General features: G+C 35.2%; 1 protein-coding gene and 2 long non-coding RNA genes across 4 annotated transcripts; 2 read left to right on the top strand and 1 right to left on the bottom strand.

Moving 5' to 3' along the window:
- Positions 1–19,959: 19,959 nt before the first annotated feature.
- Positions 19,960–26,449, bottom strand: LOC133035689 (uncharacterized). Its single transcript, XR_009686825.1, has 2 exons — positions 20,845–26,449; positions 19,960–20,383 (listed from the first exon to the last, which is right to left on the bottom strand). It is a non-coding gene; the product is annotated as an uncharacterized LOC133035689 (long non-coding RNA).
- A 3,801-nt stretch (positions 26,450–30,250) lies between these two features.
- On the top strand, positions 30,251–35,175 carry LOC115710316 (protein CNGC15b). 2 transcript variants are annotated; one of them, XM_030638685.2, is made up of 8 exons: positions 30,839–31,060; positions 31,739–31,815; positions 31,981–32,527; positions 32,742–32,954; positions 33,068–33,360; positions 33,447–33,558; positions 33,829–34,065; positions 34,144–35,175. In XM_030638685.2, the coding sequence occupies exons 2-8, from the start codon at positions 31,787–31,789 to the stop codon at positions 34,873–34,875; spliced, it is 2,163 nt and encodes a 720-aa protein (XP_030494545.1). In that variant the 5' UTR covers positions 30,839–31,060; positions 31,739–31,786; the 3' UTR covers positions 34,876–35,175. The 2 variants fall into 2 exon arrangements, with proteins under 2 accessions (XP_030494547.1, XP_030494545.1); XM_030638687.2 differs by having other exon boundaries at positions 30,251–31,810.
- Positions 35,176–63,931: 28,756 nt separating this feature from the next.
- LOC115710317 (uncharacterized) lies at positions 63,932–65,664 on the top strand. The gene is made up of 3 exons (XR_004010387.2): positions 63,932–64,517; positions 64,626–64,695; positions 65,421–65,664. It is a non-coding gene; the product is annotated as an uncharacterized LOC115710317 (long non-coding RNA).
- The last annotated feature ends 6,425 nt before the right edge of the window (positions 65,665–72,089 follow it).

Here is a 72,089-nt window from a genome sequence, read left to right as displayed (position 1 = left end):
TTGTGTCATCAGCACAGTGGAAAGTAATTTAGATTATGTGATTAAATGTATTCCTAGATTTATCAGTACACAGGGTTTAACTGATATGATAATCTACAACATAGTTTACTTGCACCTTGGATAAGTGCTATGTCCTTTCCAGGGCATTTGTTTAAAGTAAAGCTTGGGTTGGATGCATGGAGTATGCATTGGAAGGGACCGATATTGAACCTTGATTAAATATGACAAATTTATCGTAATATATATTCAATTCAATATCACCTAGTTGATCCTAGATCAAATGATCTTAATCCTCACATGGTTAGATTTGATCTCAAGAGTGTTATTCATGTTCTTTGATTTGTTAGTGAAGCCTACTTTTTGGTCAGGGTGATACGTACATTTTGAGAACATGGTAGTTGTTGGAAATTATATTACTAGTATCTTAGATCTACTCACAAGTATGTTGATTAACACCCTAAATATGAACTTTCTAAAACGATGAAATAAACACATATAAAGTTTAGGAAACCTTACATTGGGTGCAGCGGAATTAATTGACTCCTTCCGTTCAGATCTCTAACCCTTGTATCCTTTATGTCCCAGTGTATTATCAAGATCCGAACCTGGATCTCTTTCTCTGAATCTTTGATGCTGAAACTCCTTTTGGTGAAAATCTTTCTTCACGATCTTCCTCACTATGATTGAGGTATTGCTTGCTGTGTGTGGGCACTACTCTAATCACTAAGGGGTTTCGAAATATGAAGGAAGAAGAGAGAGAGAGAGAGTGGCGGCCAAGGTAGAGAGAGAGGCTCAGGTTTTTCTGAATGAAAAGTGTAATTTTTCTGAAGCCTTCACTACCTATTTATAGCATTCCACTAGGGTTAGGTTTGAATTATTTGGCATTAAAATAATGAAAATATCAGAGGTAAAACTCCTATAAAAGTGGCCGGCCAAGGCTTATTGGATTTGGGCCTCGCTTTTTGCAATTTTGCAGTTTTGTCACTTTTGTATCTGATTTTCTCAAAAACGCCAATTTTCTAATTCAACCATTTAAATGCCAATTCTAACTATTTAATAACTATAAATAATTATTAAATAATATTGTCATTTATCATATTTATTAATTGAACCATACAAAGTATCATAATTAACAAATATGCCCCTAATAACTCTTTCTTTACAATTTCGCCCTTACTAAGTGAAAATTTCACAAATAGACATAGTCTAATTTGAGAATTATAATTGAGTAATCAAAACCAATTACATGAGTCTTACAAACAATATTATCTCAATTAGTGCGGGGACCATGGGTCTATATAACCGAGCTTCCAATAAGTAAATCAAGAATTTATCACTAAAATTCACTAACTTATTAATTCTTTGTTGAATCCACGCATAGAACTGAGAATTGCACTCTCAGTATATAGAATGCTCTATATGTTCCACCATATAGACGCATCATTAGTTATCCATTGTTATAATCCTAATTTGATCAATGATCCTCTATATATGATCTACACTGTAAAGGGATTAGAGTACCGTAACACCCTACTATGTATTTTATCCTTAAAACACTTGACCCCGTATAAATGATATTTCAGCTTATGTGAAATGAGTACTCCACCATTTATGTTCGTTTGGTCAAGCTCGAAGGAGATCATCCTTTGCTTACTATTCGCTAGATAGAAGCTATAGATTCCATGTTTATGTTAGCGCTCCCACTCAATTGCACTACCGTGTTCCCAAAATGTACGTATCACCCTGGCCTAAAAGTAGGCTTAACTAACAAATCAAAGAACACAAATAGCCTTTCAAGATTGAGCCTAATCATAACAGGATTAAGAACATTTGATCTAGGATCAACTAAATAGATTTTACGGTAAGTTTAATTAAATCTAAGTCAAAGTTCAATATCGGTCCCTTCCGATGCATACTCCATGCATCCAACCTGAGCTTTACTTTAACCAATGTTCTGGAAAGAACATAGCATTTCTCCAAATGCAAGTAAACTCTTGTTGTAGATTATCATATCAGTAAAACCCTGTGTCTGATAAATCTAGGAAACTTTATTCACATAGTCATGTTTACTTTCTAATGTGATGACAACACAATAAACAGGATCAAGTATGTGAAAAGGGTTTAAGATGAATTTATAAATCAAATAGACAAGGAATTGATAAAGTGAACCAAAACATACACAAATGAATGAAAAATACTTATGTTTCTTTATTGATGTTAAATAAAATAGATTACATTGAAATGGAGTTTTATTTAGGGCATAAAACCCAACAAACTCCCACTTCCACCAATATAAAACTAATAGTACATATCAATTAATCCTAAATTCTGACGGTGCTTTTCAAAGGCTGTCACTGCCAAGACTTTGGTAAATGGATCAGCTAGGTTGTCCTCTGTGTCAACTTTCTCAACTAGTACATCCCCTCTTGCCACGTATTCTCTGATAATGTGATACTTCCTTTCAATGTGTTTGCTTCTCTTGTGGCTTCGAGGTTCTTTACTGTTAGCTATTGCTCCATTGTTATCACAAAGTCGGACCAGAGGTTTTTCCATTCTAGGAACGACACCTATACTGGTGAAGAACTTTCTTAGCCAGACAAGTTCTTTAGCAGCTTTAGCTGCAGCTATGTATTCAGCTTCCAAAGTTGAGTCCGATATCGTGGTTTGTTTTGTACTTCTCCAAACCACTGCTCCACCCCTTAGAGTAAACACCATCCCAGATGTAGATTTCCTATCTTCAAGATTTGCCTGGAAATCTGAATCAGTGTAGCCTATGGGATTTAAAGCACCACCCTTGTAGACTAACACAAGATTCCTTGTACTCTTTAAGTATTTCAGAATATACTTAACTGCATTCCAATGTTCATGTCCTGGATTAGACTGATACCTGCTCACGATCCCTACTGCATAGCATATGTCAGGTCTAGTGCATAACATTTCATACATTAGACTTCCAACTGCAGAGGCATAGGGAATTTTCGCCATGTCCTCTATCTCTTGAGGATCAGTCAGAGACTGTTCCTTAGATAGACGAATACCATATCTAGAATGCATGTTTGCCCCATTGGTGTTGTTCATGGAGAATCTCTCTAAGACTTTGTCTATGTAGGTTGTTTGAGAGAGAGCAAGAGATCTGTTCTTCCGGTTTCTAATAATCTGAATACCAAGAACATAGGCTGCTTCACCCAAATCTTTCATATTGAATTGAGTGTTGAGGCATTCCTTGATGTGAGTCATTTTCTTGACATTGTTTCCAATAATCAAAATGTCATCAACATAAAGGACTAGGAATACTACTATTTGGTCTTCCTTGAGTTGGTAAACACATGGTTCATCTTCATTCTGAAGAAAGCCGTAGGTCTTGATGATGTCATCAAACCTTTTGTTCCATGAGCGAGAAGCTTGCTTAAGTCCATAGATAGACCTATTTAATTTTCAAACTTTCTTTTCCTGCCTAGGAAGAACATAACCTTGTGGTTGCTCCATATAGATGGTTTCTTCAAGTACCCCATTAAGGAAGGCAGTCTTGACATCCATTTGCCAGATTTCATAATCGAAAGCAGCAACTATGGAGAGAAGAATTCGAATGGATTTAAGCATGGCAACAGGACTAAAAGTTTCCTCATAGTCCACGCCTTCTCTTTGGGTATAACCCTTGGCTACAATTCTAGCTTTAAAAGTTTCGACTTCGCCTCCAGCTCCTCTTTTCTTCTTGTAAACCCACTTGCATCCTATCGGATGATAGTCGTCAGGTGCGTCTACATATTCCCAAACTTTGTTCTTTTTCATGGAATCCATTTCTGAATCCATGCCGACCGACCATCGTTTCCGTTGCGGACTAGCCATTGCCTGTTTATAGGTCAATGGATCGTCATCAATACCGTCACCTACGACCATATTGATTTCACCATCCAAGCCATAACGAGTTGGTTTTGTTGAAACCCTCCCACTACGACGAGGTGTGGTGATCTTCTGAACAGAAACTTTAGTAGTAGATTTCTCAGTTGGTTCAACTGAGGGAGTGGGATTGTCCGCTTCATGTGTGGAGGAGGACGGAACATTGGAAGGACTTAAATCTGATAGCAATTCCTCTATAGTCCACCCCTAGTCTCTTTAGAATTTCCGACAAACATGCATACTTCGGTACATGATTCAAGTTTGCCTTCTTTCTTTCTTAAGACATGAGCAGGGCACCCCCAAATTCTGTAGTGGCGTAAACTAGGTGTACGACCATTCCAAAGTTTGACGGGTGTCTTAGGGTCTGCTTTAGATGGAACAACATTTAAAATGTCATTTGCCATCTGTATAGCATATCCCCAGAAGGACGTAGACAGAGTTGAATAACTCAGCATAGACCTAACATTTCCAAAAGAGTGCGATTTCTTCTTTCTGCAACTCCATTTTGTTGTGGAGTGCCTGGGGCAGTGTATTGGGATTCAATTCCAAGTTCAATTAAATGATCTTTGAACTGCATATCCATATATTCTCCACCCCTATCAGTTCGCAAGATCTTTAATGATTTACCTAATTAGTTTTGGGCCAAAGCATGAAATTCTTGAAACTTTTCAAACGTTTCAGATTTCTTTTGCATTAGGTAAAGACAACTATATCTAGAGAAATCGTCAATGAAAGTGACAAAATACTCATAACCACCTCGGGCTTTGACATTCAAAGGTCCGCAAACATCGGAATGCACTAACCCTAGGGGCATTTTGGCACGCTCTCCCTTTGCAGAGAAAGAACGTTTAGTCATTTTTCCTTCCAGGCAGGACTCGCATACTGGCAGTTCACCTAAGACGATATTTTTCAATGGACCGCCTTTGGTTAGCCTATTGAGTCTATCAAAGCCTATATGACGTAAACGTAAATGCCATAGATAAGTTTGATCATCATTATCAATCTCTTTTCTTTTGAGGTTTCTAGGTCTAGCTACATTGAAAAGTTCACTATTTAGTGAGATTTGAGTATTCGGTCTTAAAATATAAAGCCCTTGTTCCATGGTAGCAACACATATTTGAAATCCATTACGAGAAATTGAACAATTTGTACTCAAAAAATTCAATATATAAGATTGTGTTTGCAAACATGAGACACTAATCAAGTTTCTACTAAAGTTTGGAATAAATAAAATATTTTCTAAAATTAAAAATCTTTGTTGAAACTTGATGCGGGCTTTTCCTCTAGCTTTGACCGATACTAACTCGCCATTGCCAACTTTAAGCTTTAACTCTCCTGAAAGCAGATTTTCCCAAGTTTCAAGCAACTGCAGTGAATAACATACATGGTTAGTAGACCCAGAATCAACAATCCAGACCGATTTGTCGTTCTCTAAAACACATGATTCAAAGACAAAAGCATTACCTTCGTTTGAATTGTTTAGAAGCCTGGGACATCGTTCTTCATGATGTCCCTTTTCATTACAATTCGAACATAGAAGATTATGTCTGATAATTGTACTTGAAGAAGCAGCTTTGCTAGATCCTTCATACCTAGTCCTTTTCCTCTGATTATGAATTGCAAACCCAGGGGGACCTATTGCAATCAGATTCCGTTCATGGGCTCGTAATTTTGCTTCGAGCTTGTCCATGTCGGAGGAGTTGGAATAGTTGATCATGTAAGAGATAAAAAATTCATTATACTCCGGAGGAAGACTATTAAGGATGAGTTAGACCCATTGTTCTCTTGATAAATCAATTCCTAGTAGATTTGCCTTTTGGAACTTCAGATTCATCATCAACAGGTGCGAGTTTATGCAACTACTAAGATGCATTTTCACACTATAGAGTTCTTTTGCTAAGATATTAACTAGGAGAGGATCGGGGTGTGGGTTATTCATAATGACACTACAACACATCAATAAAACAGAAGTAAGGTTTTGGTTCATAAATTCACACACAAGTTCAGAAAATAACAAGTAAAGACATATGTTATAGAAATACTAAATCTAACATAGTTTATTTTCCAAGGTCTTTCAACAAACTGACACAGTGTCCCGTTTAGGCGAGAGTCAAAGCATCATCCATTGAATAGAGTTGTCAACTCATCTAAAATGATAAACATTCTAGCAACCTTTTATTCGATCAAGATTGGAATCGAGCGTTGTCCCGTTTAGGCGAGAGTCAAAGCAATTCTATCTTATGCGCTTCCACCATTGTTTCATAATTTGCAAGTCAAGTATGGTCGCCACCATTAGGGTGATCCATACCATACAAAACACTTACAAACTACTTATATTTCGAGATTAAACGGTGCGAAATTGCTAATGAACGTTCCTCCATTAGGGAGGATTACTCACTAAAACAAACGCGATGTAAAACCAACAATGGAGATCGAATGTCTCCTTATTAAAAGCTCATTATTTAAAAAAAATATGTATTTTGTATAATCATTTTATTCGATATTATAATAATGAAAAATTACAAATTAAAGTCGGTTTAAATAAAAAATCAACTTTAATTAATTTTCAATTATTATTTAATTCGAAAAATAAATTCAAATAAATATCGAACAAGTTCCATATTATAATAATGAAAAATTACAAATCAAAGTTGGTTTGAATAAAAAATCAACTTTAATTAAATTTCAATTATTATTTAAATTCGAAAAATAAATTCGAATAGAATGGAACGAATTTGAAAATATCTTGTTTAAGTTGTTTTAGAAGAATTCAAAAAATCAACTTAAATATCTTTCAAATCAGATTTAATTAAATTAAAATTAAGTTGTCACCACTTAATTTGAAAAATATTCCATTTTAAGTTAATATTCGAAAAGATATTAACTTAAAAAATATCTGAAGAATCTTAATAACCAATGCCTAAAATTTCTCAACTTAATTTTGAAATTTTAAATCCAAAAGATATTCAGATTTAAGTTGGTTAGTTATAGATAACTAAATATCAACTTAAATAGGAATATTTAATGAAAAATTTAAATTAAGCTTCAGAAAAAATCTAGATAGTTATAATTCTATATTTAATTAAATACAAAAAAATACATATAGTTTAGCTTAGAATATAAAATTCTTTAAACTATGGCTTTCTTAAATTAATTTCAAAATAAATGAAATTAATTATGTTGCTAATCAATTTTATTAGGTTAAACTAATTTAATTAACCTAGTACAGTTGTTCAAATCAAGCAAATGGGCCTTCACAATTGGGGTGGTTCATGTGAGGGGGTGCTGGGTTTAGTATGTCGTACCCACTTCTATGGCTCCCAACTCTCACACAAGGCCCAAAAGAGAGGAATTTAACCTTAAAATGAACAACTGTTATTAATTGAATAGGCCCAAAAACTAAATGGGCCTAAATAAAATCTATCAAGGACTATGACATTTTATTTAGCAACAACAACCTATATGCATCTATGATGAAATTAAACACATAGGCTCACACAGGCACACTTTGGATGGGTACTATCATGTTGCTAGGTCATACACAGATGAAAGAAGATTGTAAATATACCTGTTACAAATTATTTACTTGACCAAGGGAGCCATCAGATCATTAGATCTCGCAAAAAGGTAACCATGGCTATTTGCAATCAAGCAATAATAGGTTTTGAAAACTTACAAACAAGCTAAAACGCATACTCCTGCAACAAGGTTAGTTGGATAGTTGGATGTAGGATTTATTTAATTTTAAATAAATAATTTCAAAAATTAATTAAAAACAATAAACAAAAAATTATTTTTGAAAATTTAAAAAAAAAATTAAAAAATTTCGAATTTTTTTTTAAAAAAATTTAAAATTAAACCTACAATTTTGAAAAATTAGGTTTCAACCAACCTAAATATCATTTTAAAATTTGCTAACTACTTTTAAAAATTAAATGTTATTTTATAAATAAAAATTAAATAAAAAATTAAAAAAGATAAATGAATATCTTTTTCAGATTTTAAATGTAATTTACATAAATAAAATAACAAAATTTAAAAATAACTTATATCTATTTAAAATTACATGATTATAGTTATCTTATTTTAAATTTAAATAAGGTCAAATTATTTAAAAAAAATTTATTTAAAATTTTAAAATCTGACCTTAAATTTAAAAATAAGATAAGATATAATCAAATTTAAAAATAAGATGGATAATTAAGCAAAAAAGATAGATACTAACTATTTTTAAATTCAAATTACACTAATATCATGAATTAAATTTAAAAAATATTAATAAATTTAATTATGATAATTAGAATTGAATTAGGAATAGTAAATGTATAAATACAGAACTACACAAAAAATCGGAAGTTAACTCCATGAAAAAGCATGAAAAAACGAAGAAAAACGAAAAAATTGCAAGCTGTACGGACGGGATGATGTGCATACACGTCCGCGCGCGTGCTGGGGTGTCATGGGCGTGCAACCTCGGCTGTAACATCCCCGCTTCAAGCCTCCATTGGGCCCTTACACCCACGGAATAATGGCTCTTATACACGCGTACGTCACTCTGGCTGCTTCATGGACTGATGACTGGCCCTACAGACCAACACGAGTGTTTCCAGCGTGCTTTGTCCTCACTCGCACGCTTCCTGGGAAAACTTCCCAGGAGGTCACCCATCCTGAAATTGCTCCCAAGTCAAGCTCGCTTAACTATGGAGTTCTTTCGAGATGGGCTATCGAAAAACAAGATGCACCTTGTTTTTCGGTAGCCCATCTCGAAAGAACTCCACAGTTAAGCGTGCTTGGCCTGGAGCAATTTCAAGGAAATAAAAACAAGATCTAGTTGAGCACTAAAACTTGAACATAAAATGATAGTAATGTGATGCTAATCTGATGAAGGAAATAATTATGGTTATGTATGGTATAGCTTGAGGTACTATATGATGATATGATGTTTGTGGGGTAAGGTTTTGGCTATAGATGAAACAAATGAGAATAACAAAATGGGAGAAAGAGACTATGGCATGAATATTGGTAATGACGAGCTCGAAGAATATTTGAGAGATTAGTTTGGCTTCTTTGAATGAGTGAGAAAATAAGTTAATTATATGGCTATTTATAGGCCTAGATCTTAACTATACTGCACCATAATTTGAAAAGAAACTATTAAATTATTAATAAAGCATCATAATCACCTTTACAATCGGTCAAACCAGTTTAATACTATCTGTAATTATTTGAGAACGTTCGGGACCGATATAACGGCAATAGAAACATCCACGTGGATGCAGCTCCAGCACCCGCAAGGGGCGGAGGCCGAGGTGATGGTCGACGCGGAGGCCGACGTGGAGGCCAAAGCGGTAGGGGAGGTAGACAAGGAGCATCGGTAGCACCGGTAGATGAAGTAGCACTCAAACAACAACAACCTCCCAATGCTCAAGCTGAGATACTCCGAGAAAACGCTCGTATACGTGAGGAGCTAACTCAAGAAATTTCAAGGCTACGAGCTCAGAATGAGGAGTTACGCCGGAATCAAAATCCACCTGTTAGAAACCTAGCTCTTCAACCAGCTGCAGTGAATCCAGAACCAATACAACGTTGTGAACCTGTGTACGAGCGATTCAGGAAACAACAACCACCAATATTCAATGGGAGCTCGGACTCACTTGAAGCTGAGGAATGGTTGAGCTCAGTGGAGTCCATATTGGAATATATGGACCTCAATGATAGGGAAAGAGTATCCTGTGCTGCCAGCCTACTTAAAAAGGATGCACGGATCTGGTGGGAAGTAGTAAGACAGAGTCGCAACATAACAACTATGACCTGGTTGGACTTTTTTGATGTGTTCAACAGGAAGTACTACAGTGCTGCCATACTGGCTGCAAAAGAAGATGAGTTTATGAATCTGAGGCAGAACAATCTCACTGTCACGGAGTATGCAAGGCAATTTGACCGTCTGGCAAAGTTTGCACAAGAGATCGTACCAACCGAGGCCCTTCGGGTCAAAAGGTTCTTGAAAAGGATGAACCCCATGATTAAAAAAGATGTGAAAATCATGGTGGGGACCAACACAGTTTATGCTGAGGTGTTAGAAAAAGCTCTTGAAGCTGAGTTACTCGAAAATGATATAAAGAAGGAGAATGCTGCTAAGTGGGAAGCCCGAAGAAACAATGGAGGAAATCAAGAGAATAAGAGAAAACACGAGGGAAGTCATGGTAATGATCGTGATAAAAAGGGGAAAGCAGTGGTCCAAAATAACAACAATGGGGTGAAAAGGTCCTATGTAGAATTCCCAATTTGCCCCACATGCAATAGGAAACATCTTGGGGAGTGTAAGATGAAGTCAGGGGTGTGCTACAATTGCGGGCAGCCAGGCCATCTGAAGAAAAATTGCCCAAAGGGACAAAAGAAGGAGAACCAAGCCGCTCCTGCTCGAGTGTTTGCTCTCACCAGAGGAGAAGCGGCAACAAGCAACACTGTTGTCTCAGGTCAGTTTTCTATTTACGGATTGCCTTGTAATGTTCTCTTTGATTCTGGAGCTACTCATTCTTATATAGCTACTAGGGTAATTGATAGTATAGATAAGCCATGTGACCAACTTAGATGTGGTATTGTGACGGAATTACCCTCGGGAGAAACCATGTTATCAACAAGAAGAATGTGAGATGTACCTATCATAATCGAAAGCAAAGAACTCATGGGCGACCTAATAGAGCTGGAAATGAAGGAATATGATGTTATACTTGGGATGGATTGGCTATCTAGTAACGGTGCGACAATCAATTGCCGAAAGACACTGGTCGTTTTTGAAACAAAGGCTGGGGATCGGTTTATTTTCAAGGGCGACAAGCTAGCCCTTAGGACTCCATTAATCTCTTCCCTGAAAGCTAGTCAGCTAATGAAGGCGGGATGCATGGCATTCTTGGCCAGCGTAGTGGATCGAGCAATAGAGACGCAACTAAATGTGGAGAATGTGCACATAGTCTGTGAATTTTCAGAGGTCTTTCCAGAAGATTTACCGAGACTACCTCCAGACAGAGAGGTGGAGTTCATCATCGAATTAGCCCCAGGGACTAATCCAATTTCAAAGGCTCCATACAGAATGGAACCTAATGAGTTAAAAGAGCTTAAAATACAACTACAAGAGCTCTTAGACAAAGGGTTCATTAGACCGAGTTACTCACCTTGGGGTGCGCCGGTACTCTTTGTCAAGAAGAAAGATGGAAGTATGAGGATGTGCGTAGACTACCGTGAGCTCAACAAGGTGACCATCAAGAATAAGTATCCTTTGCCAAGGATTGACGATCTCTTTGATCAATTGCAAGGCTCGGCTGTGTTCTCAATGATAGATTTAAGATCTGGGTATCACCAGCTAAAGGTCCGGAAGGAAGATATACCCAAGACAGCATTCAGAACACGGTATGGACACTATGAGTTCTTAGTAATGTCTTTCAGACTAACTAACGCCCCAGCAGCCTTCATGGATATGATGAATAGGGTGTTCAAGGAGTACCTAGATAAGTTTGTTGTTGTATTCATTGATGACATTCTTATCTACTCCAAACTGCGGAGGAACATGAGGAACACCTGAGGATGACTCTAAACCGACTTAAGGAGAACAAACTATACGCCAAATTCAAGAAATGTGAATTTTGGTTAGAGAAGGTGGCATTCCTAGGCCATATAGTTTCCAAAGATGGAGTCGAGGTGGATCCTACAAAGATCGAAGCAGTCAAGAGCTGGCCAACACCTAAGACTGCAAGTGAAGTATGAAGCTTCTTGGGTCTAGCTGGTTACTATAGACGCTTCGTTGAAGGATTTTCCAAGATCGCAACTCCTCTAACCAACTTGACTCAAAAGACGCAGAAGTTTGTCTGGTCAGAAAAGTGTGAGGGTAGTTTCCAAACACTTAAGGACAAACTAAGAACAGCCCCTGTATTATGTGTTCCCAATAACAAGGATAAGTTTGTGGTGTACTGCGATGCATCAAAACAAGGGCTGGGATGCGTGCTGATGCAGAATGACAAAGTAGTAGCATATGCCTCAAGACAACTTAAGGAGTATGAACAAAGGTACCCAACACACGATCTGGAGTTGGCAGCAGTAGTTTTTGCGCTAAAAATATGGAGGCACTATCTCTACGGGGAGAAATGTGAAATTTATACCGACCACAAGAGCCTGAAGTACTTCTTTACGCAAAAGGAACTCAACATGAGGCAGAGGCGATGGCTAGAGCTTGTTAAGGACTATGATTGTGAAATCCACTACCATCCGGGGAAGGCCAACGTAGTAGCAGACGCACTAAGTAGACGCAGTTATGCCAGCTTGGCAATACTGGCACAAATAGAAATGCCACTACAACAAGAACTCCAAAGAAGTTGTATAGAGATCATTACACAAAAGCTAGCTAACCTAACAATTGTCTCGACGCTGCTACAAGAACTTAAAGATGCACAGATTGTAGATGAGTTCTTACAGAAGAAAAGAGCAGGCATGCCAGAGAAGGAGGCAGAAGATTTCTCCGAAGGTACAGACGGCATGCTAAGGTATAAGGGAAGAGTGTGTGTAGCCAACGACATAGAGCTTAAAAGAAAGATCATGATGGAAGCACACACTACACCCTACTCAATGCATCCAGGGTCAACCAAAATGTACAATGACTTGAAAACCTTGTATTGGTGGCCAGAGATGAAGAAGGATGTAGCTGAATTCGTAGCTAGATGCCTCACTTGTCAACAAGTTAAGGCTGAACATCAGAGACCAGCAGGGATGTTGCAACCCTTGGAAATCCCAGAATGGAAGTGGGAAGATATAGCCATGGATTTTGTGACCCCGAACAACCAAGCAACACGACTCAATTTGGGTAATTATAGACAGACTTACCAAGTCAACACACTTTGTTCCAGTAAAGTCTACTTACAACGCAGAGCAGTATGCTAACCTGTACGTGCAAGAGATATTGAGGCTGCATGGAGTTCAAAAGACGATAGTCTCTGATAGAGGTTCAGTATTCACCTCCAAGTTTTGGGAGAGTCTACATAAGGCAATGGGGACGCGATTGAAATTAAGTACAGCATTTCATCCCCAAACAAATGGACAATCTGAACGCACCATCCAAATACTCGAGGATATGCTTCGAGCGTGTATACTAGACTTCACTGGCTCATGGAGCAAGTATTTACCCCTAATGGAGTTCTCCTACAATAATAGTTATCAAGCCACAATCGGAATGGCTCCATATGAGATGTTGTATGGACGAAAATGTAGGTCACCGCTTCACTGGGATGATGTTGGAGAAAGACGCTATTTAGGTCCAGAAGCAGTAAGAGAAGCTTCAGAAGCAGTTGGAAAGATACGGTAAAGGATGCTCACCGCCCAAAGTAGACAGAAAAGTTATGCAGATCTGAAAAGACGGGAGGTTGAGTTTTCTGTAGGGGACTTAGTGTTCTTGAAGGTATCACCTGTGAAGGGGATTATGCGTTTCGGAAAAGGGGAAAGTTAAGCCCAAGATTTATAGGTCCTTTTGAGATACTGGACAGAGTTGGTCCAGTAGCTTACCGTTTGGCCCTACTGCCGACATTAGCAGAAACGCATAATGTTTTCCACATTTCCATGTTACGTAAGTATGTACCTGATCCGACACATGTGCTTAAGTACGAGAACTTGAACTTACAGCAGGACATGAGCTTTATGGCACGCCATGTGCGCGTGATAGAAAAAGGAATAAAGGTCTTACGAAATAAGACTATACCCTTAGTCAAAATCCTGTGGAGTGATAGTTCTGATAAAGAAGCAACATGGGAGTTGGAGAAGGACATGCAGAATCAGTACCCCGAGTTATTCTCAAGTAAGTAAATTTCGAGGACGAAATTCCTTTAAGGAGGGTAGATTGTAATAACCGAAAATATTTAGTCATTAATATCCATTAAGTTAGCCTAGATATCTCAATGTGGAAATAGTAATATCTATTAAGTTGTATTTTTTTTTTTTTACAAGCTTGTGTTAGTTTTCAAGATAAGAAATTTTGAGTGATTTTACATGCTAATGAAAGCCCAACATGGAACACATTACAATTTGAAAACTATGGGATTAGAAATGATTTTTAGTATTATTATGGTCATTAGTTAGTAAGTAGTAGCCTAAATTAAATAAATAAAAAGGAAGTGATAATTAATGGTAGTTACACGTGTGTGCATGTTGAACTAGTCTTCATGGTTTGGTTAGGAGTAATGCATGGGATGTAGGCATAGGAATCAAAACAAGGGTAAAATTCAAAATTTGAAGCTTTGAAATAATGGTCACGTGGCAGCTATAGAGAGACAATCTCTCATTAATCAACAATTGAAGATTTGGGAATAGTCTTACTCGGTTCACTTAATAAAACAATTGTTATTTTCAACCGAATTGACCGAGTATGATGCCAGACTTAGGGAGTTATGATTTTTGAATGGGTTTTCAGCTTATTAATTTATTATCCTCAAAGAGCTTAACCATGAGTTCTGTTGTATCGTAACTGGGTTAGCTAAGGGCCTATAAATAGAGAGTTTACCTCACTTCTTCATTTCACTAGAAGTTAGCTATTATACTTTCTCTTATCCCTTTTCCATTTTCTATACACTAAAGTTATTTTATTCCATCTTTTATAGTTAATCACTTATTTCTCCAAGAGGCAAGATAGCCATACATACCATTATAATTACTACAAACTTTAAACATCTACGCCCTCTCTTAACCATCACCATCATCCTCCTATAAATATATATATACATCTCCTTCATCATATCGACATCACTACTACCACCATTTTACGTTCAAGTTTTAGTGCTCAACTAGATCTTATTGGAAGCTAAGGTATATCATTTTATAATTTTGAGTTTCTAAATTCAAATTTAAGGTTTCATATATATATGTATATATGTATATATATACCCCTATAATGTGTTCTAATTAATAAGTATGAAATTTAGGTTTTTCATAAGATAATTATTTCTCAAGGGTCACTTTCATTGCAATCAAGGTTAAGACTCCACATCCGAGGTAAGGAAATTAAGTAGAAAAACATAAGTTTTCTGTGTGTAATAACATTCATAGAAAGATCGAGAATAGTAAAAGAGAAGTTAACTAAGGTCTTCTGCCTGACTCTTTATTGTTTGTTATTTAATGTACTGTATAATATATATTCAAATGATATGTTTATAAGATTCATGTTATTTATATATGTTTACAGTATTAGAGCATGGCCATTGCTAAAGATATATATTTAAATAATATTTTTATAAGATTCATGTTATTTAAGTATGTATGTAAATAGTGTGTTTATAAGATTCACATTATTTAGTTATGATTGTTTTGTTATTTAAATAATGTATAGTAGTTTGCCATTATTTAAATTAGATAGATATTATAGTTTATGTGACATGGTTTGACCAAGAAAATAATGGTTAAATACTTGACTGTTGGGTCTATATGGTAGATAGGGGGCCATTTAGTAGTGGGTACGATTTTACTGAACCCAGCCCTCCGCCATTTAGTCCAATAGCTCGAGTTTATTTGCCAAAATTGGACTCGGGCGTAATCATTACTATGTGATTTAGCTTAGAACCTAGTTATTAGTGACTACGGCCATATAACTGCGGGCGGTCTAGGGCACTCTATTTATTTATTTACGTTATTAAATTAATGTCGCAATTATTTTAGTTATTATTTATTATGTCTTTTGTACGAAAACTGGCCAGTTGTGAACATTTTAAAGTATTAAATAAAAATGCGACATTACGATTTTCCGCGTTTAACGCTTGTAAATAAAATTAATATTTTTATAAAAGTACGGGCGTTACATCGGCGACAGCAGGATTTGCATGAAATCCGCGCGCGCATGAGGTGTGCTGCTCAACCCCGATTTTTTCAAAACTTCAAAAAAATCATAACTAATTCAAATTAAATCGAAATTGAGTTCTGTAAAAAAGTAACTTGCTTAATTTTTTCCATACTATCCAATAAAAATAATTCGAGAAACAGATATTCAATTATTTTTCACAAAAATTCACAATTATCAATCAATCATCAAATAACACTCAATACAACATGATACCATCCAAAACATCAAACAATCGTTTTAAAGTCCAAATTTCTTGCAAGCAAATCAATTACCATGGCTCTAATACCAGTTGTTGGAAATTATTTTACCAGGATCTTAGATCTACTCACAAGTATGTTGATTAACACCCTAAATATGAACTTTCTAAAACGATGAAATAAACACATATAAAGTTTAGGAAACCTTACATTGGGTGCAGCGGAATTAAATGACTCCTTCCATTCAGATCTCTAACCCTTGTATCCTTTCTGTCGCAGAGTATTATCAAGATCTGAACCTGGATCTCTTTCTCTGAATCTTTGATGCTGAAACTCCTTTTGGTGAAAATCTTTCTTCACGATCTTCCTCACTATGATTGAGGTATTGCTTGCTGTGTGTGGGCACTACTCTAATCACTAAGGGGTTTCGAAATATGAAGGAAAAAGAGAGAGAGAGAGAGAGAGAGAGAGAGAGAGAGAGAGAGAGAGAGAGAGAGAGAGAGAGAGAGAGAGAGAGAGAGAGAGAGAGAGAGAGAGAGTGGTGGTCAAGGTAGAGAGAGAGGCTCACGTTTTTCTGAATGAAAAGTGTAATTTTTCTGAAGCCTTCACTACCTATTTACAGCATTCCACTAGGGTTAAGTTTGAATTATTTGGCATTAAAATAATGAAAATATCAGAGGTAAAACTCCATAAAAGTGGTCGGACAAGGCTTATTGGATTTGGGCCTCACTTTTTGCAATTTTGCAGTTTTATCACTTTTGTATCTGATTTTCTCAAAAACGCCAATTTTCTAATTCAACCATTTAAATGCTAATTCTAACTATTTAATAACTATAAATAATCATTAAATAATATTGTCATTTATCATATTTATTAATTGAACCATACAAAGTATCATAATTAACAAATATGCCCCTAATAACTCTTTCTTTACAATTTCGCCCTTACTTAGTGAATATTTCACAAATAGACATAGTCTAATTTAGAATTATAATTGATTAATCAAAACCAATTACATGAGTCTTACAAACAATATTATCTCAACTAGTGCGGGGACCATGGGTCTATATAACCGAGCTTCCAATAAGTAGATCAAGAATTTATCACTAAAATTCAGTAACTCATTAATTCTTCGTTGAATCCACGCATAGAACTTAGAATTGCACTCTCAGTATATAGAATGCTCTATATGTTCCACCATATAGACGCATCATTAGTTATCCATTGTTATAATCCTAATTTGATCAATGATCCTCTATATGAATGATCTACACTGTAAAGGGATTAGATTACCGTAAGACCCTACTATGTATTTTATCCTTAAAACACTTGACCCCGTATAAATAATATTTCAGCTTATGTGAAATGAGTACTCCACTATTTATGTTCGTTTGGTCAAGCTCGAAGGAGATCATCCTTTGCTTACTATTCGCCAGATAGAAGCTATAGATTCCATGTTAATGTTAGCGCTCCCACTCAATTGCACTACCGTGTTCCCAAAATGTACGTATCACCCTGGCCTAAAAGTAGGCTTAACTAACAAATCAAAGAACACAAATAGCCTTTCAAGATTGAGCCTAATCATAACAGGATTAAGAACATTTGATCTAGGATCAACTAGGCGATATTGACTTGTATAGATTTTACGGTAAGTTTAATTAAATCTAAGTCAAAGTTCAATATCGGTCCCTTCTGATGCATACTCCATGCATCCAACCTGAGCTTTACTTTAACCAATGTTCTGGAAAGAACATAGCATTTCTCCAAATGCAAGTAAACTCTTGTTGTAGATTATCATATCAGTAAAACCCTGTGTCTGATAAATCTAGGAAACTTTATTCACATAGTCATGTTTACTTTCCAATGTGATGACAACACAATAAACAGGATCAAGTATGTGAAGAGGGTTTAAGATGAATTTATAAATCAAATAGACAAGCAATTGATAAAGTGAACCAAAATATACACAAATGAATGAAAAATACTTCTGTTTCTTTATTGATGTGAATAAAATAGACTACATTGAAATGGAGTTTTATTTAGGGCATAAAACCCAACAGTAGTACAATTGAGTGGGAGCACTAATCATAGATATGGAATCTATAGCTTCCATCTGGACATAGAAGTGAAATGATGATTTCTTTCGAGCTTGGCTAAACAGAGATAAATGGTTGAGTACTCATTTTAGTGATTATGTTAGTTCACTGAAATATCATTTATAGGTGGCTAAGTATTTTAAGGATAAAATACTTTGAAGGGTATAACGGTAAATTAATCCCTATGCAATGTAAATCATCTATAGAGGATCATTGATTATTGGGATTATAACAATGGATAATTAATAGCGTATCTATATCGTGGAACATATAGAGCGCGTTCTATATAACTAAGAGTGCAATTCCAAGTTCTATGGTGGATGCAATGAGGAATTAATAAGTTAGTGGATTTACTTGGTAAATTCTAGATCTGCTTATTGGAAGCTCGGATATATAGGCCCATTGTCCCCATACTAGTTGAGACAATACTGCTTGTAAGACTCAGTTAATTGATTTTAATTAATCAATTATAATTTTAAATTAGACTATGTCTAGTTTATGAATTTTCACTAAGTTAGGGCTTAATTGTGAAGAAAAGAGATTCTAGAGTTTATTTGTTATTTAAGAGACTTAATTAAGTATAATTAATAAATATATTAAATGACAATTTTATTTAATAATTTTTTAATTATTAAATAATTAGTTTTGGCATTTAAATGGTTAAATTGGAAAAATGATATTTTTGAGAAAATAAGATGAATAATTGGAAAAATGGCAAAATCGCAAAGTGGGGCCCAATATTCATGGCCGACCACTTAAGGAACAATTTGCCATTTTATTTTTTCATTATTTTAATGCCAAATAAATTTAACCTAACTCTAGGTGGTTCCCTATAAATAGGTAGTGATGGCCTCAAAGGAAAAGATGATGAAAACACTTTCCTTCAGTCATTTGAGCCTCCTTCACTATACCTATTTCGAAACCCTCTCTCTCTCTTCCTCTCTTCAAACCGAACCCTAGAGTGATTAGAGTAAGTGCCCACACACATCAAGTGGTACTCAATCATAGTGTGTAAGGCTGTGAAGAATCCAAATTCAAGAGAAGGAGAATCAGGCTCAGATCTTGGTGATTCCCTGCTACAGAAAGGATACAAGGGTTAGAGATCTGAGCGGAAGGAGCCATTAAATTCTGCTGCAACCACTGTAAGGTTTCTCATACCTTTTATGTGCTTATTTCATATCGTTTTAGAAGTTCATGTTTAGGATGTTAAAAAAAATATAATTTTTAGTAAATCTAGATCCTTGTAAAATATATTCCAACATATTTAGCATTAAATAAATCCCAGAATTCTTCCCAAGTTATTCTGGTGACATCTTTGAGAGGACACCATCTCCCACCACACCAGAGCATCTTTCTGGAATTGAAACGTGGCACATGCCACTATCATTCCCGGTGACTCCCATAAAATTCAATATCCTCTCAATCACAGTCAACCACTGCTCTGGTTTTAAAACATTAGGACCTCCCAAAAATACTAGAGGGGCTTGCTTCCTGAATCTTTCATACAAAGGCTCCATACAGTTGCCAACAACAGGTTGTTCTGCTGGCACCACAGGAACCACGGTTGCAGTTGGTTGTAGAGGAGGCTCAACAGGAGCATCCCGCCGTCTAAGCCTTCGAATTTCTTCTTCTTGCTGAGTAATTCTAGCTTGCATCTCAGCAAACCTCTGCTCCTAGTCAAAAGGAGTCTGGGGTGGGTTCTCTTGGCCACCTCTAAGTGCACGACCGCGGCCTCTACGGCGTCTACGGGGGTTTTGGGGATTTCTACCACCCTGACCACCTCCGGTCTTAACCATTTCACTATTTCCTCTAACGTTTTGCTGGGCGTCCATTATCTAGGACTTAGCCTACGAACCCATGAGGCATGTATGTTCGACAGTGGTCAAGTATTTTCAAGACTACATTAGAATTTGTGTAACATTTCACGCATATATGCAATACATCTTAAATAGTTTGCTAAAAAGTAAAGCTTACGAAGCCGCGAGTTGAGCTCGACACTGGCTTTAATTGTACATATCTTGACGGTCTTTAGGGAACAACCTGGTGGCTCTAATACCAAAATCGTAATGCCCTTATTTAAAAACTTGCTAAACTAAAACTGATCTTATCATATTATATTTATATAGTTTATAAGTCTGGATCTTGAATATAAAACACATTTGAAAAATACATTTAAATATATAAAGTTACGTAATAATTGTTTTTTACAAAATACAGAGCATCTCAAAATGCCATAAGACCGAAACCATCGAGGTTACGCTGCCGCGATATGTACAATCCTTGCCAAGCTCTAACACACGGCTCCTCCAGCTTAGCTTTTCCCTTACCTACACAGGGTAGCAAACTGATGAGTCGACAGACTCAATAAGACATGCATAACATATATATAAGCAATGCTATATTGGCTTTATGCTTAAGCCGTCCTAAGCCCGACAACTGAGCTTAGCAAATGGTTAAGAACATTCTTAATGGAAGTACGACCGATGTACCATATACACTAGAGCACCGACTTTGTACTCGTGTTGGTAAAGCCGACCACTGTACCATATGCACTAGAGTACCGACTTCGTACTCGTGTTGGTAGGGCCAATTTGAACTCCCAGAAGTTACCAAGTGTTTTACCACATGCACTAGAGTACTAATTCTGTACTCGTGTTGGTAACACCGTAACTACTCTAAAACTCTACACTGTACCAACACCCTTAAAACTATATTTTCATTAGTGTTAGTAGTGTAATCAATTAATAACAAGCATACATTCACATATACATACTTTATGCAATCGTACCTCATTTCCGTGCTCAGGTGTGCCAGTCAGCCTGAGTGGAATTGCAGCTTGACGTTTCACAGGACCCTTAATCACATCATTTGTAATTTTGGTGAGAGACACTGTAAAACACTTTTTGGGGACTTTACAATCAAACAAGGAATAACCCAGTTTCTTAGGTCCCACTAAAACTGGTTAACCAGTTTAGTGCAAGGAAACCCAAAAATCGATCCCTTAATCACAAATCAACCCCAAACTCTCCAATCATCTCCAGAATACCTGTATACAATATAGTGAACCAGATTCAAGCATAAAAACACAATAAACAAACCCAGAAAATAAAAATACCATTAGAGCCCAAAGCTTGAGCTCACAAACTCCAACCTCACCCAAACCTCACAACTACCAACTGAAACAGCTATAACCAACCTTAATAATCTCAACCTAACCTTAGAATTCAATCTCAAACCTTTGCAATACATATAACAACTTAGAATCATAATTCAACACCAAAACTTAACTTTCATGCAAGAAACACAAAGAGGAAGAGACTAGGGAAAATTACCTTGAGCCAAAGCACTCAATTACAACTAAAAATCCTTAATTCAGACCAAACTACTCCAACCCTAGCTGCTGCCACAAAATATTAAGAGAGAAAGAAAGTGTTGTAGAGAGAGAGAGAGAGGTGTTTTTTTTTCTAGATTCTCTTGTTTTTCTTCTAACTTAAGTGTAAAACCCTTCTTTTTTTTTATTTAATTAAACCAATAATCAGAACTAAATTCCCAAATAAGACAAAATAAACCGTTGTCAAAAGACCTTTTTCCCCTATTAACTTAATTCAAAAGTTAATTATTCTCAAAGGTAAATTGGTCATTTCAAACCCCAAAAATTCCTAAAACCTCCAATACCTAACAATGACACTCCACCAATAAAAACATTCTAAACCAAAAAAAACGTGACTCTCTAATGGCCCAACGTCGCTTTCCACTGCTACCGAGGACAATCACAGAAAATGAGAAATTCACATACATAGCATAATTAATACATGTTAATATTAAATAATTCTCAACAAACATGCAAATCATAATTAATAATTAAATCTCATAAATTAACCCTAATTATCTAATTATCCAACATATTAAACTTAGGCGGTCTTTGCAAAAGGTCCAATAACAATGGTAGGCAAGGCAACGGGAAAAAGGAAAAGTTCACAGGCAAAGCCGAACACACCTCTAAAGAAAATACCTCCAAGTTCACTACATTCTCTGTCCTAACTGACGTTCTAGAGATGATCTACGCGACAACTCATCTATGGTCCCATACAAAAAACCTACTCCCATGAAGGACGTAAGTAAGAGAGACACATCCAAGTTCAATCATTTTCATGTAGACTATGGCCACGACACGAATGAGTGCAACAACCTGAAGTGGGATATTGAATTCTTAATTAGAAAGAATAACCAGCATTTGCAAAAATACGTCAAGGCCAATCAGAATTAAAGGGCCACCCAAACAGACAATAATCAAGATCTACTAATGCCTCCACTAGTGGACGGGCATTTGCAAGTTATTATTGGAGGCCCATAGAGACTCGGGCAAAGCTCGAGAAAGGTATGCCCGAGCCTTACAGCATGAGCAAAAAGAAACAGTTTTGGCTGTAGAGGAGAGAAAGCCAAACATACCACGGCTAGGGGAACCCACTATAACTTTCACTGAAGTAGATGTTGTCTGCGTCCACTTCCCGCACAAAGATCCCTTGGTCGTGGAGGTACATATATCAAATAAAACAGTGGCCAGAACCATGATAGATAATGGAGCCTCTTTAAACATGTTATTTAAGACAACATACGAGAATATGGGGCTCCAACTTAAAGATTTAATCCCTTGTACTCAATTGGTGTATGGCTTTTCCGGCCAAAGTGTTACACCTTTAGGGCAACTCCGTTTACCCCTCACTATTGGGCAAGCTCCAAAAAGCATAAATGTGATGGTACAATTCCTGATAATTGATGTTCCATCAGCTTTCAACGTCATGTTAGGCCGGCCAGCTCTATATGACTTAAAAGCTGTCACTTCAGTTTTTCATTTGTGTGTCAAGTTCCCAACAAAGAATGGGGTAGGGTGCCTCAAAAGAAATCAAAAAATTGCACGAGAATGCTATAATCTTGCCCTGACCAAGGTAAGAAAGGATAATTCCTCTGGCCAGAGTTTGGACAAAAGGAAAAGTATTGCCCTATAGGAAGTCGCCCAAGGTAGGGATGAGGATGTGGATCCCCGACTTGGGGAACCAAACACAAATGTAGGGCTATTGGAAAAATGGGAAGAGATAGAAATCGACCCAAATGTCCCCACCAGGAAACTCAAAGTTGGCAAAGGTTTGTTGCTCGAAGTAAAATTAACTTTAATAAAATTTCTAAGACCAAACCTAGACATTTTTGCCTGGTTGCATGAGGATATCGTCGGTATCGATCCTTTTGTGATATCTCACGCCCTAAACATTGATCCAAACTTCTGTCCCATTCAACAAAAAAGAAGATTATTAGACAAAGAACGAGCACAAGCATTAAAAGAAAATGTAGAAAAGCTGCGTAACAACAAGTTCATCATTGAAGCTTTCTACGAGGCTTGGGTAGCTGACCCCGTACTGGTACCCAAGCCCAACATAACATGGCGAGTATGTATTGATTTTACCGATCTCAACAAGGCATGCCCCAAAGATTGTTTTCCACTTCCAAGAATATATCAGCTCGTGGATGCAACCGCCAGGCACAAAATCCTAAGTTTTATGGACGCCTATTTAGTGTATAATCAAATCAGAATGCATCCACCAAACAAAGAACAACAAGTTTTCGAACAGATATGGGTCTGTACTGTTACAAGGTCATGCCGTTTGGTCTAAAGAATGCTGGAGCTACCTACCAGAGATTGGAAAATCAAATGTTTAAAGACTAAATCGGACGAAATATGGAAGTATATGTGGATGACATGCTTGTTAAATCTAGGAAGGCTGGAGGGCATATAGATGACCTAGATGAATGCTTCAAAATCCTCAAAAAATACAATATGAAACTCAATCCCTCAAAGTGCTCCTTTGGAGTCACTTAGGTAAGTTTCTTGGTTTTATTGTTAATGCCCGAGGTATCGAAGCCAATCTAGAGAAAATTCAAGCCCTCTTGGATATGAAATCGCCAACAAAACTAAAGAATTCCAAAGCTTAACTGGTTGGATAGCTGCACTCAGTAGATTTGTTTCAAAGTCAACATACAAGTGTGTTCCTTTCTTCAACATCCTTCGAGGTAATAAGAAATTTGAATGGACGGAGTAATGCGAGAATGCCTTTCAAGAATTAAAAAGACAACTTGCAAAACCTCCCGCACTCTCAAAACCTCTGGACGAAGACGAGTTAGGAATATACTTAGCTGTTACAGAATATGCAGTGAGTGTCGTGATGATCAGAGAAGAAAAAAACATCCAGCATCCAGTCTATTATATCAGCAAAAGACTCGTTGATGCTGAAGGACAGTACCCATTGGTAGAAAAGCTTACTTACTGCCTTATCTTAACAACAAGGAATTTAAGGCCCTACTTCTAGGCTCATCCTGTTTGCGTATACATTGACCAACCATTACGCCAAGTATTGCAAAAACCCGACGCTTTTGGACAGTTACTCAAATGGGTAGTAGAGTTGGGTCAGTACGAAATAATCTTTCAACCCCGAACAACAGTCAAAGGATAGGCCTTAGTATACTTTGTAGTTGAGTGCACAAGCAAAGAAGAAAGCAGTTCAAAGGACAACTCGAAGCCAGTACAAGAGTCCCAACCAAACAACAATGAAGACAAACCTACCTAGAAATTACACGTGGACGGGTCAGCTACAGATCAACTGTCTGGTGCAGGGATTGCCCTTGTCACACCTGAGGGCAACACCTGCACGGGGCAGTCAAAATTGGATTCAAAGCTTCCAACAATGAAGTAGAGTACGAAGCCCTCATTTCTGGCTTGAAACTTACTCAAGAGCTGCACATTGAAAACATCAAGATCTGTAGTGACTCATAATTGGTAGTGAATCATGTGTCAGGAGAACATGAGGCCTGGGGGAGAAAATGATAGCCTACTTAAGCGAAATATAGGATCTTCTCGCACAATTCAAGAGTTACGCTCTCAGGCAAATTCCAAGAGAAGAAAACACAACTGTTGATTCCTTAGCCCGACTTGCGAGCAGCAACATAGCTGATAAGGCTAATTTAGTCCCAATTCAATTCCTTGAAGAACCTAGCATCACCTGTGCGGAAGAAATTAAAATGATTGACACAGCTCCAAATTGGATGACACCAATATCAACCTACCTCAATACTGAAGAACTTCCAAATGATAGAAATGAAGCTCGAAAGATGAGAAGGAAAGATGTACGGTATATCATCGTAGAAGGAGTCATGTATAGAAGCGAATTCTTTATGCCACTACTTCGATGTGTTACACAAGAAGAAGCTACACGACTTTTATTTGAAGTACATGATGGATTCTGTGGCAACCACGCAGCCGGGCAAAGCTTATCAAAGAAAATACTAAGGCAAGGATATTTTTTGTCGACCATGATGGAAGATTCAAAGGCCTATGTAAAGAAATGTGATAAATGCCAAAGATTTTCAAAGATATTTCGTGCACCGTCCAATGAGCTAACTTAGATGCAAAGTCCTTGGCCTTTTACTATTTGGGATATTGACCTAATCGGACAACAACCTAAAGGTAAAGGGGGAGTACAATATGCAGTGGTCGCAGTGGATTATTTTACAGAGTGGACAGAAGCCGAGCCATTGGCAACAATTACATCCAAGAAAGTATTAGACTTCATGGTGAAAAACATAATATGTCGGTTCAGGCTCCCGTACAAAATAGTCTCGGACAATGGCATGTTGTTCGATAGTCAATTGTTCACTGATTTCTGCACGAACCATGGAATCGTAAAAAGTTTCTCTGCAGTGGCACACCCTTAAGCAAATGGTCAAGTCGAAGCAGTCAATAAGACACTTAAAGATACTTTGAAAAAAATGATTTGAAGAAGCCAAGGGGAACTGACCGGAGGAATTGCCAAAAGTACTATGGTCATACCGCATAACTGAAAAAATAACAACTCAACAGACTCCATTAGCTATGGCCTATGGTTATGAAGCTATGTTGCCCGTAGAACTAGAACCTCCGTCCCACAGAAGATTGACCTATGATCAAAAGGCTAATCATGCTCTCCTAGAAGAATCACTTGACGAAATTGAAGAAAAACGAGCCTTAGCAAACCTAAAGTGTTGGGTTTTGTGCCCTAAATAAAACCCATTTCAATATAATCAGATTTACTTATTAATAAAGATCAGAAATAACATTTTATGTTGCATGGTTCACATGATTTATTTCATGATTATATATATAATGTATAAATTCTATTTAAGTCCAGAACATATGAATTTGTTAATGATTATAGTGTTGTCAGCACAGTGGAATATAATCTTGATTATATGTTCGAAAGTTTATTCCCCGATTTGTCAGTTCACTGGATTTAGACTGGCATGATAATCAGCGATAAATATTCTTACACCTTGGATAAGTGTTATGTCCTTTCCAGGGCATTGGCAAAGTTTACCAGTATCGGATGTATGGAGTATACATCGGAAGGGATCGATATTGAACTTTGATTAGATATACTAAAATTTACCGTAATATCTATTCAATTCAATATCACCCATTGATCCTAGATCAAATGATCTTAATCCTGATATGGTTAGGTTCGATCTCAAGAGTACTCTACATGTTCTTTGATTTGTTAGTTAAGCCTACTTTTGGGTCAGGGTGATACGTACATTTTAGGAACATGATAGTATAATTGAGTGGGAGCACTAACATAAATATGGAGTCTATAACTTCTATAGGAATTTAGAAGTGAAACGATGATATCCTTCGAGCTTGGCTAAACAGATATAAATGGTTGAGATCTCATTTCACTTCGCTGAAATATCATTTATACGGAGCTAAGTGTTTTAAGGATAAAATACATTGAAGGTGTAACGGTAATTTAGTCCCTATTCAATGTAGATCATCTATTAGAGGGTCATTGATCAAATTACGATTATAACAATGGATACTTAATAGCGTATCTATATCGTGGAACATATAGAGCATTCTATATGACTGAGAGTGCAATTCTAAGTTCTAAGTGTGGATTCAATAAGGAATTAATAAGTTAGGGAATTTACTTGGTAAATTCGGTTCGGCTTATTGGAAGCTCGGTTATATAGGCCCATGGTCCCCATATTAGTTGAGACCATACTGCTTGTAAGACTCAGTTAATTGATTTTAATTAATCAATTATAATTCTAAAATTAGACTATGTCTAGTTTATGAATTTTCACTAAGCAAGGGAAAAATTGTAAGAAAAGAGATTCTAGGTTTTATTTGTTAATTAAGAGACTTTGTATGTCTAATTACTAAATATATTAAATGACAATATTATTTAATAATTAATTTTTAGTTATTATATAATTAGAATTGGCATTTAAATGGTTGAATTTGAAAATTGGCGTTTTTGAGAAAATGAGATGCAGAAATGATAAAACAGCAAAATTGCATAAGTGAGGCCCAATATCCAAAGCCCATGGCCGGCCACACTTAATGGCTTTTATCATTTATTTTTTTATTATTTTAATGCCAAATAATTCTAACCTAAACCTAAGTGGTTACCTATAAATAGATAGTGATGGCTCACATTCAAACTTAACTCTGTCAGATGAAAGTTGAGCCTCCTATTCTATACATAGCCGCCACCCTCTCCCTTCTCTTTTCTTCTCTTCAATTTCGAACCTTGAGTGAATGAGTGAGTGCCCACACACATCAAGTGGTATCTCAATCATAGTGTGGAAGATTGTGTAGAATCCAATCAACAAGAAGGAGAATCAGCATCAAAGGAAAAAGAGAAAGAGATCCAGGTTCAGATCTTGGTGATGCTCTGCTACAGAAAGGAATCAAGGGCTAGAGATCTGAACGAAAGGAGTCATTATATTCCGCTGCACCCAATGTAAGGTTTTTCTAACTTTATATGTGTTTATTTCATTGTTTTAGAATTCATATTAGGATGTTAATGAAACATACATGGTAGTAAATCTAGATCCTAGTAAAATATATCCAACATAAAGTTAGTACCCCATCAACAAAAGGTGGCTCGGTACTTCAATAAGCAAGTAAAAGCACGTAAATTTTTTGTGGGAGATATGGTCCTCAGGAGAGTATTTCTAAACACAAAAGACAACACGACTGGTGTGCTCGGACCAAACTGGGAAGGACCATATTAGGTGGTCAATGTTCTAAAATTAGGAGCATACAAACTTGGGCGGTATGATGAAAACATGGAACTCGTTCTAGTGCAAAGGTATTGGAATGGGGAACATTTAAGAAAGTACTATCAGTAAAAGTACCAGGTCAGATGACCACTTTAAGTACAAAATCAAAGAACATTTATTTTTAAGTAAATGGCCTTTTGGATGGATCCCGCCCAAGGGTTCAAATGAAATGACTAAGTACTCAGGTCGGATGATCACCTTTGAAAGTACAATTTCCTTTTAAGTGCAGTTTGTTTTGTTTAAATTTAGCTAAAAGATCGAATTAGATCATATAATACCTTTTATGTAAGTTACTATAGTAACAAAGATATTCCGACCAATAAATGAATAAATATGTTCAAATGAGTAATTAACTTACTATTTAATTTATTAATTTATTGCTCACAGCAAATAGAATATGATCGTCACACTGACTTTTAGTGGCCAAGATGTAAAGATAGTGCATTATATGAAAGGCAAAATTATCTACTTTTAGGGTTCGTTTGGTACGCCATATTACACCGTATTGTATTGTATAGTATTATATTAAATTGTATTTTATGTAAAATTATTATGAGGTATTAACTTTTATGGACACCTAAATATATAATATTTTAGTATAAATTAAAGTTTAAGATAATATTATATAAGAATATGATATATAATCTAATTTAATACAATACAATAGGACCTAATACGACGTTCCAAATGAGCCCTTAGTTTTTTCTAAATACAAAGTATAATATATGAATTTTAAAACATAGATAAAAATTATCATGAGCTATTACATTGGTGTTCATTTATTTATTATTATCATATTTATATTATTAAAAGAGATATTATGTTCCTTCTAAAATTTTAATATTATGTAAACTTTTTATTTAAGGATACTCTTTGGTTGTACAAATTGAATATTGGAGTAATGAAACATCATCTTATCCATAAAAAAAAATACTATGTAGACTTTTTAATTATTTAGTTCAAAATAATTAAGAAATATGACATTCTATAATATTAATTATTTTTTATTTTATGGTTAATAAATAAAAATGAAAATTATTTATATTATTAAAAAATTAAATCATTATTTTTTAAGAAATTCAACACAATTTTATAACTTAAATATATTTAAACAATATACAATTTAAAATTTTCAAAAACAACTGCACGCGAAGCGCGGGTCGTTTTCTGACAAAAAAAATTTTTTTTGTAAGAAGATTAATAATAAACTTTGATTTTCGATTCAAATGCTATTTTTTAATTCTATTTTTATATATTTAAAATTCTCATTCCACAAATTTTCTACTAATATTTTTCAATCAATGCAATGAAAAAGTAAACTTTAATTCCCGTATGAAAAATCAAACTCTCAATCCCAATAATTAATAGAAACAACATCAAATTTCAAGTTCTCAAAATCTATAAAAATAAATAAATAAAAAACAGATCTCATAATCACAAACTCAAACATTAAAAACACACAAAATAAAATTCGAACCCAGACCTTAACACGCATATTAGAATAAAAATTAAACCGTAAATGAAGATTTATGCTACTATTTTTCGAATTCCAGTATTCATTAGCAACAAATTTAATATTTTAAGTATTTATGTCACAAATTTTTTAATAGTAAAGTTAAAATTTTAATATAATTTTACTAAGTAATTATTATTAATTAAAATATATAATTTATTTTTTATATATAATTTAAAATATTTTATATATCCGCCGCGAAGCGCGGATGTTTAGTAGTTTATACAACAAATTTCTTCGACACTTTTAGAGAAATTATTATTTCTTCAAAATAATAATAAAAAGAAAAGACTGTAAAGTGATAATCATTTTACATATATAAATATTATTTGTTATTATCAATATCAATTAAAGTTTTGTATAATATTTTTTATATTATCAAAAGAAAAATTATAAAAAATATATTAATTTAGTTTAAAAATTAAATAATAATGTATATATTTATGATGATATCAATGAAAATAATATAAGAAATTTTTTTCATTAAATCTGAAATTTAATTTTTTTTTTTTGTATAATATAATTTAGGATGTTCATAGTAGCGCACGCAAATTGCAGGTAGTTTTCTAGTTGTTAATATATTACAATGCGACGCAGGTGGTGTTACACAGTAGAGGGCTTACAAGTCAAAGGAAGCCGCACCCAATAATATAAAGATCTCCTGTAATCAGAACTAGATTCCCCTTATTAACTTTATTAATTACATATACGAAAGAAATAAGGCGTTTGTGGTGATTGAGACACATACACACCATAAGTTGACAATATGCCAATGATCTAGTCTGATTCTAATTATTGTCAAATATAGGCGGGACCCTTTTACTAAAGAAATAACAAAACTACAGCTGAAGTGTCTCAAACTACAAAGGAAAAAGAGAAAAGGGCCACTTTTGTTTCTCATTTTTATTCTTCTCTATGTTTATAGGTAAGAGTAAGTCCTATCCTATCCATGCATATTTCGAAGAGGGAGGAGAATATGAAAAAATTGTGGTAAACGTCTTTTTTCTGTCATGAACTAATTGGTTGACATGCACTATCCAATTTTATATTAACGTCTTCCTGTGTCATGCTAACTATTTTAGATCATGTCACTTTCTCATGATTCTGAAGTTTGGAAAAAAAAATAATAATTAAAACCTAGTACAGTGGTGGAGACATAATTAGAGTTTTAACAATGAGACTGGTTTGCCAAATATATATAAGAGAAAAGGGTATTCTATAGTCTAGCAATGTGATTCATTCCCCACACCCTTTATACTTCGGAACAAAGCTGAACATGTATCTTCTCTTCAATGGAAGATTGACAATAAAGTATGGAGAAGATTCTAATCAAACTGTTAATGTAAGTTTCGTTCTTTTCTTCTGTCTTTCCCCCTTATGATCTAAGGTTCATCACGTAGCTTTATCCATTTTATACTTCTTCGCACCCTCTTCCATTTAAACAAGGAAAAATATGATAATTTGGTTGGAGTTGACCATTTTTTGTGTTTATTATACACTTATTCACTTCTAGTCAACTATTTAGTAATGTTGCTCTCCATTTCATCTCATTCATTTCATTTAGTTTTCTTTTTTCCCCGTCTCGATTTTTTTTTTTTCTTTATTTTCTTTTTGACCAAAAACTAAGATACGGTAACAATTGTGTTTTTGGTTTAATATCATCTGCAACATGCATGCCCTATTGTAAGAGCTTTTTAAGGATACTTAAGATTTTGTTTATCTTTAAAGATTGCCCTGATAATGATGTGTGAAACCATGGATTTTAACTTTTATGCTGTCTGTGACTAAGTCATTTAGAAGAATTGAGTTTCCTCTTCCAACAATTTAATATGCAACTGAAATTCACAGGTTTCACTATTCCTTTCACCTAAAAGAAACGATCCTCTTTAAAGCTTTCAACACTCAACTTTCTTTTTTCTTGCTTCCCCGGTTCCCTTCTTTCCCCACATGACTTCTTATGGTTTAGATAGCCACATAATTTGATTGCTTGAATCATGTGCTCTCTTTCATCTAATTGCAGATATAAGCTGGGGACTGAAACCATAACATTTCCTTTTGTCTGAACGCTATGGCTTCTTGTACATCAAAATATGTAAGGTTTGGCCATCTAGATATCTTATTTTTCTTCTTTGATTTATCTAATTTTATAAGTTGTAGCGTATCCACTATAGTTAGTAAATTCAAACTCTGAAAGTTGTATTCTATTTCTCATATTCCAATTGTTATCTGGATTTATTTTCATTGAGATTGCTACAATTTCAGATTTCTTGATGATCTTGAATTGCCAAAGTTCAAACTAGACAAAGAAAGTTATATATTCAAGCTTACCTCCATGATGGATAGGAAAATTGCACCCAAGCTCAGATCCAAGAAGCCTGAAAGCAACAACACAGGAAGAACTTTGCGAGTAAAAGAACTTTCAAGAGTATTTTCTGAGGATTATGAGGTAGTGGAGAAGTTGGTATTGGATCCACGAGGCCCGGTTGTGAGCAAATGGAACAAAGTTTTCTTAGTAGCATGTTTGGTCTCTCTGTTTGTTGATCCTTTGTTCTTTTACCTGCCAACTGTTAGGAAAAATTATTGCATTGGTATATCCTTACCCCTTGAAGCTTCTCTCACAGTCATTAGGTCACTAGTGGATGCATTCTACATCGTTCAGATTTCCATTCGGTTTAGAACAGCTTATGTTGCTCCTTCCTCTAGAGTATTTGGTAGAGGAGAGCTTGTTATTGACACTAGAAAGATTGCTTCAAGATATCTTCGCAAACATTTTTGGCTTGATCTTGTGGCTGCACTGCCCGTTCCACAGGTATTCACTTTCTCTCTAATATCCTTTTATCACCTGTTTTCTTATAGCAATCTAAAACAGAGTAATAACAATAGAGAGAAAAATAAGGTGAGTTTAGTACAGTAATGATAAGGAAATAGCTAATTGTTACAACTTAACGTCTGAGCATTAACTAGTACCGAAATGTAGAATACACTTTCGAAATACTATAACTTCATTCTTTTACTCATATCAGGTGATAATTTGGGCAGCATTACCATATCTGAGAGGTTCAAGAATGATTAATTCGAGAAATATTCTTAGGCTCACCATCATTTTACAGTATCTCCTGCGCCTTTATCTTATTTTTCCACTTTCATCTGAAATTGTCAAGGCCACCGGCCTTGTGACAGAAACAGCATGGGCTGGAGCAGCATATAATCTTATGCTCTACATGATGGCAAGCCATGTAAGTAAAGCATCAATATTTCTTCCTATCTGATCTCATGTGCCAATATTCCACAGCCACAAACAGGTTTCGACTTTCAACTTTCAGTGTGCTGATGTTCTATGTTTCAACAGGTTTTGGGGTCCTGTTGGTATCTCTTAGCATTAGAGCGCCAAGAACATTGTTGGACTCGTGTTTGTAATCTTGAGTATCCAATTTGCCGCAATTGGTATTTTGATTGCCGCATAGCGAATCACAATGAAAGAGTTGAATGGTTCAAGGCAAGCAATATCTCAAGGCATTGTGGCTCAGGTAGTCAATTATTTGAATTTGGTATCTATGGCGAAGCTTTAAAATTTAGAGTTTTGTCATTAGACTTCTTCAGCAAGTATTTCTATTGCCTTTGGTGGGGACTGAAAAATCTAAGGTACCAAAACCATTGATGAATAATTCATTTTGGCTTACTATATGTTGTTCATTTTTTAACAATTTTGTCCATCTAAAATATTGCAGCTCTCTAGGCCAGAATCTTCTTACAAGCACTATTGTTGAAGAAATTACTTTTGCCATTATCGTAGCCATTCTAGGATTGGTTCTCTTCTCATTGCTCATAGGGAATATGCAAGTAAGTCTGAGTACTTGGATATTTGATTCTTACAAATCCAAACCTTTTAAACTATAATCACAATATAAAATCAAACTTCACAGGCTATAAATTCAATAACAGTCCATATAAAATCAAAGCATACTAGTCATAGATTCATTTGCAGTTCATACTAAATCAAGCTAAAAGAATCATAAATTCATTTGTAGTACGTAAAAAATCAAACTTAAAATTATCTGATATCTAAACTTGATATGGAATTCAATCAATTTTACTTTCCTTTATTCATAGACATACCTTCAATCGACAACCGTGAGACTGGAAGAGTGGAGGATCAGGAGAACCGATACAGAGCAATGGATGCGTCACAGGCAGCTACCACACGAGCTAAAGCAGAATGTTCGGAGATACGATCAGTACCGGTGGATCGCAACCAGGGGAGTTGACGAAGAAGCCATTCTCAAAGACCTTCCCGTCGATCTCCGGCGAGATATCAAGCGCCACCTCTGTCTCGATCTAGTTCGACAAGTAAGTCTCTCCCAATTCCTGCCAAGTTCATCGTAAATAGCCTAAATTGATCTGAATCTTCAATCTTCTGCCCTTCAGGTTCCGCTTTTCGATCAAATGGACGAGAAGACGCTTGACGCGATCTGTGAAAGGCTTAAACCCTCACTTAGTACCGCCGGAACTTGCCTGGTCCGAGAAGGCGATCCTGTCAACGCAATGCTCTTCATTATCCGAGGACATTTGGATTCGTGCACCACAAACGGTGGCCGTACCGGGTTCTTCAACTCGTGCCGGATCGGTCCCGGCGAGTTCTGCGGCGAGGAGCTACTAACTTGGGCGCTTGATCCTCGTCCCGGCGTGGTGCTCCCGTCGTCTACACGTACGGTCAAAGCCATTGCGCAAGTCGAGGCCTTTGCTCTGATCTCCGATGATCTGAAATTCGTGGCGGCTCAATTCCGGCGACTGCACAGCAAACAGATACGGCAAACGTTCAGGTTCCACTCCCCTCAGTGGCGAACATGGGCGGCTTGCTTCGTCCAAGCGGCGTGGTTTCGTTACAAGAGAAGGAAGGAAGCTTTGGAGCTGAAGAGGATGGAGAGTTTCATTTCAGCATCATCGTCGTCGCCTTCGTCGGAGGACAGATCCAGATCGGAGGAGAGTTCCGGCTCGGGAAGCACAGGAATGGGGTTGGGGGTTGCATATAAGGGAAAGCTAGGTGGAAGCGTTAGAAGCGGGAGTAAGAGGTTAGGGGCTGAGTTTGATATTCTCAGCTCGTTGAAAAAGCCAGTTGAGCCAGATTTTACAGATGAAGATGATAGAAGAAGAACTTAAACAGAATTATTTAGCGCCAAAATATATATATAATTACTATAGGGCAATTCTAATGTAAAGGGTGTATTCTTTCTCATGCTACAGGGACTCATTTGGACCAATTAAAAGGAGAAAAGATGAAAATGTACACAACTTATGTTGTATTCATATATAGTCGATTCCTTCGTGGGAAGTTGGGACCCTGAATATCACACAAAGCCCAAGTGTGGCTGTCTGGTTGAACTGCGCGTGGGTGGAATATTGGGGATCTTATAAAAATATTCATTTTTTCTTTTGTTATTTTAATATTTTTATTGTCACACATTTTTTATTATTTTTTATGATATTTTTATTATATTATGTTTTTGAAAATATGGTGTTATAATTTTAAAATTACAAAAATACTATATTTAAGTTAAATAAAAAAAAAAAAAGACAACTCTCAAACAACTTAACAAACAACATGAAAACAATTATAAAACAACAAAAGATAAGTACAAAGCAACGAAAAATAACAAAACAATGACTTGATTGCAATATGCAAAACATTCACCTCCTCAGATATATTTTTATATTATAATTAGTTTTACTTAGTTTTGAAAATTTATCTTCTTATACTACTACATTATTTTTCATGGTGTTTACCGAGATTTTCGAAAACTAACTAATTAGAGCTTAAAAAAGATATAAAACGATAAATAATAGACAAGTAATTTTTACGTAGTTCGAGCGTTAATAATTCCTAGTCCACGAGGTCGACGAGTGTTTGAATATACAAATATTTATAGGATAAATATTAACTCTGTATTCATGTTGTTTCTCTCTCAAAGAAGAAATCTAGTAGGAATTTTTGTAAAAATTTTGTAAGTATCAATTTGTTCACCCTTTGCACATGAAAAATAGGGGTATTTATATATACCATCCACCCACATAGGGTTTCGTACTCAACATGTTATAATGGCTGGTACTACAACATGTCGATATGACCATTGGTAGGTAGGAAGCCTTCCCATCGTGTAGTGTACGGTTGCTCCAAGGCTTTTTGTGGGACTAATGACATGTTTCGCCCAAAGTTTTCACATTGCAAAGTTGTTGTCTAGATAAGCCGTGGACAAAAAGGAACTTTAAAGGCACGTGTGCGCACTACCAAGGTCTGACGCAGGGGACAAGATGCGATTTGGTGTCAAAGATATGTAATCGTTGCCCTGAGCTTCGGGTAAGCTATAACCAAATAAGTTCCAGGACTATCTAGCTATAGTCTTCCCGGATTAGACTAGCCTGCTACCCTCCTGGAATACTCATAGCTTCTGATCCTCCTTAATAACGATTAATAGTGGGTGTCCCAGAATCTTTTCCGTCCTTACTAATAGGGAAAAGCCTCGGGTAACTCATGGAATATAACATCTTTCGTGATGCAGAAGGGAAGAAGGTACATGTTAATTGTGCATGCTATGACGTGGCACCTTCCGTAATTGCCATGTATTATGCATTCGGGAATTTAGATAACATTTACCCCCATGCTCGCAGGACCCATGACTATTGGGAGCTTGCAACATCCTTCCAGATGCTTGACTTACTATCCTCACTTGCTGACTAGGTGGTGGCATGTGAAAGATGTCTTTCGCGTTACCTTGGGTAACCGAGGGGTCAATACGTTTTGCAGTATTGTTGTCATTCTGCTGAAGCTTGGTGCTTGCTTAGTGCTTAGTGGAGACGTGGGGCTCACGCTCTGAATGCACGTTTCTCCTGGGAAGTGAATGATGGCTGAACTTGAAAAGATGTTAGGTTTCTGGCACGTTGGTGATGCTGCCACAAAATGATGAGTAATGAATACTCTACTCTCTTTCTTCAGGTGCATTAAATGCAAACCTTTTGAATCCTCAATCGTTGGATGGTGTAACTTTTAATTGATTCCATCTGGACCATATATTTTAAAGATGCTTGAACCGTTGCCACCCATATAAATAAAAGTCATGTCAATGGAATTCACTTTTCCTTCTTCACCTTATGCTACAATCCCTTGCCTAGAGAATTTCTTCAGACAAAACCTTCAACCTAGAAACCTTCGCCCCTACTCACCCTTCTGAACCAAAAAACCTAATCTCATCTTCTCTATCTCGTCGCTGTATCTCTCAACGTTCAACACCTACCCAAACAACACATCCACTGTTAGAGCAAGGCGTCACTAGATCATCAAGCGACCCGTGAAATTTCAGACGACGACAAGTCAACTAGCATTTTTTCCTTTTAATCCGTCTACAAGTAAGAATTACTAGCTTTGTTCCTTTTAATCCATCTACAAGTAAGTATTTCTTCCACTTAAACTGTCGTTTCCTGATTTGATTGTCAAATGTAGTCTCGAGCTCGCAGAAATTTATTGTCTTGCATGTGTAGGATTTAAGCTTGAAAATTAGGGTTGCTATGTGCGAGATTTGTCTGCATGAGCTTCAGCGTAATACCTCTGGAGCTAGGCCTCTACTGAGGTACTTTCCCTTTAGCTTGGGTTGAAATGAATAGTTGTTATCTAGAATATTTTGGGTCTAGATGTTTAGGTCGAGCATTTTGGGTTTACACTAGTTTTAGAAAAAATCCCCCTTTGCTGCTTTATGTATATATTTTCTTTTATTTGTGAAAGAGGAAGTCTTGGTTTTTCACTGCTGTTGTGTTTTGGGTTTCCGATTCATCACCATAGCAGGTTGCTTCGTAAGAGTGATCTTGTAGATGATGAATCCGGTGGGGACCTCTTCAAGCAATTTTGGTGGAGCCCTTCCCCGATACCCTACTTGTCATTTGGATATAGGACATTAAGTGCTTGGGTTTTCTTTCCACTTGTATAGCGTCTGGTGAAGATAGTGACTTCTAGTTGGCACTCAAGAATCTTAAAGAGGTTCTTGGAGCGTCTTCCCTGGATGCACTTCCTATGCATGTAGCTCCTAAAGACCTAGCTCTTGAAGAGGAGCCTTCTGAAGTCGTGCGGACTAAATAGGGACAAAAAGACAAGGGCGAAGGCAAAGCCCATGCTACATCTCTATCTCCCCTTGTACTTAACAATTCTATTTACGAAATAGATCAGAGGCCAAATCTATTGAGGAATTATGGCATGTTGGAGGCGTATTCTGCTGATGGAGGTGTTTGAAATATTTTGGGACTCATGTGGCACCGGATGTCTGTCCTTGGGGAATCGCCGTCCCAAAGTGTGGAAGGCTTCAGAGCGTGGAGTTGGGTTCACATCTCATGCAGAGCTCACCTTCCACTCAAGACATACTTTGGTCAGTTTTGCATCAAAGCTGGAGTCACTCCTTTCCAGCTCCTTCTAGTTGCCTATAAACTGCTCTCTGGGTGGTTTTTACTTTGTAGTCTGTGATCAGACCTCCCCAACCCCAAAAGAGATATTGTACTTCTATGAGCTAAAGTCCCAACTGTTGGGTTTTGTGCCCTAAATAAAACCCATTTCAATATAATCAGATTTACTTATTAATAAAGATCAGAAATAGCATTTTATGTTGCATGGTTCACATGATTTATTTCATGATTATATATATAATGTATGAATTCCATTTAAGTCCAGAACATATGAATATGTTAATGATTATAGTGTTGTCAGCACAGTGGAATATAATCTTAATTATATGTTCGAAAGTTTATTCCCTGATTTGTCAGAACACTGGATTTAGAATGACATGGTATAATCAACGATAGGTATTCTTACACATTGGAAAAGTGTTATGTCCTTTCCAGGACATTGGCAAAGTTTACTAGTATCGGATGTATGGAGTATAAATCGGAAGGGACCGATATTGAACTTTGATTAGATATATTAGAATTTACGGTAATATCTATTCAATTCAATATCGCCTGTTGATCCTAGATCAAATGATCTTAATCCTGATATGATTAGGTTCAATCTCAAGAGTGTTATTCGTGTTCTTTGATTTGTTAGTTAAGCCTACTTTTGGGTCAGGGTCATACGTACATTTTGGGAACACGGTAGTGCAATTGAGTGGGAGCGCTAACATAAATATGGAATTTATAGCTTCTATCTGTCGAATAGAAAGTAGAGGATGATTTCCTTCGAGCTTAACCAAACGAAAATAAATGGTGGAGTACTCATTTCACTTAGCTGAAATATCATTTATACTGAGTTAAGTGTTTTAAGGATAAAATACATTGTAGGGTGTTACGGTAATTTAATCCCTTTACAGTGTAAATCATCTATATAGAGGATCATTGATCAAATTAGGATTATAACAATGGATAACTAATGACGTATCTATTGGAAATTATTTTACCAGGATCTTAGATCTATTCACAAGTATGTTGATTAACACCCTAAATATGAACTTCTAAAACGATTATAAAATTAAACACATATAAAGTATGAGAAACCTTACATTTGGTGCAGCGGAATAATATGTCTCCCTCCGTTCAGATCTCTAACCCTTGTATCCTTTCAATCGCAGAGTATTATCAAGATCTGAACCTGGATCTCTTTCTCTCATTTCTTTAGTGTTGAATCTCCTTCTTGTTGAAAGTCTTTCTTCACGATCTTCCTCACTATGATTGAGGTATCACTTGCTGTGTGTGGGCACTACTCTATCACTAAGAGGTTCGAAATTATTCAAGGAAGAAGAAGAGGGTGAAGGTGGCGGCTAGGTTTAGAGAGAGAAAGCTCATGTTTTTCTCTGAAGGAAACAAGATGTGAAAGTGTATATTTCTTGTAGCCTTCACTTTCTATTTATAGCATACCACATAGGGTTAGGCTTGAATTATTTGGCATTAAAATAATGAAAAATATCAGATGATATTTCCTATAAAAGTGGTCGGCCATGACTTTATGGATTTGGGCCTCACTTTTGCAAATTTTGCAGTTTTATCATTTCTGCATCTCATTTTCTCAAAAACGCCATTTTCAAATTCAACCATTTAAATGCCAATTCTAACTATTTAATAACTATAAATAATTATTAACTAATATTGTCATTTATCATATTTATTAATTGAACCATACAAAGTATCTTAATTAACAAATATGCCCTAAAAACTCTTTCTTTACAATTTCGCCCTTACTTAGTGAAAAATTCACAAATAGACATTGTCTAATTTGAGAATTATAATTGATCAATCAAAACCAATTAAATGAGTCTTACAAGTAATATTGTCTCAACTAGTGGGGTGACCATGGGTCTATATAACCGAGCTTCCAACAAGCAGATCAAGAATTTATAACCTAAATTCACTGACTTATTAATTCTTCGTTGAATCCACGCATAGAACTTAGAATTGCACTCTCAGTATATAGAACGCTCTATATGTTCCACCATATAGACACGTCTTTAGTTATCCATTTTTATAATCCTAATTTGATCAATGATCCTCTATATGAATGATCTACACTGTAAAGGGATCAGATTACCGTAACACCCTACAATGTATTTTATCCTTAAAATACTTAACCCCGTATAAATGATTTCAGCTATGTGAAATGAGTACTCCACCATTTATTTTCGTTTGGTCAAGCTCAAAGGAAATCATCCTTTACTTTCTATTCGCCAGATAGAAGCTATAGATTCCATATTTATGTTAGCGCTCCCACTCAATTGCACTACCGTGTTCCAAAAATGTACGTATCACCCTGACCCAAAAGTAGGCTTAACTAACAAATCAAAGAACACGAATAACACTCTTGAGATTGAACCTAATCATATCAGGATTGAGATCATTTGATCTAGGATCAACTAGGCGATATTGACTTGAATAGATATTACGGTAAGTTTAATTAAATTTATGTCAAAGTTCAATATCGGTCCCTTCCGATGCATACTCCATGCACCCAACCTGAGCTTTACTTTAACCAATGCTCTGGAAAGAACATAGCATCATATCAAATGCAAGTAAACTCTGTTGTAGATTGTCATATCAGTAAAACCCCGTGTCTGATAAATCTAGGAATCTTTATTCACATAGTCATGTTTACTTTCCACTGTGTTGACAACACAATAAACAGGATCAAGTATGTGAAAAGGGTTTCAGATGAATTTATAAATCAAATAGACAAGCAATTGACAACATGAACCAAAACATACACAAATGAATGAAAAATACTTCTGTTTCTTTATTGATGTTGAATAAAATGCATTACATTGAAATGGAGTTTTATTTAGGGCATAAAACCCAACAGTATCTATATCATGGAACATATAGAGCGTTCTATATGACTGAGAGTGCAATTCCAAGTTCTAAGAGTGGATTCAATAAGGAATTAATAAGTTAGGGAATTTACTTGGTAAATTTGGTTCGACTTATTGGAAGCTCGGTTATATAGACCCATGGTCCCCATACTATTTGAGACCATACTGCTTGTAAGACTCAGTTAATTGATTTTAATTAATCAATTATAATTCTAAAAGTTAGACTATGTCTACTTTATGAATTTTCACTAAGCAAGGGCGAAATTGTAAAGAAAAGAGATTCTAGGTTTATTTATTAACTAAGATACTTTATATGTCTAAATTAAAAAATACATTAAATGATAATATTATTTAATAATTATTTTTTAAGTTATTAAATAATTAGAATTGACATTTGAATGGTTAAATTGGAAAATTAGTATTTTTGAGAAAATGGGAATGGAAAATAACAAAATAGGAAAGTTACAAAGTGAGGCCAAATTTCCTTATATGGGCCGCGCACTATGCATAGGCTTTTACCATTTTATTTTTCCATTATTTTAATGCCACACAATTCTAACCTAAACCTAGAGGGCATTCTATAAATAGAAAGTAATGGCTTCAGGAAACAACACACAATTGTATCTCATTCTTTTCAGAGAGAATTCCTAAGCGCCACTTTCCTCTCTCTTTGCTTCTCTAAATTTCAAAATCCCTTGAGTGATAGAGTAGTGCCCACACACATCAAGTGGTACCTCAATCATAGTATGTAAGACTGTGGAAAATCAGCAGCAACAAGAAGGAGAGAAAGAGATCCAGATTCATATCTTGATTATGCTCTGCTACAAAAAGGAATCAAGGGCTAGAGATCTGAATGGAAGGAGTCATTATTTTAGAATTCATATTAGGATATTAATCAAACATACTTGGTAGTAAATCTAGATCCTGGTAAAATATTATCAACAACTTGCACCAGAGCCATGGTAATGATTTACTTTCATGTAATATGATTAAAACGATGTTTTATATGTTTTGTGTTGATTTGGATGGTTTCATGTTGGTTTATATGCTTATGTGATGAAAGTTTCTGTCGTACGAATTTTTTTCCATGAAAAATATTTTTTCTATTTTTGTAAATATTTTATTTGGATTCCTTGTGAAAAATTAAGCAATTTTTGTTTTTACGGAATTTGATTCCGATAAAAATTGGTGAAGTTATGAATTTTGGAAGTTTCAGTTTGGAAGGGTGTCGAGGGGTGCACGACGCACGCACCAGTCACTGGGGCAAGGTGCTCGTGCGCGCGCGTGAATGCGCCCATGACCCTGCTGTCCGCCCACAAAAATCATGCAAGTGCCGAAGTTTGCCGCACAGGGAGGCTGCAAACTCCCCTGACCGCTCGCGCAAGGCTAGTTTTGCAGCCTATCTGGGCTGCACGTGTAGCCCTAGTGGCAGCCAACCCAAAATTGCGATTTTTGGGGTTTTTTCCCCAAAAATCCAATTTTTTATGGGATTGTTTCCCAAAATTTATTTTTCCAATTTTAAATATTTCCAATTTGAAATATTTCCAATTTTAAAATATTTTCAATTTGGAATTTTTCCAATTTAAATATTTCCTTTTTGGAATTATTTCCAATATTTCCTATTATGGTCAGATTTAAAAAATTTGTTAACTTCTTTAATATTTATATATTATTTAATTATAAGATTAAATATTTTGATATTTAACATATTTTAAATTAAAAGGTAACTTTGTCTTTTTATTTAAAATATTATATTAAAATTATCTTATATGACAAATTAAATAATTAATAAATTTGAATTAACATAGATATTTTTATAGATACACTTACCATAATATTTTCAAATTCAAAATTTGTCATTTTTTTTAAATATTTAATTATTTATAAATTATAAGTTTAAAAATGATATTTTTCTATGTATATCATTTTTTTTCTTATTGGAAATTTATGAATTATATCTTAAATATTTAAATAACTTAGATATTTTTGTAGAAATTGGAATATTGCTTAATTTGAGATATTTTGATATATAATTATGGTAATTATTATTTATTTATTATTTTATTCTTAAAATAATAATTATCTAACCAAATCTATTTTAAAATTGGTTTATTTTATTACTTTATTAAATTATAAGATTTGAAAGTGATATTGACGATTTTTTCTTTCAAATCATTGATCTTATTAGATATTTAATTTAATTTGATTCAAATAAACCTAGATATTTTTAAATTAGTTTCCTTTATTTTTGAGATTTTAAGGTTTGCTTTAACAACCCTAAATTTTCAAAAATTTAGTTGGTTAGTTTAAGAATAATAATTTAATTATATTAATATCTTATTTCACATCTGTTACATGGACAATGTTTGTTTATTTATTTATATTGTTTATTCCAATTTTTTTTTAACAAACCTATTATTTATTTGATCTAAATTGCTATGATTAACTTGTTGACAGATCCAATGATCTGATTTTAATCATAGTCCAATTGTCAATAGATCTTATGAATAATTTGTAACAGATAAATTTTGTACTTCTTTCATCTGTGTAAACCTAGTAACATGATAGGGCCCATCCAAATCATTTGACCTGTGTGAGCCTATATGTTTGCTATTGGGCTTAGATGCATATAGGAAGCCCATTTAAGTTTTACTAAGTAAATGGACTAGGTTGCTAAAATAAAATTTGACATAAGTAATTTTACTTAGGCCCAATTAGATTTGGGCTTATTCAATGAATAACAATTATTTATTTTAAGGTTAAATTCCTCTCTTTTGGGCCTTGTGTGAGAGTTGGGGGCCAATAGAAGTGGGTACGACATACTGAACCCAGCTCCCCCTCACATGAACTACCCCAATTGTGAAGGCCCATTTGCCTTATTTAAATAATTGTATTAGGTTAATTATATTAGTCTAACCTAATTAAAATTGAATAAGCAACATAATTAATGTAACACCCTAACTATCTTAGGCGTATTACGTGATTTTTAAACGTACTGTGCAGCTCGTTGCTAATCAACGAGGTTTATGGAAAAACGTGATTAATTAAAATTTTGCTTTTTCATTAAACTTATAAACCATTTGACCTAAAGTCTCGGGATCCCGATTTATAAAAATATTTACAAAAGTTTTAACTGATTAACTTTTACATCAAAATGGAAGTCGTCAAACGACAGTTACAAAAATCTCAGCCGTGCTGTCCCGAGGATCGTACGCTCCAGGCCTAACCGCCCCGACATGTACAATCTCATAAGCTCGCTCACGGTCCATCAGCAACTGCCTTGCCTTTACCTACACATGAACATAAACTGTGAGTCGACAGACTCAGTAAGAAAAGCATAATAATATCATACATAAAACTGACTGCCGTGTCCAACACGATACTGAGTCCCGCTACTGCCATGTCCAACATGGTACTGAGCACTACTGCCATGTCCAACATGGTACTGAGTTTTGAACGTTCAGGGGACGGTACTATTGACAAGTATCCTCTTGATCGGTCGAACCGGTCATACTCCGGCTGCTGGTCATACTCCAGCCTGTACCGACGGGATAGGTCAATAGCACTGAACCACCAACCAAGTGTCAACCTGATCGGTCGAACCGGTCATACTCCGGCTGCTGGTCATACTCCAGCCTGTACCGACGTGACAGGGTTGGATGGTTCGAAGCCTAAATACATATCTAATGTAATCTAGCAGGCTTCCTACATGCACGCTAAACATGTAATCTACATATGCATACTGTTATACTAATCTTACCTGGATTCCGATTTCAGGTGTGCCGGTCAACCTGACTGGAACTGAAGCTGAACGGCGGATTACTGGCTCCTAAACCATAAAAATCACAACGCTATAAGTGACACGCTAAATCACTTCCCGGGGACTAAAACTTGAAACTAAAAGTTTCCCTATCGATAAAAAGCATGGCAATACCCCTAAAAACCCAAAAACGAAGAAAACTAGGGTTCTGAAAAATCCCCCAACCGGCATAGGTTGCCCAACCGAATTCGGTTCGGGAAATTTCGAACCCCCATCCGAATTCCGGATGCTCAACCGAATTCCGGTTCCTCGCAGCAGCCAACTAAAAATCTCCTAACTTGACCAATTCAAACCAAATTGGTCCCAAACTTTCCGGACACTCGTTCTATATGCCCCAAATAACAATTCTAGAGCATCAAACCTACCCAGAAATCACATAGGCAAAATTCACCATTGGAGCTCAAGCTTTGAGTTCCAAACTCAAGCTTGAGCAAAACCACCTAACATGCATCCTAACCTATTTAATTCTACTCAAGTAAGCATATAATCATCTCTGAAAACATACAAGAACACCCAGCAATTCACAGAAACATAATCACACTATTTTACTCCAAAAACCACATTTTTGCATATAAAACTCAAACTTTAAACAATCAATCCAACATGCTTTCAACACAGCTCAATCAACAACAATAATCATGCTTTAATCTTCACCAATCAACAATAAAAACACAGCAGCAACATCTCCCAAACTCACATGCATTTTCTTCCATTTTCACTTAAAATTCAAGAAAATATAGAAGGACAATTTCAAGGATCTTACCTACACTTGAATTACACTTAGAGGAGAAGAAAAATCACAAGAAATTGAGGAGAAAATCCCTGCCCTAGCAGCCAACACCAAGCCGAAAAGAGGGAGGAAGAGAGAGCTTTGAGTGTTTTGTAATTTCTTTAAAAATTTGACTAAGTGTTGAATTTTAAGAAAAGAATAATATAAATCACATTTCTCATTTATTTCAGCCATGTATAATAAAAATAAACATTTAATTTTCCATCTCATAAAGCCACAAAAGACAAAACACTAATGGGGCAAAAAGACCATTTTGCCCCTCCACCATAAAATCATGAAAATCATACTAAAGGGGTATTTTTGGGACATTCTAAATTCCCGGCCATTCCCGACATTCCCAATGTCTAAAACCCGTCCCCAAAATACTAACATACTAAGTTGTGATTTCTACTGAGCCAAACGCCGCGTTCCAAAATACCGGACACCGGAAATGCAAAATATAAAAGCTATTGATAACATACTCATGCATATCTGAATTCCATAAATATCCATAATAAATTATTTAAATAGCTATAAATAATTTCATAATTAACATAAACAACTGATAATTTCCAAATTAACTAAGCGGGCTTTACAACTATCCCCCCCTTAAAAGGATTTCGTCCCCGAAATCTAACCTGAATAACTCTGGATATTGAGCTCTCATATCTGACTCTAGCTCCCAGGTGGCTTCTTCCACCTTACTGTTTCTCCAGAGAACCTTGACCAATGCTATGGTCTTATTCCGAAGGACTTTATCCTTTCTATCCAGGATCTGCACTGGCTGTTCCTCATATGACATGTCTGGCTGAAGCTGAAGACTCTCATAACTGAGTATATGAGAGGGGTCTGAAACGTATTTTCTCAACATTGAGACATGGAATACGTTGTGCACTGCTGATAAGGCTGGAGGCAATGCTAACCGATATGCCACTTGACCTATTTTCTCGAGAATCTCGAAAGGTCCAGTAAATCTAGGGCATAACTTGCCTCTTTTCCCGAAACGTTTAATCCCCTTCATCGGAGACACTCGCAAAAACACATGGTCCCCTACTCGGAACTCAACATCTCTACGTTTCGGATCTGCGTAACTCTTCTGTCTGCTCTGTGAGGCAAGCATTCTAGCTTCTATTTTCTCTATTGCCTCATTGGTCCGCTGAACTGACTCTGGACCTAAATATTTCCTCTCCCCTGTCTCATCCCAGTGGATAGGGGATCTGCACTTCCTACCGTACAACAGTTCATAGGGAGCCATCCCTATCGTACTCTGATAACTGTTGTTGTAAGAGAACTCTATCAACGGTAGATATTTACTCCATGAACCCTCAAAGTCCATAACACAGGCTCTCAGCATATCCTCCAATATCTGAATTGTCCTTTCGGACTGACCATCTGTCTGAGGATGAAATGCTGTACTGAATTTTAGCTTCGTACCCATTGCCCGTTGCAAACTCTGCCAAAATTTGGAGGTGAATTTCGGATCCCTGTCCGAAACTATAGATTTCGGTACCCCGTGAAGTCTCACTATCTCCCTGACATATAACTCTGCCAACTGATCCACTGAAAATGTCGTTCTAACCGGCAGAAAATGAGCAGATTTCGTAAATCGGTCCACCACTACCCAGATGGAATCATACATACCCGTGGTCCTAGGTAACCCGACCACAAAATCCATAGTAATATCCTCCCATTTCCATTCTGGTAGGGTTAAAGGCTGCAACTACCCTGCTGGTCTCTGATGTTCAGCCTTGATCTGCTGACACGTGAGGCATCTCGATACGAATTCTACCAAATTCTTCTTCATACCGCTCCACCAGAAATACGGTTTCAAATCTTGGTACATCTTGGTGGTGCCGGGATGCAGAGAATATGGAGTAGAATGAGCCTCCTCAAAGATTTCGTTTCTCAATTCAACACTGTTCGGAACACAAACCCTGGCTTTATACAAAAGCATCCCACTATCTGACACTGAAAAGTCTTTGGCTTGACCAGCCAATACCTCATCTCGGATTTTCACTAACTCCGGATCTGTCGTCTGAGCAACCTTTATTCTTTCTAACAGTCGATTGCGGCGTCAAGTTGTGAAGCCGACCTACCACAAACTCAATGCCGGATCTAACCATGTCCTCTCGCTAGCCGAGGTGAGATCCGAACCATGCTAGCTACTTGCCCGGACCACTTTCTGCTCAGGGCATCGGCCACTACATTGGCTTTTCCGGGATGATAGAGGATCTCACAATCATAATCCTTCACTAATTCCAACCAACGCCTTTGTCTCATGTTCAAATCTTTCTGAGTAAAGAAATACTTGAGACTCTTATGGTCGGTATAGATCTCACACTTCTCTCCATACAGGTAATGCCGCCAAATCTTCAGTGCAAAAACCACTGCGGCTAATTCTAAATCATGAGTCGGGTATCGCTGTTCATAATCCTTTAACTGACGGGAGGCATAAGCGATAACCCGATCGGCTTGCATCAATACGCACCCCAAACCCTGTTTGGATGCGTCACAGAAGACTACAAACTTCTCCTTGTCCGAAGGCAAAGCTAGTACCGGAGCAGTAATCAATCTCTGCTTCAGCTCCTGAAAACTAGCTTCGCATTTATCTGACCAGATAAATCGCTGATTCTTCTTTGTAAGTTCAGTCAGGGGCATTGAAATTTTGGAGAACCCCTCCACGAACCTACGGTAGTACCCAGCTAATCCCAAGAAGCTTCTGATCTCCGTCACCGTCTTCGGTCTCGGCCAATCCCTGACGGATTCAATCTTCCCGGGATCCACCTTGATCCCGTCTTTACTCACAATGTGCCCTAGGAAGGACACCTGAGACAACCAGAACTCACATTTCTTGAACTTGGCGTAGAGCTTATGTTCTCGAAGTCGTTGCAGTACCATCTGAAGATGTAACTCATGCTCCTCTTCTGATTGAGAGTACACGAGGATGTCGTCGATAAACACAATCACACAGATATCGAGGAAATCCTTGAATACTCTATTCATCAGGTCCATGAATGCTTGCGGGAGCATTGGTTAGTCCGAATGACATAACCGTAAACTCGTAGTGTCCATACCTAGTGCGGAAAGCCGTCTTTGGAATGTCCTCCTCTCGGATTCTCAACCGATGATAACCCGAACGGAGATCAATCTTAGAAAAGACTCGTCTTCCCCCGAAGCCGATCGAACAAGTCATCGATCCTAGGTAATGGATATTTATTCTTCACCGTCGCCTTGTTCAATTCTCTCGTAGTCGATGCACATCCTCATAGATCCATCCTTCTTCTTCACGAACAAAACCGGGCTCCCCAAGGTGACACACCGGGCCGAATGAACCCTATGTCAAGCAACCCTTGGAGCCGAATCTTTAATTCCTTAAGTTCAGTCGGAGCCATCCTATACGGGGCTTTGGAAACCGGATCCACCCCCGGTGCCAAGTCAATCACGAAGTCAATCTCCACTCGAGGTGGTAACCCCGGAAGTTCTTCGGGAAAAACGTCCAAAAATTCCCGAACCACTCGATGTCCTACTCGGCCGAATGGTGTACGGCCGAGTGGTGTCCACCACCACGGCCAGAAACCCTAAGCACCCACCGTGCAATAATTCTCTCGCTGACATAGCCGAGATCACCGGGATCCGAGATCCCTGAACCGAACCCACAAACACGAACGGTTCTTCACTTTCCGGTTGGAAGACCACCATCTTCCTCTTACAGTCAATGCTCGCCGAATATTTAGATAGGAAATCCATTCCTAAAATAATATCAAATTCGACTAAGCTCATCTCTATCAGATCAGCGCTTAACTCTCTACCATCTATCCTGATCGGCATAGACCTAATCCACCTATTGTAGATAACCAATTCTCCGCCAGGTAACAGGGTTCCAAACCCTGATTCATATCTATCAAAGGGTCTACCCAACTTACTAAAGACTCTGACCGCCACATAAGAATGTGTAGCCCCAGAATCAAACAGCACTGAATAAAGCGAGTCGTTAATAAAAAGCTGACCTGTAACAACTGATGGGCTGGCATCTGCATCAGCCTGCGTGATAGCGAACACCATGGCTGGAGTGGGTATCGCTGGAGCTCTCGGTGCCTCTGGTCGGAGCTGGGGACATTCCCTCTTGAAGTGCCCGGGCATGCCACAATGAAAGCATCCCTGCCCCTTGCACTCTCCCCGATGGTGCCTCTTGCAACTAGGGCACTCGGGATAGGAAAATCGGGTCTCATTACCACCAGGACGACTCCCTCTGTTCTGGTTCCCTCGGAACCTCTTGTTCTGACTCGAGCCGCCGGCGTGGGTGCCCTCTTCCTCTGATCAATGGCCGAACCACTACTCCCCCTGCTGAAGCCTGATGCAGGAGGGGTAGGAGCTCCGCCACTAACCGGAGTACTGGCTGATTCTGACATACACCCCACTGCGCCCTCAGCTCGCAGTGCCTTCTCCACCATCTGAGCATAGGTGGTGCTGTCGTCTGTGGTAATCATCAAGTCATGCCTGATCTTGGGATTCAACCCGTCCAGATACTTCTCCTTCCTGCTGAAATCGGTCGGCACAATTCCCGAGGCTAACCTCGCCAACCCACAACCGAGTGGTATACTCAGTGACACTCATGTTCTCCCGCTGGGTCAGGTGAACGAACTCTTTCCTCTTGGCGCTTCTGACCGCCTCATTATAGTATTTTGCGTTGAAGAGTTCCTGGAACCTTTCCCAGGTCATGGTGGTGACATCGTGAATCTGAGACACCATGTCCCACCATACCAGGGCATCCTCCTGGAACTGAAATGTGGCGCACACCACTCTGTCGTTACCGGTGACACCCATGAAGTTCAAGATTCTGGTGATCACCGTCAGCCACTGCTCGGCTTTCGATACATCCGGACCTCCCGTGAATACCGGAGGTGCTTGCTTCGGAACCGCTCATACAATGGTTCCAATCTATGGGCCGCCACCACTATCTCGGCACAGGCGGCGAGGGCAGGTGCCACCGGAACTACGGCACCGGGCTGCGGGAGCACCCCGCTGTCTCAACCTCCGGATCTCGAGGTCTTGTTCTTCGATCCGGCTTGCATCTCCGCAAACCGTAACTCCCAATTCGGGGCTCCCCGATCGGCCGGGGAGCTGGGCAGCCCGTGGCGGGTTCTCATCACCCCGCCACGAGCCCTACCTCGGGGACCTCTCGCCTCGGCCCCCAAGCGTGGGGGAAACCGAGGCTCCACGACCCTGATTCGACCCCACGGAGTTGCCCTGACTCCTGGTAGTCCGCCTGGCGTCCATCTAGTTAGAACCGCCTGCGAAACCAAGAGTTGGCATATCAGGTCGTATTCAAGGCGAGCTTACTAATGCCGCTTAATTTGGAAATTAGAAATGAAACATGCGCCTATTCTACTATCAGGCTACTAACATGCTTCCTAACAGGCTTTTCTTTTTCATAACTGAATAAAATAAACTACTAAAGCAATAAAGGCTTACTGAACCGTGAACCGAGCTAACCGCCGATGATGATTGTACATGTCGTGACGATCTTCGGAAGACAACCCGGCGGCTCGATACCAAATTGTAACACCCTAACTATCTTAGGCGTATTACGTGATTTTTAAACGTACTGTGCAGCTCGTTGCTAATCAACGAGGTTTATGGAAAAACGTGATTAATTAAAATTTTGCTTTTTCATTAAACTTATAAACCATTTGACCTAAAGTCTCGGGATCCCGATTTATAAAAATATTTACAAAAGTTTTAACTGATTAACTTTTACATCAAAATGGAAGTCGTCAAACGACAGTTACAAAAATCTCAGCCGTGTCCCGAGGATCGTACGCTCCAGCCTAACCGCCCCGACATGTACAATCTCATAAGCTCGCTCACGGTCCATCAAGAATCGCCTTGCCTTTACCTACACATGAACATAAACCGTGAGTCGACGGACTCGCAAGAAAAGCATAATAATATCATACATAAAACTGACTGCCGTGTCCAACACGATACTGAGTTCCGCTACTGCCATGTCCAACATGGTACTGAGCACTACTGCCATGTCCAACATGGTACTGAGTTTTGAACGTTCAGGGGACGGTACTATTGACAAGTATCCTCCCGATCGGTCGAACCGGTCATACTCATTCTTGGTCATACTCCGGCTCGTACCGACGGGATAGGTCAATAGCACCGAACCACCAACCAAGTGTCAACTGATCGGCCGAACCGGTCATACTCCGCCGTCGGTCATACTCCACCGTACCGACGTGACAGGGTTGGATGGTTCGAAGCCTAAATACATATCTAATGTAATCTAGCAGGCTTCCTACATGCACGCTAAACATGTAATCTACATATGCATACTGTTATACTAATCTTACCTGGATTCCGATTTCAGTGTGCGTCAACCCGACCGGAACCGAAGCCGAACTACGGACATCGGCTCCTAAACCATAAAAATCACAACGCTATAAGTGACACGCTAAATCACTTCCCGGACTAAAACTTGAAACTAAAAGGTTCCCTATCGATAAAAAGCATGGCAATACCCCTAAAAACCCACCAACGAAGAAAACGAGGGTTCTGAAAAATCCCCCAACCTACAGACCGGTTGCCCAACCGAATTCCGGTTCGGGAAATTTCGAACCCCCATCCGAATTCCGGATGCTCAACCGAATTCCGGTTCCTCGCAGCAGCCAACTAAAAATCTCCTAACTTGACCAATTCAAACCAAATTGGTCCCAAACTTTCCGCACTCGTTCTATATGCCCCAAATAACAATTCTAGAGCATCAAACCTACCCAGAAATCACATAGGCAAAATTCACCATTGGAGCTCAAGCTTTGAGTTCCAAACTCAAGCTTGAGCAAAACCACCTAACATGCATCCTAACCTATTTAATTCTACTCAAGTAAGCATATAATCATCTCTGAAAACATACAAGAACACCCAGCAATTCACAGAAACATAATCACACTATTTTACTCCAAAAACCACATTTTTGCATATAAAACTCAAACTTTAAACAATCAATCCAACATGCTTTCAACACAGCTCAATCAACAACAATAATCATGCTTTAATCTTCACCAATCAACAATAAAAACACAGCAGCAACATCTCCCAAACTCACATGCATTTTCTTCCATTTTCACTTAAAATTCAAGAAAATATAGAAGGACAATTTCAAGGATCTTACCTACACTTGAATTACACTTAGAGGAGAAGAAAAATCACAAGAAATTGAGGAGAAAATCCCTGCCCTAGCAGCCAACACCAAGCCGAAAAGAGGGAGGAAGAGAGAGCTTTGAGTGTTTTGTAATTTCTTTAAAAATTTGACTAAGTGTTGAATTTTAAGAAAAGAATAATATAAATCACATTTCTCATTTATTTCAGCCATGTATAATAAAAATAAACATTTAATTTTCCATCTCATAAAGCCACAAAAGACAAAACACTAATGGGGCAAAAAGACCATTTTGCCCCTCCACCATAAAATCATGAAAATCATACTAAAGGGGTATTTTTGGGACATTCTAAATTCCCGGCCATTCCCGACATTCCCAATGTCTAAAACCCGTCCCCAAAATACTAACATACTAAGTTGTGATTTCTACTGAGCCAAACGCCGCGTTCCAAAATACCGGACACCGGAAATGCAAAATATAAAAGCTACTGATAACATACTCATGCATATCTGAATCCATAAATATCCATAATAAATTATTTAAATAGCTATAAATAATTTCATAATTAACATAAACAACTGATAATTTCCAAATTAACTAAGCGGGCTTTACAATTAACTTTTAAAATATATGAAATTTATTTTTCATTTTAATATTTTAAAGTTAATTTTAGAAAAACACTTAGTTAATGATATATATTCTAGATAGTTATTTCTAGTACTAGTTATTATTTCTAATATTAAATAGAAAAATATCATTGATTGTGAAATTAATTGTTTCATAATTAATTTTGGTACAATCTAAGTTTAGTATATTTTTCTAGTATTAAACTAGAATTAATAATTAAGTTTCCTCTATACTTAATTATTTATTTCTTGAATTTAATACATTTAATTAAATTGAAAATTTCAATATCCAAGTTGATTTTCATCATGATACTTAAATATTGTTATTTTCATGTCATTTAATTAAAGTTGAAAATTATCTTAAGTTTGGAATCTTATTTCAGAATAACTTAAATTTGAATAATTTTCAAAATATATTTTTTATTTTATTTTATTACTCTTTTTCCCAAAATTTCAAAATTGCATTTCTTTAATGCAGAAATTTCGAATTTTATTTGAAAAATAGATTAAAGTTGAAAATTATTTATTTTAATTTTGGACCAACTTAAATGAATGATTTTTTCATTTAATGATTAATTAAAATAAACGAACTAAAATATATTATAATTAGAAATTGAATTGATTAGTCAATGAAAGTCTAGATAGATATTATCTCTTTTGGTTGAAGTATTTTTCTAGTGTATTTAATTAAATAGAAAATTAATATTTAAGTTGATTCTTAATCATGATACTTAAATATTTGATTTTTTTTTAAATATTTAATTAAATAGGAAAATTATATTTTTGTTGTAAATTAATTTTATTAATTAATTTTGGGCCAACATAAAATTAAGATAATTTTTCCAAGATTTATTTTTTATTTTATTTTAAAGCATTTTCGAAAGTAGTATTCTTATACACTTCATTTTTCGAAATGCAATATATATTTATAGAAAATTAAATTTGAGTTGTAAATTAATTTAAACAACTTAAATTGCATATTTTTCTAAATATTTTTTGTGGAAATTATTACTAAGATGGAAATAATTCACGTTATTTTTATATCCATCTAAGTATAATTTATAAATATTACAATAAAATTTATATTTAGAATTTTTCATTCTATATTGGAAATTTTAATTAAATAAATATATATATTTAAAATAAATAAATTAAAATAAGTTTCAGAAGAAAATACAACTTTCTTTAAATAATGAGCTTTATTATTATTAGGACATTCGATCTCCATTGTTGGTTTTACATAGCTTTTGTTTTAGTGAGTAATCCTCCCTAATGGAGGAACGTTCATTAGCAAGTTAGCACCGTTTAATCTCGAAAAGATAAGTATATTTGTAAGTGTTTTATATGGTATTGATCACCCTAATGGTGGCAACTGTATTTGACTTACAAAATATGAAATAATGATGGAAGCTCATAAGATAGAATAGCCTTGACTCTCGCCTAAACGGGACAACGCGGATTCCAATCTTAATCGAATAAAAGGTTGCTAGAATGTTTATCATTTTAGATGAGATGACAACTCTATTCAATGGATGGTATCACTGACTCTCGCCTAAACGGGACACTGATATCAGTTTGTTTAAGACCTTGGAAATTATTTAGGACGGTATGTTTTTGTATTTTCACTTGTCATTCCTACTTGCTATATGCTTAATAATTTCTTAATTGTGTATGAATTTATATTGAACCATGTTATTTTCTGTTATTAAATTGTAGTTTAATTTCGAATCTTCATTGTTGGTCTAACTTGGTTTGTTTTTCTAATGAGATAAATCCCTAATGGATTTTCACCATTAGACAAACATAATAGTGTTAGATCTCGAAAGATAAATATTGTATATGCAACATCTAGCTGTTCATCAATTGATGACACCTTAGACTAGTATTTTACAATATGAAACAAGAAGATTGTATAAATAAGAATACTTTGACTCTCGCTAATCGGAGCATCGTTGGATTCTTATTTAAAACAAAATTATCCTAATTCCTCATAGCTTATTCATTTCGAATTAGCTCAATGACATATTATTGGATGATGGTCTATAAATCATATAAAGTCATTCTATATTTTCTCTTAAGAAATTAAATGACGAATATGATTATATTCTCGAAATTCTATCCCGAAATTATATAAATCCTCAATCTTAGAAATCTGCTACTTGTATGGGAAAATCAACTATAGAGTTAAATTAGTAGTGGTGGTCCAAGAAAGAATTACTCATCATTCAGTTACACTTTCACAAGTGTTTAATAACCATTTTCTATCAATGAATTCAAACTGTATGAGTTGAGTATTCTGTGACCAGAATCCACTTGCACTATTCTAAGAACTCTTTGATGTAACTAAATCAAGTCATCAAGAGACATAACCAAATAAATCTATGGCTTTTGTATCTTGTTCATAGTGGTTTTGACAAGATCAATCTCTGCAAAGAGTTAATACGCCTATATCCACTGAAAGTAAGTTCATCTCATTCACAGATGGATGTACATTCAGGGGTGGATATGAGTTTTCGTTGTATTCTTGAAACGATCACTCTAGATTTTACCTTATGCAAAAGAAATTTGAAATGTTTGAAAAATTTCATGAATTTCTAGCAATGGTGAAAAACTATCAAGGTAAGTGGTTAAAGATCTTGCGAACTGATAGGGGTGGAGAAATAGTTAGTTGATATGCAGTTCAAAGATCATTAATTTGATTTTTGAATTATATCAAAACTGACCTTCCCAGAAATTCGATTTGCATATTGATAATTAGTTACTAGTCGTTGCCTAAATCCTTCTATGGTAATATAATTTCAGAATGATGCAATGGTTTTATACTTAATGCAAATCATTACTAGATTCATGGATGACCAAATCAAAATCTTAAGAAAAGCTAGAACTGCTGACCTTGGTTTGCATGTTTGTTAGCTATTCTAAGTGATTAGGGGTGGACCATCCCATAGTCATTAGATAAGAAAGTGTTTGTTTAAACAAATACTACTTTTATAAGAAATGACTAAGTCTGAAAATAAAGTACCAAATAAAGGAGATAATTTTTTTCTTGATTCCAAAAGTGTTCTATCATCTTATTTGACATATGATGATCCCACTACCTCTGTTGTCTTGACACAACCGAAGAGGTCAATACCATTTAGTTTTCTTAAACATAATTCACGGTACCTTGTCATAGTGGGAGAGTTTCTAGGAACTCACCTTCTTATGACTTGGAAGACACTAGTGATTAAAATCCATTGTGAGTTTAAATAAGTAATGGATTGTCAAGATAAGAAACTAAGAAGAAAAGCCAAGAGAACTATAGTTTGATCCATTCACATGGAGTAACCTAAAGTTTTCTATTACAAGGACATAAAAGGAAATTTTCGTTAATAAGTCTATTCAATGGACTTAACAAAACTTCCTGTTCCTAGTATTATAGGTTTGAGTTTATCTAAACCTATGGCTTGTGGTATACCTGGTAATTACTTACTCTAATGCAAGCAACTTACTTTAATAAGATGCTGAAGCATTTTCTTTCCAATGGCAATCTATAGAAGCTTCACAACTTCTAAGCATAGATTTTATTTATCTAAGGTAAAGTCTCAACTATTCCAGAAAAGATAAAGCCATGAAAGAATTTCTTAAATCAACAGTGAGAGGTGTCAGATATGCTTTTGTATGCCTTAGACCAGGCACCTGCTGTTGAGTGGGAGTAATGAGTAGGTATCAGATTAATCCAGGAGAGGAACATTGAAAGACAATCAAGTAAATCTTAAGATTAAGAAGAGGAACTATATGTTAGTCAAAAAGGGTGTGTTTAAAACTCTTAGACTACACCACATCAGATTTAAAGACTTGCCTTTGTGCTAGAAAGTTTGCTGATAAAATGGTGATTACTGTGGTGATGGAATAGTTATTTTGGAGAAGTGTAAAAACCTATCTGAAGTCTCTTAGTCTACTAGAAAGAGACAGAATGTTAAAGTTGCAGGAAAGGTACTTATTCAGTCTAAGGAAAGTTCTATGCATTTGTGGCACCGTTCCAACTTGCCTTAACTACTAGTGTTACTTCCTAAATAACCAAGAAGTAGTTGCCAAAAGTGTAGAATCCAGTATCCCAAGAGAGTAGACATATAGAGAGGAATTTCACATTATCAAGGATTTTGTGATTAAGGAAGAGTAATGGTGGAGAAGAGGTTGTGTTTAATTCAACCTGTCAGATCCTATTACGAGGAGTTTACTACTATTACACTTGATTTGTATATCAAGGTGTTGAGATTATTTGAAATGCATATTTTGTTTTTAGTGCAAGTGGGAGTTTGTTGGGTTTTGTGCCCTTAATAAAACCCATTTCAATATAATCAGATTTACTTATTAATAAAGATCAGAAATAACATTTTATGTTGCATGGCTCACATGATTTATTTCATGATTATATATATGATGTATGAATTCCATTTAAGTCCAGAACATTTGAATTTGCTAATGATTATAGTGTTGTCAGCACAGTGGAATATAATCTTAATTATATGTTCGAAAGTTTATTCCCTGATTTGTCAGAACACTGGATTTAGACTGACATGGTATAATCAACGATAGGTATTCTTACACCTTGGAAAAGTGTTATGTCCTTTCCAGGACATTGGCAAAGTTTACCAGTATCGGATGTATAGAGTATACATTGGAAGAGACCGATATTGAACTTGTATTAGATATATTAGAATTTACCGTAATATCTATTCAATTCAATATCACCTGTTGATCCTAGATCAAATGATCTTAATCCTGATATGATTAGGTTCAATCTCAAGAGTGTTATTCGTGTTCTTTGATTTGTTAGTTAAGCCTACTTTTGGGTCAGGGTGATACGTACATTTTGGGAACACGGTAGTGCAATTGAGTGGGAGCGCTAACATAAATATGGAATCTATAGCTTCTATCTGGCGAATAGAAAGTAAAGGATGATTTCCTTCGAGCTTAACCAAACGAAATTAAATGGTGGAGTACTCATTTCACTTAGCTGAAATATCATTTATATAACGTTAAGTGTTTTAAGGATAAAATACATTGTAGGGTGTTACGGTAATTTAATCTCTTTACAGTGTAAATCATCTATATAGAGGATCATTGATCAAATTAGGATTATAACAATGGATAACTAATGACGTATCTATATCATGGAACATATAGAGCGTTCTATATGACTGAGAGTGCAATTCCAAGTTCTAAGAGTGGATTCAATAAGGAATTAATAAGTTAGGGAATTTACTTAGTAAATTCGGTTCGACTTATTGGAAGCTCGGTTATATAGACCCATGGTCCCCATACTAGTTGAGACCATACTGCTTGTAAGACTCAGTTAATTGATTTTAATTAATCAATTATAATTCTAAAAGTTAGACTATGTCTACCTTATGAATTTTCACTAAGAAAGGGAGAAATTTTAAAGAAAAGAGATTCTAGGTTTATTTATTAACTAAGATACTTTATATGTCTAAATTAATAAATACATTAAATGGCTGTTTACCCAAATTTTGACGATGAGGACGTGTCAAGAATAGCACCACGTGACACAAAAATACCAGGACTAAATTAATGAAGAAGGAGTAAAGTCATGACTGTTGAGATGCCCCCTTAATTTGGGTGGTTGTTCTTCTCCCCCCAAAAAAATTGGGTTTTTTTTTGTGGGGGGGGCCTTAACTTGAGTTTAGGGGGGCACCCCCCCCCCCCCAAACTTGGGTTTCAGGGGGGTTACCCCCCCTTCCCCCGAACTTGGGTTTAAGCCCCCCCCCCCCAACTTGGGTTTAAGGGGGGTCCCCCCCCTCCAACTTGGGTTTAAGGGGGGACCCCCCCCCCCCCTCCAAAACTTGGGTTTATGGGGAGACCCCCCCCTCTCAAGTTGGGTCTTAGGGGGGTCACCTAACTATGATGGTCGTCATCCCCTCTCAGCGAGAGTCCCGGTGGTGTTACCTCCAAGTATGGGCTTAACTCAAAGGTGGTTGGCGACCATGTCACACCCATAGGGGACCCTTGTCATCAGTGACTCCTATTAATTTTCAAATCCCGCGAAAGGCTCAAACACAGTTGTCAACCCACGAAAAATAGCGGGATATTATCCTAAATATCAGACTCCAACCGCCTCCGAAAATCAAGGAGATGGTTGAGATGGCTCAGCGTGGGTCGCGTCTCCTGAAGCGAGAAGCACCGACCCCCTCCCCTATATAAGGGGTCACCCATGACCTGGGGGGAATCCGCAATCTGAAATACTTAGAAAAATAAACACTTCTCATTCTTTGCAATCAAGAGCCTGTTCTTGACTTTTGCAACTTAGATCAATAAACCTCAAGGGGAGTAGGCTATTACTGACATCCGGGGCCGAACCTCTTTAAATTCTACTGTCTTTTATTTACATTTATTGCGAATTTCGGTGTTATTAACTGCATTTATTATTGTGATTTTGGTTTAAATCTCATTTATTACGATTCCGCGTCGGTTGGCTAAAAATCCAGTCAACAATGGCAATATTATTTAATAATTATTTTTTAAGTTATTAAATAATTAGAATTGGCATATGAATGGTTAAATTGGAAAATTGGCATTTTTGAGAAAATAGGAATAGAAAATAACAAAATGGGAAAGTTGCAAAGTGAGGCCCAATTTCCTTATATGGTCCCCGCATTATGCATAGGCTTTTACCATTTTATTTTTCCATTATTTTAATGCCACACAATTCTAACCTAAACCTAGAGGGCATTCTATAAATAGAAAGTAATGGCTTCAGGAAACAACACACAATTGTATCTCATTCTTTTCAGAGAGAATTCCTGAGCGCCACTTTCCTCTCTCTTTTCTTCTCTAAATTTCGAAATCCCTTGAGTGATAGAGTAGTGCCCACACACATCAACTGGTACCTCAATCATAGTATGTAAGACTGTGGAAAATCAACACCAACAAGAAGGAGAGAAAGAGATCCAGATTCAGATCTTTATTATGCTCTGCTACAGAAAGAAATCAAGGGCTAGAGATCTGAATGAAAGGAGTCATTATATTACGCTGCACCCAATGTAAGGTTTTCTTAAACTCTTATGTGTTTATTTCATTATTTTAGAATTCATATTAGGATCTTAATCAAACATACTTGGTAGTAAATCTAGATCCTAGTAAAATATTTCCAACAACAACCTATGCGAGGGTATCCTATAAAAATTGGATTTTTTTTTGGTAAATCAGAAAGTGTATTAAACCAAAAAAACAATTTATACAACCTAAGAGCACCCTCAATAGAAGGCCTCAAGAAAATCTATAATCTTTACAATGAGTTGAACCAACTCTCTTCACTACTAGTTACATTTTTATCGCCTCTAGAAGTACAAACGTACTCGGTCCCCAACGAGTACCTCCTCCCACTGCCTAGACCATTGTGAGTACTGGTTCTTTACAACTAGCTTTCCCATGAAGCGTGTTCTAGCCCTGTCTCTAGACTTCAAGATTCCAGGTATAACCCTCATCCTTTTACAACTTTTTATGATAATTTAAAAAGGTAATCCCATTTCTATGTCTAATTTTGGTTTGTTTTTTAGAGTCTGTCCCTAAAACCGTGCTAATGAATGAGTTGAGGCAGTCAATAACCTTCTCTGAAGCCTTTTTAGAGGAGGAATTGAAAGTGGAAGACTTGGTGACTACCGAGTTGCTGTGCCAGTATCGTTTGATAGCTAATTTCCAAAGCATCCATGGTGTCAATGGCAGGGGCCAACCTCAGACCCCCAACGACCTCAAAGAGTATACTACGGAATTATCTATTATAATAAATAAGGCAGCTAAAGATGAGGATCTTCTCACTGCAACATGAGTCAACCATCACCCAAATCCCCTCATTGAGGAGGAGGGAATTCAGGCTAGATTTCTGGCAGCATATCTGGATGCAAATACTTCTAGAACAAGTACTTTTGGAACAGGTAAAATTCCCTTCCGTGTAATTAGCACCCCTAGCCTATCTCGGATGTCACTGATAGACCAAGGGGATTTTGACAGTTATTTCTTGATTTTGGATCCATGTAGGTATCCAATCAGGGATTATTTCGATAAAGTATATGGTTAGGCACCCAAATAACTGGGAATTCTCCCCGAATATCACTAAAGTAGGTCCTCTTCTTACTATGTTCTTCCCAGGCTTCAAGGAACATGACAACTTTATTGGGTGAGAAGAAATAACTTTGTTTGCAAAAGGGGAACCTTATAATTACTCATTCTACGGTTTCATTCACATGACATCTCTATTGTTTTAATTCATATTGTTTAGGTTGCTATTTCTTGTCTATTTGTCTGATTTGATTATTGTGGTGTTTTGATTTTTCCAAACACACTTGAATCCACGATGTTGAGTGATTTAATGAGCGCCATCACAAAAGTCAACACTGCAGTAGATAGCAAGGGGAAGCAAAAGAATATAGAGCCAAAATGGTCTGCCACGCAGTGGACCCTCTGGCTATCCAATTCAAAATCAAGGAAATATTGGGTTTTGTTCCCAAAATAAAACTCTATTTCAATGTAATCTTCTACATTCATTTATCAATAAAGAAATAAATTTAATTTCATTAATTGTTTAATATGTTATTGAGTTCACATATTTATTTGATGATCATTTGTTTGATTTATAATATCATCCAAATCCTTATCACATTGATATTCTTGTTTATTATGATGTCAACACAGTGAAAAGTAATCAAGATTATGTGATTAAATGAATTCTTATGATTTATCAGTACACAAAATTTAAATGATATGATAATCTACAATATAGTTTACTTGCACCTTGGATAAGTGCTATGTCCTTTCCAGGGCACTGGAAAAGTAAACTTGGATTGGATGTATGGAGTATGCATTAGAATGGACCGATATTGAACTTGGATAAGATACAATAAACTTACCGTAATATAATCCAATATGACCTAGTTGATCTTAGATCAAATGATCTCAATCCTGAGATGGTTAGATTCTAGTTCAATTGCATTATTTATGCTCTTCAATTTGCTCGTTAAAGTCAACCAATGGATCTTCTCATGACATATAGATTAAGGACATGGTAGTTCAATTGAGTGGGAGCGCTAATCATAGATACAAAATCTATAGCTTGTATCTGGACATAGAAGTAAAATGATAATTTCCTTCGAGCTTGGCTTAATAGAGATAAATGATGGAGTACACATTTTAATAATTATATTAGTTACTGAAACATTATTTATAGGTAACTAAGAGTTTTAAGGATAAAATACATTGAAAGGTAGAATGGTAAAATTGTCCCTACTCGATGTAGATCATGTATAAAGGATCATTGATTATTAGGATTATAACAATAGATAATTCATAGCGTATCTATATCGTGGAACATATAGAGCGTTTTATACAATTAAGAGTGCAATTTCGAATCTATAGTGGGGCAAGGAGGAATTAATAAGTTAGAGAATTTACTTGGTAAATTCTAGATCTACTTATTAGAAGTTTGATTATATAGGTCCATGGTCCCCACACTAGTTGAGACAATACTGGTTGTAGGACTAAGTTATTTGGTTTTAATTAATCAATTATAATTTTAAAATTAGACTATGTCTTATTTATGAATTTTCACTAAGCAATGACTTTATTGTGAAGAAAAGAGGTTTTAGGGTTTATTTGTTAGTTAAGAGACTTTGTAAAATCTAATTAATAAATAAGATCAATGACAATTTTATTTGATAATTAATTATAATTATTAAATAAATAATTTTAGTATTTATAGGATTAAAATTAGAACATATGATATTAGTGAAATAAAAGATAAGTGATTCAAAATATAGTAAAATTATAACTAGTGGGGGCTATCTATATGGCCAACCATTATAGTGTTTAATTTGCTATTATTTTATTATTTTTTATTCCATATAGGATAAAAGGAATAGGATGCTCTCATTCTCATCAAATCCTCATAACCTAGTTTACATTCTGTAATACAACTAGAGTTTTTGAGAGCCTCATTCCCTTCTATATTTTGAAATCCTCTCCCTCTTTCTTCATAAATTTCGAACCTATAGTGAAAGAGTATGTAATAACCAAAATATTTGATTATTATTACGATAGTCTAGCATTCTCGATATGGATATAGTAAGTTCATATAAATTCGTTAGACAAAATGATATTTTTCTAATTTATGAGAATTATGTCGTTTTTATTTAAATTAGATTTCTTCTAAAAACTTTTAGGTGTTTTATTATAAAATGATGAGTTCACTTTATTTTATTATTTTCAATGTTGTAATTATCTTTATTGTTATCAAAGGGCATTAGTAGCCGTACATTACTAGGTCCTAGGTAGAATTGATTTTAAATTTCAATTTTAAATGACATAATATATGTTGAAAAGATGTATGACATATGAAAGAAAGGATAAAACTATTTACTATTTAGTAGAGTTAGAATGCTATGAGAAGGATTTGAAATAGTCTTGATCATGGAATGAGTGGGGACACGTATTGAGGTTTTTATGAAAAGATAAATGAAGCTCAATTAAAATTAGTTTAAAATAAACATTTCATGGGCTTTATCATACACGTGGGACATGAATTAGTTAAGGTCACAAGCTATCAATTCAATTTGAGAGAAATTTTCTCTTCAATAACAAATGTTGACCAAGTATGGTGGGAAGTTAGGAAGTTTATTCATTTATTAATTTATTTTAAATCTTAACTTAGGTTAGCTAGAGGCCTATATATAGAGCTTTAGGTATTCATTCTTCACTAATCACTTAAGCTATTACCTATCCAAGGTTACTCTCTCTGTCTCATCTCTTACTACTACTCCCTATTTTGTCTTTTATGCCAAAATATTCATTGCTTATTACCTCACGCCACCATCAATACCATCATCATTTATCATTTTCTCTATCATTTTTTTTTTCAATTTCTTTTTCTATCATTTCACCATTCTCTCAACACTATTCCCAACTGATTATTCTTGTCATACTACATATCACCACCACCAACCTCTTAAGCATTTATATATATATACCCCACTATTATTTACTTATATATATCAACATCATCACCACCATTATTTCTCTGCCAGATTTCCTTTTTAATCTAAGGTATCATTCTATAATTTTAGATTTGTAGATTCAATGTCAAGGTCTCGTATATTTATATATTTATATATACCATTGTAATATGTTCTAATTAATAAATATGAAATTTAGGTTTTTCATAAGATAATTTTTGGTTCTCAAGGATCACTTTTGCAATCAAGCTAGGATCTCCACATTCGAGGTAAGGAAATTAAGTAGAAAAACATAAGTTTTCTGTATGTAATGACATTCATAGAAGGAGTGGGAATAGTAAAAGAGAAGTTAACTAAGGTCTTCTGCCTGACTCTTTATTGTTTGTTATTTAATGTACTGTATAATATATATTTAAATGATATGTTTATAAGATTCATGTTATTTTGTACGTTTATAGTATTAGAGCATGGCCATTGCTAAAGATATATATTTAAATAATATGTTTATAAGAATCATGTTATTTAAGTATGTATGTAAATAGTGTGTTTATAAGATTCACATTATTTAGTTATGATTGTTTTGTTATTTAAATAATGTATAGTAGTTTGCCATTATTTAAATTAGATAGATTATAGTTTATGTGACATGGTTTGACCGAGAAGATAATGGTTAAATACTTGACTGTTGGGTCTATATGGTAGATAGGGGGCCATTTAGTAGTGGGTACGATTTTACTGAACCCAGCCCTCTGCCATTTAGTCCAATAGCACGAGTTTATTTGCCAAAATTGGACTCGGGCGTAATCATTATTATGTGATTTAGCTTAGAACCTAGTTATTAGTGACTAGTGATATGATTAAGTTTATGTTTTGCTATATGCCTAAATATGTGCATGTGCATTTTAATTAAGTTTTGTTTTTATTTATGTGACTACCTGACACACATTTCCTTACTGAGTTTAGTAGCTCACCCTTATCAAATTACCATGTGCAGACCAAGGTAACTAAAAGTTTAGAAAGCCGGTGGCGAGTGAAACTTTGGACGCTTGTGTGTGTGAACTCGCTGAGGGCCATATAACTGCGGGCGGTCTTGGGGCGCTCTATTTATTTATTTACGTTATTAAATTAATGTCGCAACTATTTTAGTTATTATTTATTATGTCTTTTGTACGAAAACTGGCCAGTTGTGAACATTTTCAAGTATTAAATAAAAATGCGACATTATGTTTTTCCGTGTTTGTCGCTTGTAAATAAATTTAATATTTTTAAAAAAAGTACGGGCGTTACAGAGTACATACCTACCCATAGCAAGTCAAGTACTCAATTATAGTGTGTAAGGTTGTGAAAAATCCAACACTTGAAGGAGAATCGGGCTCAGATCTTAATAATACTCTACAATAGAAAGGAACAAGGATTATAAATCTGAGTGGTAGGAGACATATTATTCCACTGCAATTAATGTAACGTTACTTAAACTTTACATGTGTTTATTTACATTATTTTAGAGAATTTATATTTAGGGTGTTAATAAATATACTTGTTCGTAAATCTACTGTTAGAGATTTTATTACAATGTATGAAAATCAAGACATTACAACTCTATTGCAATATAATACAAGGACCAACAAAGAGATTAAATAAATGATACAACACATAATATACAATATATATGTACACTATATATTATATATAAGAAAAGTAGAAGAAAATATATATAAATATATGTATACATTCACTCACAACCTTAAGTGTAGAATAGTGGGGATCACCATGACTTGAACAAGGTATTGCACCTTTGTCCAAAAGCTTATTTCCCCTATCTCTAAGCACTAAGGGAACCCTCATGGAAATAACTTTGGGAATTATCAAGCCTTTTATAGTTTTCTAGCAAAGTGCTTTCTTGATAGAAAACTTGGTTTTTCTCAAATGAACACTAAAGACCTTCTTTTATAATGTTTAGGTGATCACACTTAGAATTCAAAATACACAACACCTCATTTTCTTTCATATAAATGAGTATTAATATAATTGCAACAACTATATAATACATATTTGAATCCTATCATCAATTTTGTGTAATATTTAATTTATTACACAAAAATATGATCAGCCAAAAGAAGTTACAAAAGCAATGAACTTTGTAACTCGTCTCCATGTTACAAAGTGTAGGTTACAATTTTAGGTTAAATAAATCATATATTACACAATTTATTTACCACACTTAATATATTTTATTCACATAATAACATATATTACCACATTTGAATCTACATATTATTATATTGAACAATATGATAATTCCCCACTAGATTAAAATATGTGACACACTTGTAACATTTATTTAATCAATCAAAATATTAAACTATAACACTCCCCCACTTTGATTGAATAAATACACATTTTCAAAGAACTTTTGCTTACGTGCATTAGGTAAAATGTCTTTCGACTTAAATTTTACCTTAGTGTAATTACCACAAAGTTTGATGAAATTTTGGTTGTCGTAACATTGAACCATTATTCCTTTAGTACTTACCGGTGATAACACACACACCCTTGCTAATGCTCACTTGAGACTGCTTGTCTTGCTCTTGCACCGTTAATGGCCATGTGAAAAATTCCAATTCATGAACTCTCTAGAGAATAACTCTCAATTTTCATAAGAGGCGGCACCACCTCTAATTCATATAATTAGAGTTTTAGTGTCTCACCACTCTTTAGACACTTCTTAAGCTTAAGTGAGTTTTCTTAAGCTTAAGCACCATTAAAAAACTTTTTGGTTTTAACCCTCAATTTTCACCATATGTACTCATCCATAGATGGGACATTTGAGTACCACATTTACTGTATTGACTTGTTATTACCTATAGAACTTAAGACTAGATTTTTACTAGTGTTAAGATTGGTTACCATCAATGAGCAAAAGACTAAGGGAATTTAAGTCCCATCCCTTGAAAATTCACGCTTTAATCTTGTACGAAGATTAAGCGATTTGTTACAACCTCTCACTATTGATTCTATGTGAATCATGCATGCCAAAATATTGTGTTCACTTTGTGACCACTTTCTCCTTAAGTACTTAAGCTTTGAAAATTCAGTTATAAAAGATTAATTTTACACAATTCAAATTCTCAATAATTTTGATACCAAGCATATCAAAATTAAACACTAATTTAGACACTAAGCATGTCTAAACTACATTCTTAACTTTAGACACCAAATATATATATCTAAGTTAATCTTTATTTGAAAATACCAAACATGTCTCAAATATACACATTTTAGTTTTAGACACCAAATATATCAATATTTTTATATATACACATAGGCAAACTTGATTTAAAATTTGAATTCAAAATCAAATAAACTAATCAATAATGTCTCAACACATTTTGATTAAATTTGTGACTCACCTATACATTTTTACCATAAAGTATATAAAATATCACTTTTGTGTATTTTTCTCTTAAAATGACTCTTTAAGGTCACCTTGAAAAATACCATTTGGCATTTTTATTTTTGTCAATAAACCTAAAATATCAAGCTCACATCACCACTTACAGAATTATGTAATTATTTTCACCCATAATTGTAAGATTATCTTCTTATTGAGATTAGCCCAATATTATACCAAAGTTTAACAAAATTCTCATCAATTTTGTTCAACACTTTGATTATTTAATATTCAAAATTACTTATTTAATTTTGTTATCTTTTTACAATTTTTGAATTTACTTTGAGTCTAAAATTGTTCTTCCAATTATATGGCTCATTTTACAAGTTTGGATCTACTTTTGATCCATTTGTTCTTATTATGACAAGACAATATTTTCATAAGTTTAACTCTCATAGTTCACTTTTTTTAATCTCATAAATGATATAATTATCACTGTTAATTCCCAAAGGATGTAACTTTTCAAAAGTCACAATTTTCTAAAAATTACTATTGGAAAATAAATTCCAAATTCAATCTTTATTCACAACATAGATGATAATATTTCACATTAATAGTAACAAATACTATTATATTACTATCAACATTATTATCATATATAATATATAATTTATATATTAACGTATAAAATTAATATAAAACTCCCAAACATAAAATTATAACTCCCAAATAATAATATTATACTAACTAATATATTATGTATAATACTTTCAATAACTCTTGTGTAACATACACATAATAGATTAATTATTACACAACTATATATGTTACATATCTCACACATATATAATATATATACTTTAATGTATTTTAATATACATGTATGATATATATTATATACACATAATATATATTATATATGCATGTCTCATATAAATATATAAAAGTAATTATTTCTATATATTTAATCTCACTAATATATACTATATCACATAATCTACATATACATAATATGTGTTACTCATATATACATATTATATATATTATATATCTCACATATATACATATAATAACATGATATAAATTCAAATATCATATTATATATCAATATATACATATTAATATGATATAAACACTTGATCACATGTATACCACATACATATAACTTACATATATATAGATATTACTATCATATAAAATAGTAAATCACATAATATATACCACTATGCTCACCCATGAATAGTTTTCATATAAAATCTCTTATTATTGTATTCTCAAAATCTTGATTTATCTCCTCTTTCATTGAAAATGAATAAGCTTTTGATTGTTAGAGATTTTATTACAATGGAAGAAAATCAAGACATTACAAATCTATTGTAATATAATACAAGAACCAACAACGAGATTAAATAAATGTTACAATACATAATATACAATATATATACACTATATATATTATATATAAGAAAGGTAAAAGAAGATATATATGTATAAATATATGTATACACTCACTCACAACCTTAAGTGTAGAATAGCGAGATCACCATGACTTGAACAAGGTATTACACCTTTGTCCAAAAGCTTATTTCACCCTATCTCTTAGCACTAAGAGATGTGACAAGTTCTAAATATTCTCTCAAATACCATGAATGCCCCAAATGAGCTCAAGAATATGAAAACTCCATGGCCTTTTGTGGTCTTGGAAATCGATCTCATAGGCTCACTGTCTTAGGGAAAATGTGGAATCCAATAGACGATGGTGACAGTTGATTTATTCACTGAGCGGGTAGAAGTAGAGCCCCTGACCATTATTACGCCTACTGAACTAAAAATATAATAATAATAAGTATTGCTATTATTATTATCATTATTATTATTTTATTATATAAATATTCCCTTTAGAAATCAGTAAAAATTTAAAGGAAACATTCTTTTATTAAAATAATGATAATAGGAAAAAAAAAAGGAATAAGTTAGTTAAAATAATAAAAAAAAAGAGCAAATAAAGGAGATATTTTCTTCCGTTCGACCACTTTTACGTTATGTGGGATTTTGTCAACAATAAAATAATAATAAAAAAAAGATTATAAATAGATTAGGATCCGAACAGTTAAGTGGGTTGAATATTTTTGGCAAGAAATTAATAGGTAAGAGTGAAACAGTAAAAAGTAAAAAAGAATCTGAAAAAAAACTCCATATTCAAGGTCTACCTTCAAGCTTTACAAGGGTAAGTAAAGAGTCATACCATGGATCTAAGTCTTCCTCTTTTGATTCTTTTATTTCCAATATTGCGATTAATTGTCATTCTAATCTCTTTTGATTCACTAGACTTCAAAAATAAATTGATGTGATATATAATTAAAGAGAAAAGGAAAAAACCGATATTCTTGTGTTGCCAATTTCATCATGAATTTTTATGTTTCTCTTCGAGTTACTTTACTATAGAATATAAGTCAATATATGATATATAATCGAAGAGAAAAATATAAATCTTTATGGTGTTATGCTATCTAATTTATTGTTAATCTTTATGGTTTTACATTGATTTGCTAGATTTCAAAAAATAAGTCGATATCTGATACATAACCAAAAGAAAGATTAAGTGATAAATATATATACATCATATTGTCAAAATTATCAATATACATTTGACAATACCTGACTGTGTGTTCCAATTGGATGGTATAGAATAATTAATATGGCGAATCTTTGGATCCAAAAAGAAAAACAAAACGAGTATCAAAATATCTAAAAAGAAAATTAATCAAGTGAGTAAAAAAATAAATTTTAGAATATTAATACAATTTAGTTTAACATTTTAAAGATTTCTAATGAGGAATAAATTATCTCTCTCGGTGTTTATGAATATATATATATAATACTGGACTAAATTGTTCCACTCAACCTTAAAAAGTCAATTCTCATATATATATATATATGGAACACTTCTTAATGGGTATTACCCATGAATGGTTACTAAACAAATTTAACTATAAAATTTTAATTTTAAAAATATCAAACCATCGAATTTTGATCTAATAACGAATAATGAAATCACAAATTTGAATTTCTATGCTTAATTTAACTACTTCATTAAAAAAAATATCAAAACATATCTCTTTTTACACTATATCATTCCTCAACGGACTATTATCTTAAAAAAAAAGGGAATAAATATATATAGGAGCTAAAAAAGTTTACCATCATATAAAGATAAAAATATATGTACACAAATTCATATATGTGACGAACTTAATATATATATATTGATATGTATGTGAGAAATTTAATTTTATATGGTGGTGCAAATTAATCAAAAGAAAAAGAATGATTTGAGCAATCAAAATCCTCTTACACACTTTGGTATATGTATGTGCATATATATATATCTAGTCCAAAACATTAAAAGAGAGGTTGAGAAGGATACGGAGTTGAAATTAATACTCACAAAAAAAAAAAAAAAAGGTGTTTATGAAAATGAGTTTATAAGTCTTAACAAGATTATAAACTACTTTTTTTAACTTATTAATTAATTATGAAGAAGAATAATTTGGGTAAAATAGGATGTAAAAGAGTAGATAGTAGATGAGATTAATTGTCTTAATTCTCATTGTTATTTTCTCATAATTTTACTGTTAATTATTTTTATTTTATTTTTTAAAAAATTTTAAAAAATTATTTGATCAAATAGAAATGAAAAATTAATTGACTAATAATTAGTGAATCAATCATTGAGAATGATACTTACTTCTACCAATTTTATTACTGAAAGAGATATGTGCACTTACATAGCATAAATTTTGCAACAGTTGCCATGATTTTTATTCTATATCTGATGAACATGCCATGAATTGTAATTATATTACATTCTACACCCCTAAGTTTTGAAGATAAATGTAAGCACAATAAATAAGTTCATGATTAGTTGGGCTAGGTGTAATGAAACTGTAAGAACCATACTTTTGTGTTTTTCAAATTATGAGTTTTCTGCCATCTAGACAGTCAGTAGTTCTATCTGAGTATGTCTATTACTGGTTTATGGGTTAGCTTGACAAATTAGTATTTTCATGTTAAAATATCTTGGACAGCTGTCAATGAGTTGTCAGTGAGCTGTCAAAGTCATTTTTGTGTGAGTTGGTGATATACATAGTTGATTCTTGAATATTCTAACTAAGTCCCACTCATTTTGATTCTTTGATAGAGGTTTTTCTCTGCTAGGGCAGAAATCTTTTTCTTTTTCTTCTTTATTTCTTGCAGGTTCCTCCATTGTTG

This window comes from Cannabis sativa, chromosome 3 (assembly GCF_029168945.1).
Source record: "Cannabis sativa cultivar Pink pepper isolate KNU-18-1 chromosome 3, ASM2916894v1, whole genome shotgun sequence".
In the NCBI taxonomy this organism is placed as follows: domain Eukaryota; kingdom Viridiplantae; phylum Streptophyta; class Magnoliopsida; order Rosales; family Cannabaceae; genus Cannabis; species Cannabis sativa.
Note: the sequence above shows the minus strand (reverse complement) of the source record. Positions and strands in the feature narration are given on the sequence as shown.

Coding starts and splice junctions, on each gene's coding strand:
- LOC115710316 (XM_030638685.2), top strand. CDS start 31,787: ATGGCTTCTTGTACATCAAAATATGTAAG. Junction 32,528..32,741: donor CTGCACTGCCCGTTCCACAG/GTATTCACTTTC, acceptor TACTCATATCAG/GTGATAATTTGGGCAGCATT. Junction 34,066..34,143: donor GTCTCGATCTAGTTCGACAA/GTAAGTCTCTCC, acceptor TCTGCCCTTCAG/GTTCCGCTTTTCGATCAAAT.